Source organism: Pyrus communis, chromosome 3 (genome assembly GCF_963583255.1).
Source record: "Pyrus communis chromosome 3, drPyrComm1.1, whole genome shotgun sequence".
Lineage (NCBI taxonomy): Eukaryota > Viridiplantae > Streptophyta > Magnoliopsida > Rosales > Rosaceae > Pyrus > Pyrus communis.
In genome coordinates, this window is record NC_084805.1 from 8,076,761 (window position 1) to 8,145,253 (window position 68,493).

A 68,493-nucleotide genomic window follows, 5' to 3' on the forward strand; every position below is an offset into this window, starting at 1 on the left:
TCTACGCTCCTTGTGATTGGCTAGAACCAACATTAGTTGCTGAGGCATTTCAGGAAAGGGTTTGATCCTTTTGGGTCCGCTTGTTCATCTCGTTACTCCATATGTCTATTATATTGCTCAATATTGTTTTTGGAAGAAAAAAAAAAAATTTAATGCTTGCAGTAGGACTAAATAATATGCACGTTAATGGTTAAATTATTATTTAAATATTGATTAACATGATTATTTTTTATAGATGACATGTCAAATGCGGTGTCATTTTTTATATTTTATATTTTATTATTCCAACACAGCCACAGGCAAATGAAAAAGACTTGCTGAAATAATTACATTGCAAAGCGAAGAGAAAAACAGAGAGAAAATATGACAGTTAATCAAGGGCTAAACCACTCTACAAGCATGGAAACTGAATCCTCAGAACAGTGTGATAAGAGCGAGTTGACACGCGCAACTCGGCCGAAAACAGGAGCTAACATGGCCGAGTTCATCCCTCCTTTTGCCAGTACATCCTGCTCAAACCCAACAGCAACAGTAGCAGACTGAGTTGAGGCCGAGCCATTAGAGGAAAGGGTCTGATCCCTTTTCTTCATCTCATTACTCCACATGTACACCTGCACAGACATGATCACTCGATACCTTCCTCACCATCCAAAATGGCTAGGGTGTTGAAGAAAATTCCTCAACTTGAAATGCTTCTTGTGAAATTCGAATGGGGAATATTTTGAAGGTTGGATATTTTGGAAGTTCGGAAATTCAGGTGGTCTTTGTATATTATATATTAAAAAAAGTGCAAATATTTATGTCTGTGGGCTTTAAATTTTGATTGGAAACAAGCACCCACAACGGTCGGTTTCAGTCTGCATGTTAATTCCAAAACCACTGCAAGCTAGTGGTATTAATATTAACATTGTTTTGAGAGAATTTTAACCAAAAGCCCACAGTACTATTCATTTTAACGAAAAACCATATTTTTATACTAAAAAGTCAAACCTAATACTATTCACTTTACCCTTTATTTTGTCTTTATCGTTAAAACTCAAAGTTTTCAAGCCATTTTCATTAGTTTTTCTTTGTTTTAAGTTGACTTTATGGGAATCAAAACATCGGGCAAACTTTTTGGAAAGTGATCCTCTTCGGATCCTCAGGGTAGAGGATCCGGATGATCAATAAATCACATCCGTTCATTATACATTATGAGGTCAGAAATCATTTAAAATTTAAAATTTAAAATTGAATATAAATAGTATTTAATAAAAACTGACCCACGATATTCGACGAACGAATGTGATTGATTGATTACTTTTCAAAACACTCTAGAATCAATATTTCATATATATGTCATGTTACTTGATTTTGATGATTTCAAAAGGTGAGATAATCCTCATTTTAGCCAAATTTCCAAATGTCTTTGTATATATCTTATCATGTGCCGAAAAACTCAAGTAAATAGGAAGAAAATACTGCTGCGTCATTTAGTTTCAAATCTCCTTACCAGCAAATAGAACCAGCAAATAGAACGATACACACAAATTTGAAAGGTAATACGCAAAAGAAAAGTCAGTTTCACAGCGGGCCAAAAGTCCAAATAAAAAATAAATTCTGGTCGACAACGAAGCCCATCTAACTGTTACTGAATTAAACGTTTCGTGTCTACCCAATGAGATAGGATCCTGCACCTCCTGAAACACAACCTGTGGAAAAGTAAACTGATTGCCTACCCAATGAGATAGACAACCTAAATCAGTAAGTGAGAAAGAACTGGTCGACCTGTCTGAGCATAAATTACAGCAAAAGCAAAGATTTATGTTACTCACATTGGTAAGAAAATTGGTGATGACAGCAAGCTGCCAAGAACTCAATATCCTCTTGATACTACTTTGAATTGAACTATCCTTGCACTGTCAATGGTGAACTGTGGATGTGGAATGACCTTTCTCAAACCTCCCGCAGTATTCTAGTTGCATAATACTGCAGTAGAGGAGGTTGTCCGTCCCAGACCCCAATCTTTATGATGGAATTAAAGCAGTAGAGGCGGTTAAGCATGCCATTGTACTTTTTGGAAACCGAGTTCAGCTTCACAACAGAAGAGTGGTTCGCACGCAGCAGTAATTTTAACAAGGCTCCACATGTCCTCCGCCTAATAAGCTGCTGACTGTCATAGGGTGTGCAGAGGCCTGAGCAGGTTTCAATATTGCCAATTAATGAGGCCATTAGACACTTGTGGCCAATTGCTCACAAAAACAATCCTCATGGTGAATTTAATGATCAAGAACCTCAAAATTTGAAGCCAAAAGACAGTCAGATTGCTGAAGCTTGCACAGGAGGTAAAATGTTCCATCCTGAAGTGTCTGATTATTTTTGGCAAAAGTGAATGAGTTCACCAAACATTCCTGACCCTGTCATTTGCTCTGTAAACATAAGACTTGATGTAGTTTAAACAGACCATCTTCACAAGTTCAAATCCATGGTGTCCAACCTTCATACATGTTACAAAGACTGTCAACGCTCGTGGCTTGCTTAAGCAGACAGTCAAATTGCTCCCCGAAACTAATCTCTCTGAGAATACACAAAAGATTCAATGTCAATACCAATTATGACCAAGAACCCATACAGATCCCCAGAAGCAGCAGTTACCTATTGTCAGCAATGTCTCGACCAACTAGTTTCATCTCGACCGACAAAAAACCTTAACGGCTCTGCCCAATCCCATTTTTCTTCTCCTTTCGGCTCGACTTGTTCAGAGACATTTTTAGTGTTTAATAAGCTTATTAGTTTCAGCAATTGTGTTTACAGAATAATTTCCTATATAATACATATACATATATATATATATATGTATATATATATATATATATATATTATATCCAATTACTTCTTTGTTCATACAGAAGAAATAAAAGAAATAACAAGTAGATAAACAAAAGGCAAGAAATGAAACAATAGATATCCATGCACAGGAGAGTGAAAAAAAAAAGACAGGTAGAAAAGTTTATAGGATAGGCACGATACTTACCCCTGCCGACTCGGGTAGAACGACTTTCATCTTTAATTTTGGCCTTGTTTAGTGAGGATATTTCATCTTTACTCCCAAACATCTCCTGTGTGTTCTCATTCACAGGACGCGAAATATCAGGACAGACAGCTGCAGATTCATCACCTGGTGTTGACTTTGGGACACTAGGTATCGACTTAAAAAAGCCAATATGAGTGTTATCAACCTCTGCGTACTTTGATTCCAACTGTACAGAACCTGATATTTCTGGGCTATCATTTATAGAGTCGGGAGCAGTGTTTTGATAATCTGTACCCTCTCTGCTACTAGGACCATGCAAAAGCTGGTGTACTGTATCTTCTGGATCATTGAAGCTACCTGGTAAACTCTCTTCAGCTAAGGTAATGCCAGACTCGGTACTACTACTGCAGATACTATCTGGCGGAGATAACCATCCTTTAGATTCTAAAGGAAGTCCAGTAATGCTGAGAAAATCATTGTTGCTTTTGTTGGTATTCTAAAGTTTACTAACTCAATACCAAAATATGTGGGTGATAAGTTTACAAACTCTATCACACCTCTCACTTTCACTCTCAATAAAATTGGACAAAGAAATAGAGAAAGGAGGGAAGCAACAAGCTTTGAAAAAAAAAACACTTGGACTTTGATATATGAAAAGAGAGTTTACAAACTCAATAGCTTACAAGCTGAAATTAAATGAATGGGAAATGGGATTCGGATGGGATGCTCTAAGGCTTAGCAAGATGGCCTATTTATACAAAACTGAAAAAATAAACAATCCAACAATACATATAATGAATGATGGTGTTCCACATCTTTACACCCTTTCAAACACATGCAGCAACTTTGATAGTTGGCATACACATGCATTGCATCATGGCAGGTTGTAATAACCACCTTTCGGCTTGCACACAGCAGCTCACATCTCTGCTGTCTTTCAATCTCCTTTCGGCTAGCACATGGAGGAAGCAATGATCTTTGTAGTTGCTGAAAAAGACCCTGGAAAGAAACTGACAGCTTGTTTTAACCATTAACAACTTGTTTTTATTTGATTTTCCAACACACCTCCTCAAATTAAAACGCCTTTATCCCTAGCATTTCACGTAGCAACTTGAATGGCTCAACTGGCAGTGGCTTAGTGAAGATGTCTGCCACTTGTTCCTTCGTGTGACAATAGACAAGCTCAATTGTCTTTTGCTTCACATGATCCCTCAAAAAATGGAACCTGGTATCGATGTGCTTACTCCTTCCATGTTGGACTGGATTCCTAGCAAGCTTGATAGCTGAGATGTTATCCACATGAATCATAGTCGATTCCACTTGTGGATGACACACTGATTTCAACAGATTTCTTAACCAAATTGCCTCACACACGGTTGAGGCTAGAGCAACGTACTCGGCTTCACACGATGACAAAGCAACAATTGATTGCTTCTTTGAAGTCCATGAGAAAGCTGTTGATCCTAGAAAAAACACATAGCCAGTTGTGCTTTTCCTTTCATCTTGGTCACCTCCCCAATCACTACCTGAATAACCAAATAATTTTGCATCTTCACCAAAATTATAAAATAGACCATAGTTTAGAGTACCTCTTATGTACCTCAAAATTCTCTTGGCGGCCAGCCAATGAGACTCCCTTGGTGTTTCCATGTATCGACTCACGAGTCCAACACCATAAACTATATCAGGTCTTGTGATTGTAAGGTACCTTAGGCTTCCAACCAAGCTTTTGTACACGGTTGAGTTTACAAACTCACCTTCTCCTTCCTTGGACAGCTTCAATCCAGTTGCAACTGGAGTGTTGACAATATTGCACTTGTCCATATTGAATTTCTCCAATATATCTCTCATGTACTTTTGTTGAGAGATGTAGATACGTCACTTTCTTGCTTCACCTCTATGCCAAGAAAGTATGACATTAATCCATTGTCAGTCATCTCGAATTCATTGAACATGGATTGCTTGAACTCATAGAACATTGCTTCATTGTTTCCTGTAAACAACAAGTCATCTACATAGAGACAAATAATTAAGAACTCCCTTTTTTCACCGTTCTTCATGTAAACTGAATGCTCGTATGGACATTTCTGAAATCCATTTTGGTGAAGGTAGTTGTCAATCCTTGAGTTCCAAGCTCGTGGTGCTTGCTTGAGGCCATACAAAGCTTTCTTCAAACGATACACCTTATCTTCTTTTCCTTGTACTTGGAAGCCTTCTGGTTGTTCCACGTACACTTCTTCCTAAAGAACTCCATTAAGGAAGGCTGACTTGACATCTAATTGATAAATTTTCCATTTATGCTGAGCGGCAAGAGAGATTAGTAATCTTACCGTGTCAAGTCTTGCAACTGGAGCATAGACTTCATCATAGTCCGCTCCATACTTCTGTTTGTAGCCCTTTGCTACAAGCCTTGATTTGTATCGATCCACACTTCCATCTGCAATGCGTTTGATCTTGTAAACCCACTTGACACCAATAGCCTTCTGATTTGGTGGAAGCTTTGTTAACTCCCAAGTGTCATTCTTCTCGATGGCATGGATCTCTTCTTCCATGGCTTTCTTCCAACAATCTTCTTCCACAGCTTCATTGAATGAGAGAGGCTCATGGTCTGCATAGAAGCAGAAAAAATTGGTTTCTTCTTCTTCTTGTCCATAAATCTCTGTGAGACTCCTTAACCTCATTGGAGTTGAGGAGCTGCTTTCCTCACTAGATGTAGGACCACTCCTTGCAATTCTGTGCACTGGAGTTGTTGTGATTGTTTGAGCAGGCTGTTGCTCAATAGGTGGTACAACTTCTGGTTCTTCAAAATCAGTGGAGACGATCTTCTCTTTACTGGCTTCTTTGTTGTTCCACTTCCATGTCTCTTCCTCACTGAAGATGACATCTCTACTAACCACTAGTTTGCCAGTTAGTGGGTTGTAGAGCTTGTATGCCTTGGACTCTTCACTATAGCCCACAAACACACACTTTTCACCTCGATCATCGAGCTTTCTCCTCTTGGCTTCTGGAACCTGAGCATATGCAACACACCCAAAAATTCTTAGGTGTGTAACATTCGGCTTGTATCCACTCCAAGCCTCTTGTGGTGTCATCCTCTTGACACTCTTTGTTGGACATCGATTCAACAAATAAATCGAACAAGCTACAGCTTCTGCCCATAACTCTTTTGGCAAATTCTTCTCCTTAAGCATGGACCTTGTCATGTCAAGGATGGTTCGATTCTTTCTTTCGACTATCCCATTTTGCTGTGGGGTATAGGCAGCAGTAAGTTGATGCCTAATTCCTTGCTCCTTGCAGTATGCTTGGAAAGCATTGGAGGTGTACTCTCCACCTCTATCTGATCTCACAGCCACAAGCTTGTGGTTACTTTCAGCCTCTGTGAGTGCCTTGAACTCCTTGAAATTTTTTAGGGCAGCTGACTTCTCCTTGAGAAAATAGACCCAAGTCTTTCTACTGAAATCATCAATGAAGGTAATAAAATACCTATTACCTCCATAAGACATGGGATCCAATGGACCACATATATCTGTGTGCACCAACTGCAGTGGTGCCTTTGCTCTCCATGTATCACCAACAGGGAACGATAGTCGTGCTTGCTTGCCAAGCACACAACCTTCACATACTTGGCGTGTGGCTTCAATTTGGGGTAGACCACGAACCATTCCTCCACTTGACAGCAACTTTAGGCCATTGAAATGAAGATGGCCAAATCGAAGATGCCATTTCCATGACTCATCTTCCATTACACCGATGTTGCAGCTTCCAATCTTTGTGTTCAAATTCAACGGAAACATCTGGTTCTTTGACATTCGAACATGTGCAATAAGCTTTCTCCTTGCATTCCTGAGAGTGAGAAACATGTTTTCCATATGTATAATGTACCCTTTCTGGAGCAGTTGACCAATGCTCAGAATGTTGCTCTTCATACCTGGTATGTAGTAGGTATCGGAGATGTATTCTTCTCTACCATCCTTCTGGATGATCTTGATCTTCCCTTTGCCTTCAACTGGCAACTTTGAGGAGTCACCAAGACTTACAGATCCATAGGCCCCATCTTTGAGTTCGACAAAGAACTCCTTCTTTCCACACATGTGATTGCTTGCACCAGAGTCCAAATACCAAACATCTTGTTGGCTACTGGAATCATGGTGTGCTAGCAAGACTGTAAGTTCTTCATCAGTATTTCCACTTGATTCTGCCATGTTGACATGCTCACCATTTTTATGTGAACATTCATTGGCATAATGTCCATATTGCTTACAGTTGTGACACTGGATATGCGCCTTTCCTCGAGTAGATCTCCACTCCTGAGACTGACCTTGATTTTGTGCATAGCCTCGACCTCTTCCTTGGGCTCGTCCTCGGCTACGGTTGGATGAACTCCCACGACGTGAGTTCCACTGCCCACGACTTTTATTTGGTTTGTCAATATTCAACTTTGACTCCAAAGCTTGCTCTAGCGTTGTGGGGCTTGCATTCTTCTGAATGCGTTGCTCGTGAACTATGAGGGATCCTAGTAGCTCCTCTGCGCTCATCGCCTCCAAATCCTTGGATTCCTCAATGGCAGTCACCACATGCTCAAACTTAGATGTGAGTGACCGGAGTATCTTCTCCATAACTCGTACTTCATCGAGTCTCTCGCCATTTCTCCTCATCTGATTTACTATCACAATGAGCCTTGAGTGATAGTCGGAGATGCTCTCTCCTTCATTCATGTGAGCAGTTTCAAAATCTGCTCGAAGTGACTGTAATCTCACTTTCTTGACCCGATCTACTCCTTTGTAGATTGTACTGAGTGTGTCCCATACTTGCTTGCTCGTTGTTGCTTCTGCAACCTTCTCGAACGTTGAATCTTCTAATCCTTGATAAAGAAGATACAACGCCTTCTGGTCCTTCTTTCGTAAATCCTTGAGAGTGTTCCTTTGATCTGCAGTATATGTGGCTTCTTGCTCGGTAGTGGGTACAACATACCCATTACTGACAACTTCCCATAGTTCTTGTGATCCAAACAATGCTTTGAATTGGATGCACCATCTTTCATAATTTTCTTTCTTCAATGTGGGAACTTGGAGCTGCACTAAGTTGGATGCCATAACTGCTGCACCTGCCAGAATGGTATTCTGGCTCTGATACCAATTGTTGGTATTCTAAAGTTTACTAACTCAATACCAAAATATGTGGGTGATAAGTTTACAAACTCTATCACACCTCTCACTTTCACTCTCAATAAAATTGGACAAAGAAATAGAGAAAGGAGGGAAGCAACAAGCTTTGAAAAAAAAAACACTTGGACTTTGATATATGAAAAGAGAGTTTACAAACTCAATAGCTTACAAGCTGAAATTAAATGAATGGGAAATGGGATTCGGATGGGATGCTAAGGCTTAGCAAGATGGCCTATTTATACAAAACTGAAAAAATAAACAATCCAACAGTACATATAATGAATGATGGTGTTCCACATCTTTACACCCTTTCAAACACATGCAGCAACTTTGATAGTTGGCATACACATGCATTGCATCATGGCAGGTTGTAATAACCATCTTTCGGCTTGCACACAGCAGCTCACATCTCTGCTGTCTTTCAATCTCCTTTCGGCTAGCACATGGAGGAAGCAATGATCTTTGTAGTTGCTGAAAAACACCCTGGAAAGAAACTGACAGCTTGTTTTAACCATTAACAACCTGTTTTTATTTGATTTTCCAACAGCTTTCACTGTTTGACATAGAGAGGTTCTCTCTCTCTTCCTTTTCATCAAATCCAGTAGCATCAGAAGTAAGATCAGGCCTCGATACGTCAATTAGTGGTGATTCCACTTCCTGGCTTTCTCCTAGTCCTTCAAGAGCCTATCAAAGATGAGAGAAAAAGGGTTTACATTTAGTCAACATACTGTTGTAAAAAAAAAAAAAAAAAATAAAATAAAGATGATTTATGTCAATACTGTTGACATACTTTATGAAGATTTCCAGCATGAAGACTTGCAGTTCGTGCAAGCCTGGTCAACATAGAATAGAGCCCCTTGACGGATGATGTGAGGGAGGGCACCAAGGGCTCTAAGGCTGGACGAGCCTCCCTAATTCTTAAAGAATACGACTGGTCTATGGCTTGTCCATGAATGGGAGATATTTCCATCTTGGTCTCTCTTTCCCTAGCCATAGCATCAGTCATAGCAGCAACATCCTTGGACAAAACTGTTTCCAGTGGAAGAGGAATTGCATTTGCCTGTCCAAGATGTCGCAAACAGCATGTATGGTTATGTACATACTCAGTAAATAATCAGATCTAGTTGTATTTGCATAAATAAATAAATAAATAAAACTCGCAGAATAAGTAAAACTGCAATTAATAAATGTAAAAAGGATATAAAACTTTAATTGTGAGATGAGGAAAACCTTTGAAAGTTCCTTCACAAAAGAACAATGTACTGCAGCAGCCTCCCTTCCCAGACTGTGAACATCATGTAGGTCTTCAGTTATTGCAAGCAGCTATCCAAAGGAGAAGCATTAACCATATAACGAAGCCATCCCCAATCAAACAAAAAGTTGAAAATGACGAGTAATTGAGTCCCAGTTGATAGAATCCTTTTGAAATTGCAAAAGTAAAGGAAAGGAAAGGCAAATTCAGTTGATAGAAGGCCTGATAACAGGAAGATGCAATGGTATTTCAATAATCTATCATAAAGATCATAGGCAATCTACCCATCAACTTTATTTCATATGCATAATTAGATTGCTGAAAGAAACAGCATTCATACAGAACCAATGTCATAATACATCGGTATGTTACTATCTACACATTACTAACTGTTTTTGGTTAAATAGTTTGTGTCAGAAAAGTAAGTGCAAATGGAGCAAAAATAAGCAAAATGGATAACCATTGTTTCCCTGCACATAATCCCACTTTCTAGAATAGGTAAGATAAATCAGAGCAATAACATTTACAAAAAGTAAAGAGGAAATGATCATTATAAGTCCTGCTCACTATAAAATCATAAACTGTGTGGATGACTAACAATTAGAACAATGCCAGAATGTAAGGCATTGCCAACTTATTAGAATAGCCAAACTAAATGAGGGAAGCAGGTCCTCTAAACAATTTGGGTACCTCAAATAAAAATAAGAAATCAAATGATTTGGGTACCACAAAGGGAAGCAGGTCCTATGAATAATAGAATGGTTTTGAGGAATCTGTAGGTGGCAGCAGAGGGAGTTATGGAGAAGGTTCGTTTGTGGTCTTCATTATGAGCTTTGGTGTCGTCAGATTTTAAATATTTGTGATTTTCATGTAGTTGCCTTCATTGGAAAACTGCCATTAGTTAGCTTCTTGCGTTTTCTTGTTTACATTTTAGGGGTTCATTTTTGCTTTGCTAGTTTTCTGTGGACTTCCTGTCCCCTCGTGTATTTTTATTGTCTTAATGAAACTAATTATTACAATTGAAACTAACTATTACAATTGAGTTTTTTGAATAATTGTAAGGACTATTAGTGTATATTGTTATTGAACATTGGTGACCCACATTTTTGGTAATTTCTATTTAACACATCCAAAATCCAATGTGTGGTACAGTTGTCAGTTGTTACACATGAAGGGAGTATTAGTGGATATTGTCCGGTGCTGGCCTGCTAATAGAAATAGCAGTAAAGTAGCAAAACTAAACACTGACGACCCACCAATGTTGCGTATATAGAGTCTCTGCTTAGTAGGAATACACTGATTTATATTGATCCAATACACTAATGTACCCAATCAAACCGCCACGCACATTACCATATCTCAATCATGAAATATAAATTCCGGCATAACGTGCATCACAGTATATAAACAACAGACCAACCACCGTAAAATTAGTAATACTGCTCCAATGGCAATATCAATTAGCATCAAAATTTTAACTCATACCTCTTCAAGCATGGAACCACATTCAGAAGTCAAAGTAGAATGACGATTTCAAACACGGGCATATGCCCCAAGTGCAACACTGTGTATGTATAGCACAGATGTGTGTGTGTGTTCTAGGCTCCTAGCATATAAGAGTGAAGGATGTATCCATTGGTATATGTGGAAAATAAGGTTTGACCTGAAGCTGACTTTGCTTTGAGAGTGGCAATACTAAGTTCATTGGTTGCAGAAGACAATCCACTGGAAGCAGTTTCCACGGTGCTTTGTGCAAGCTTCCATTCTTGTTCAGTGCCTAATACAGGAAACACCAAAGCACACATTAAGGACTCGTATGGATGAGAAGTTGGTATCAGAAACAAGTTGATTATCAAACAACATTACAAACTCACGAGCAAAAGAATTGTAAGTAATATCCAATCTTTTTAGTGCATTCAAGTAAGCTTGCTGCCATGTTTTGCCATCAGTGCCAGTCCTGAATGGGTACATCTCTTCGGGAGATCGGAAAATACCCTTCTTGATGCTTCAAACTCCAATACAGACATGCAAATTCTAATAATATCTGATGCCTTTTCCCTAACTTGCCATATTAGTTGCCTTCGCCTGATTAGATGGTCATGAAATTCGGGAGGAATTCCAGAATTCTTGCTTGAACTATTTCCAGCTGCACTGGAGTTTGGGCCACCACAAGCCCACCCCATTGCTCTCTCAAGCTGCCCTTCAGCTGCCAGAGAAGTTCGTTCACAAGCTTGCAGTGACTCCATAGACCTGGCTATCTTTGACACAGCAGATTGCAAACTTTCCCGCATGTTAGGTCTACTGAGTGTTAAGACAATAGGGGATATAAACTATCATCCCCAGAAAGAAATTTCTGAAACACGACCCTGCTACTGTGTGAAGGGGTCAAAGTAACATCATGCATCCATTCAATCTGAACAATCTCCAGGCAAGTCTTCCAAAGAGCCTCTCTCAGCTCATTCACCTGCCTTTTCATTAGAAATGCAGCGGAACTTGCTGCTCTGGCTGTTTCATGTGCATTGCAGAATTCCTCAAGCATAAGGTGAACCCTTTTTAAAGCCCCGACATCTCTTTTTACTTCATCAAGAGCAGATTCCTTCGTAAACTCTGTCAATTGCTTCCGAAGCTCAATTTCTTTATCAATCCTAGCCAATAAACTAGGGACAACTCGATCTTTCAGGTATCGACCAAGATGTTCTTGAAGTTGTATTTCAACCCTAAAGTTTGATCAACAGATGAAGCTACATCATTTAGGCATGTGTCCAGAAAAGAATCAATAACACCAATTTTCCAAGCAAAGAAAGAATGTTGACTCAATAAGCTGCCAACCTTCCAAACATATTCAGACATTAGGTACCCGGCACTCATCAAATCTGCTAAATTAGGAATCTCAGTTGAGTAAGAAGTATAAGAACCTCCAAATGAAGACAGCACTTTATCAATCAATTCCAAATCAGAAAAGGGCTTAACAAGCATGTCCAGTAGCACCTTGCTTTTCGAGACATGCAGCTCTCTTTCCTCTTTGACACTAACTAGAGACTGAACATGGTGGGCAGAAGCAGCGTGGGCATTCGTTATATTAGATTCTCTCTTTATAAGAGAGGAAGTTCGCAGGTCCCTTTGGTTCCAAGTTTGATGGAGTTGGTCCAGCTGTTTTTAAGCAAGCTCCTCTGCCTCTTCCCATGAGAGATGATCCCTACCTTTCATAGCAGCTTCTTCAAGAGCCAACTGCTGCTCTGTAATGAGACCAACTTTAATGAAGTAGTTCTGTTCTAGTTCAACTAAAGATGCCCCCTCCATCTCTACTTCTATGAGTTGCTCAAGTGCCGTATCAATAGAACCACGAATTTGTGAGATTAGTCCAAATGCATCCATGACTTTTGATTTCAGAGAAACTACAGATCTTATTACATCCGGAAGAACAGCTTCAGTCATTTACCCAATCAAGCTCTTAAAGGAATGTAAAATGGTTTTAAAAATGGAAGCCCAATTTCCATCAGAATAATATCCTGGACGGCCTTTATCCGTGTCATCACTAGGTAAATCTCTACCAATCAGTTGCTGCAGTTCATTAACAAACCCTGCTAGAAGTATACACGTCTCTACTTGCTCCTCAATCCCACAGAAAATAGTTTCAAATTCCATCTGTAACTGGTTATTTGCATTTCTACGTTTATTTGAATCATTAATTATGTCGAGCACCTTATGTTTGACCTCATTGTACATATAACTGGATGCTGTGTTCAGAACAAATAAAACTTTCTCCCTTTTTTCATTCAGATCCCCACACAATCTAGAATCCTTTGCCCCATTTCCATCATTCTTAGATTGCCCAAATTGAATGGAAACAATGGCATCTTCTCTCTTTGCTAGACCAGCTGATTGTATGAATTTCATGAAAGCAGAGCCGATCCTTAGCGTTTGATTCGGTCTCTGAGCCAACAGAGTTCGCTAGCTCCGCATACTCCTCTTCAAGCTTCTCCATCTCTAGGGCATACTTCTTTACTTTACGACACAGATCATCATGACTGAGTCCATCTCTAGGGTATCAGAGGAAAGAGCACTGGCAGATAGTTGCAGAACCTGTGCCCAGCAATGAATTGCACTCGTTGTAATGTAATTTAATGGTAAAATTCTTTGCAAAGCCAAAGAATATACTTGAAGTGCATTTATCGCAGAAGAGAGACCATCATCCAGTTCAGATACTAGTTGAGAGACTTCCCTATCTATATCATAGCATTGTGCTTGTGTAGGCTCAGGAACAATAGTCAGCGGAACCCCAGCCACCAGAACGGCAGATGTAAGAGACAATGTTTCTTGCATACCACTCAGCTCAACAAAAGCATTTATTTCTTGAAGTAAATTGCCTCGTAAAGCATCAAGGATGCTCCCATGTTGTTTCCATCCAGGTTGCTGCCTCTTGAGATTTCTCAGCAACCAGGGCCTTTGCCTGAGCAAATTCTCGAGCCTGAATTTCAAACAATACACGAATTTTCTCTGAATTACTAGTAGCTTCAGCAACCATTGATCTCGCAGACGTTTCATGCAGAATTAGGCTAGACCTCTCTTGATCAGCTCGATAAAAGAGTGCAGATGAATGTTCATATTGGTTTAGAACATCAGCAAACCTGTGGTCAACATTTCCCAAATGTCATTAACAAATGTCGGCAGAACAAAAATAAGAAACAAAATAAAGTGAAAAGCATGTACCCATCTCAAGAGCAGATTCAACAGCTGGTAGAGTAGCCAATAAAAGATCGTGATGTTCCTGCTCTCAGTTAAATGGTATCAAAGTGTCATTCAAATAATCAAACTTCCACTGCATATAAATACTTAAAACATATATGTATGGACAGTTGGACACACATAACCAAAGATAAAGGTACAAACAAATTAGAGAAAGCCTGAAAACATTACTTTAATTGTCAGATACAAAGGTATAGGGACAACAAATGCAACTTCAGGATATTTGCAGACACATGATAAAAATTGTGAGAATCACACAGAATGTGCCAGGTATAAATTCTAGGTACATCGAGATGCTTTCTAGCCATCCAGACATAAATTAACTAATTTAAGGGAGTGCCAAAGAATCACTGCAGTGCAAATGCACAGAAGCTTAGGTTTCAGAATGATTACCTGTAAGGGAACACGAATTTCCTGTACACGAGATGCAAATAAATTGAGACTGACAGCCAACTCCATGCCCTTCCTTTCTTCACCACCAATTGCAGCAGCATCATGAAAATCTCCCCGTGTCCATTCCACAAGCGGGTCCCAAACAAACATTTCCAGTAACATCAAGAGTATGTCTTTGTTCTTCCTCAAAACACCAATAACTGCTTCACAGTTTGACCTAAAGGTACCTTCTATCCCCGTCATCCCTAATGCTGCTTCAATGGTCTGTGTAAGGCAGAAGGGAACAATTTCTGGAATTTTCAGTCTTTGCCCTTTATCAAAACAGACATTGTAATCAATATGGACTACATCACCACTACAAAAATCCATTAGAATATTATCCAAGTGTCTATCCCCAAGGCCAAGAATGTGGCCCACCATGCTCATGGCAGCAACACTTCCAGAAAACCTACAAAATGAAGTACACATTAAAAGCTAAATCTACAATATACATTATATTTTATTTATGAAACAAGAGTGTCTGATCGCCCAAAAAATCTAATAGTCGAATACCACCATATATTAGAATGAATAAAAGCTATACTATACTGGAAAAAAGGAAGATAAACTGATCATTAAGCCCAGCATCACTAATTTGTACTCCAATGTTTATATATAGATGTATAGATATATAGATATATAGATATATATATATATATATGTGTGTGTGTGTGTGTGTGTGTGTGTGTGTATTACCCTGTTCTCGTAACTCCATGAGCCGTATACCTGCTGACGGTATATGCAATTTGAGAGAGTGGATACCACATGAGACATCGCCTTTGAATAATAATATATATGCTAAAATAAGAATGCTCTAATGTATGATGACTAGTTTGAAGAACAGGAAGCTCCACCAACAATACAATTAATAGAACCGAAGCAGGTTGTTAAGCTTAGTAAATTATATAAATTAATGCAACGAAGATTATTAGTACAGGAACGAAGAGCTTTTCCAGGGTCTTAGTTACCTCTTCTGTTTCGAACTGAAGGCTTTGAATCCTTCACGAGCACACCAAAGTTCTTGATGAAGAAGCTGTCTAGGAATCTCCTTCATAAGTTCCAAAAGAACTTTACGCTTCACCTCATGAGGCCAGTCTCTTCGTGAAATTACTCTCCTTATACCTTTCTCTTTGAGTGCTGGTATGATTTTACCATAGAACATATCACTGGGTCGGGGAACAGCTGGAGGAACCGGACTTTTCGAACTGCCACCACCCACTGCTGAGAGCTGAGCTAGTTGGATGCGGCTTTGCCAAGACTTAAAGACGCTGTATATACTAATTATATTGTCTACCCACTGGATGGGACCAGCACGGCCACTAATTGGAGTCACAAAATAATAGCGAATACCAAGAAAGTGGCTGTGAGTTGCAAGAGATGTATGCAGGAAACCATTTATGGCTTGCAAGAGCTGTATACGAAAATTACAAATCGTAAATTTTCAAATTTTTCCCAGGCGAGAAATTCAAACAATCGCCACAATTTGGGGGTCAATTTTGAATTTTTGTGAAATGTATGAAACACATCTCATTTTTTAATTACGTTGTTCTTTGATTTTGTGTGTATAAAGAAAACACAAAATACCCCATTCTCTCATCCCTTTAACGAAGAAATCCATACCGCAGTCAAGCAAAGAAACCTTCATCTTCCTGTTCCCACCCTTGCTCCCCTCGCACCTCCCTCCAAAAATCTTCTTCTTCCCGTTCCCACCTAGGATGCATGGACACGGACACGGATACGGAGATACGATACGATACGACACGGGGACACGTCAAATTTCTAAAAACAAAAGACACGATACGTCAAGGATACAGCAATTAAAAATATATATAAATAAATAAATGTATCTAAAATATTATAAAATAAGCATTCAAATTTATTACCCAAACTTAAATTTATTTCAATAAACTCTATACAGAAAGATAAGCGAAAATAAAATAAGCATACAAAATATAATAATAATATTATATCCAAAAAGCAAAATGGGCTTTAAGTTTTTCCAATTTACATAACACAACAGATGAGCTAAAAGTCATTGAATCAGTCAAAGCAAAAGAATCTTTTAGCTTCGAAGTTGAAAACAGAAAAGCAGGCTTGCTTTCAGTTTCAGATATGGGTTCTGGGAATCAGATTGAGCTTCAAAATTAACAACGTGAAAACGAAGTCGAAAGCTCTCACCAGCAGTTGTAGATGGAGACGATGGAGATGATGGAGCAGTTGCAGACGGAGACGATAGAGACGACGGACGGACGGAGCAGTTGCAGACGACAAGTCTGATTTCTGAGGTTCGAAATCATTTTGGTTTTTAGTCAAACAATTGTTTCAGTTTAGCTAATTTGAATCAATCATGATTCTGTGCGGATTTATTGGATTCTTTTTTCTCTGATTATCCTCTGATTTAGTTTGAAACGTATCCGAAAAGTATGATACGCGTATCTCATCAATAAACAACGTATCCATTCGTTCGGATACGTATCAAGCCCGTATCCATGCGTATCCTATGCGTATCCGTATCCCTGCGTGTCAGATACGGGATACGCTGGCTTTTCCCCGTGTCCATGCATCGTAGGTTCCCACTGATGCTCACCTCCCACCTCCTTCCGGACGGAAGACACAGGTTCGTTTGAGCCATATGAGCTCGAAACAATTGTAGGAGGATTACTAAGCATGAGGAAGATCATGCGAAGAACATCGGATCCTTAAAGAGAAAATTGAAAAGGGCTCGTCGACTCATGGAGATGTTAATGGCAAAAGAGATCAAGAAGTTCATGTCATCCGAAGTGCACAATCACTCGTTGGGCGAGCAATACAAACAAGGCTTTCTGTCAGGACTCAGTGAGGGGTTTGAGATATTTCACCGCTATGCATGAAAGTGGATGTGAACGGGAAGTGGGAGACCGTTGACTACTACAAGGTACTGGCCGTTGGGGCTACTTGCCATGGATAATTTGAGCTCTTTTGTGGGTCCTTCAAATTTGTTATATTTTGACATTCCGCGTGTGGTTTGTCATAAGAAGGACCTTAATGTTTAATTAGTTCAATATTATCTACATACATTAATGGAACTCCGCTATTGTTTCCAAAGTTGCTTTTTTAGGACATTTCATGGTCAAGTCATGTGCATGTTATGCACATGCCATCAACAAGACATGCACACAAATTGCTGCACTAGGAAGCCTTATAAGTACCAATATAGCACAAGGCCCTTGATTGCTAAGTAATAAAGTAAAGATTAGATACTCAATACTGAAACCATGTAATTACAAAGTGTACTAAAAATTACACTAACACGCTAAGTATAACCAATGGCAACAAAAGGCCCTTAATAGCTAAGTAATAAAATTAAGAATACATAATGAATATTGAAACAATGCAATGGGAAAGTGTACTAAAATTACAATTACATACTAAGTACTCAAATTACAATTTGAATGGTAACCCAATTGTTTGGTTATCACAAGAAAACTACTGAAATAAACGGTGTCCACATAATCCTTCACACAAATGCACAACCTCTGATAAACTTGATGGCAAACTTGAGTCTAAAAAAAGCCATGTTCTAAGGTGGTCAATGTCCAAGCCCAATGATAGGTAGTTGACAAATTTGAGTAAGAAAACTCCACAATCTGCCCTACTAGAAAAGAACAACTCCATGTTACAACACACTAGGTATTTAAGACATTTACAGTTACGTTAGAGATAAGTACGAAAGGAACATACCCGTTGTTTTGTTGGCTGCAATTAGTTCTCGTCTGAATGTCATACGCTTTATCCATCGCTTTCGAGATTAGCTTCAAATCACTTCGCACAGCCTGGAATCCCATCACCTTTAGAAGTTGGGGTATTACGAAACACATATGAGCAAGTTGTTTCTTCATTTTTTCCCACCCCGACCTTGACAAATGTGAATCATAGATCGTGATCGTGTGATATACAAGGTGGACATCAACCAACATCCAATGGTCATCATTCATGTGTACTCCTCTGTCACTTCTAAGAACTTTGATTAGAATGAAGGAAAAAAAAATTTCCTAACTAAGAACATATAGGAACATTGAACACATAAGCATATACATAACACTTTAAAGTAGACATGGATTCAAAACAATTCTAAAAACCATGACTTTCAAAGCTTAGTAAATGGTGAACCATAAGACACTTTAACAAATTAAAGAAAAGAGAGAGTTTGAGTTTCATTACCCTTGAAGCTCATCCTTGTTTACACAAGGGATTTACTCAAGTGGAGGGCCTTCAAGTCGCCTCCTTGCTTCTTGGATATTTGCTAGTGAATGGACATTCCCAATTAAACTATTTATTGTTTATCCATCTTATTTACATTTCTTCATTTTCATCCTTACTCGGCGCATGATCCATTTGATTCCAATTAACAAGGTTATGGGCGACTGTTACTCTTAACTATCAATTGTGAATTGAAACCGCACACCAATTCTCTCTTTTATAAAGATCAGTGTTTGCTAATCTTCAGAGTTTCCACGAACCATGAGTGATAACTAGCAGCATCTCATGGCTACTGATGAGTCCATATTATACTATTTATTTTACTCTAATCTTAGTATTAATTTATTAATTATTTTGGTAGAATTTTGATACTTTGTTATATATTTTCAATGCAGGACATTTGACTTCCTCTGGAGCAAAAAGTGATCAAAATGATGAATTTTGGAGTAATTCTAATGGGAGGATGTTCGTGTGCCTTTCAACATGATTGTGTCAAAATTTCAGATTTTTCTACCAAGCCGTTTGACCCTGGCGATGAAATAAAGGCCCAGCGCGCAGCTTTCCCAGATTGACGTTTTTGGACGTTTTGGGTATTTTGGAGGTCAAGATGACGTATTTTGAGGAAGATTCCTTCTGAGGATTTGTAGGAGACGTCTTTAGATTTCAAAAGAGACCTTTTGGGACCAAATCGGAGTTGATTTGGTTGGTCAAAAGTGTGATTTTCTGAGAACTCCGAATTCTACTTCAAATACGAAACCTTTTATTTTCTGTTTTATCATTTAATTATGTTTCCTAGTTTTATTCTAAGACCTTTTACTAGGAGGATTTTAATTAGAGTAGTATAAATAAGGCTTGTTAGCCATTAGGGTTCTCTACGCAACATAGGGGAGAACGTACGTGGAGAATTTAGCTAGGCTTTGACACTTTGTATTTTCAAGGTGTTTTCTATCCATATTTTTAATAATATTTTGTTTTATGGTTGTTCGTAGCTAATTTTCATTTGCTAGGGCGATGCCTTGAGCCTTAGCATGAATATGTAGTTTTTATTTAATTGCTTATGATTATACATGCATACTTTGAATTATTAATCACTGTGCTTTAAATTGTCTCTATATCTCAATGCTTAGCTACCATTAGGATGTTTAGATAAGTAATCGGATGCAATTCAGTTGGAATGCCACCGAGGAATTGAGTATTGCTTCTTGTGATTGATAGTTGTAAGTTCACCTAGGGCGAATGTCACGTCATAAGGGTTGCATGGTTTTTCAAAGGGTTTTCACAAAGCATAATGAGTCATGCATGTTTATATTTGATCTGAATGCCACAAACAGATTGCAAGTTTGATATACGTTCTAGCTTGAATGCCACAAGTAGAATATGCATAAGGAAAACCTAACCTTCAGAGTTGCATGTGTAATTCGTAAGTAATTGGTATATCTACATAGGACTGTTAAGGGGACGGCGAAACCCTAGGCTTTTACAATTTGATTTTCAAAACGTTTTCTTTTGTTTTCTTTACTTTGCTAATGTCTTTAACCTTTTTAATTAAATTCGTTTTCATTATTTTTAAATCCAAAACCAACCTCTTCCAATCTTTGTTTTCAAATAATTAATTAAGATTTGATATTTACATAAATTAGTCATTCAATCCCTGCAGAAAACGACTTTGCTTGAGCTGCTATACTACGACAACCTTGTTCTCTTGCAAGTATTTTTAAGTGTTTTTATCTCTACTTTTGCAGGTGGTAAAAATTCCTCTCAGTTACCCAAGCTAAGTAGAAGTGGTTGGAGAACCAATCTAGTTACAACTACAATGCAATACGGTCCATTCTCTAATACCATAGTCTTGATCACATTGTTTATGTAATAGTTTGTTTCATGTCTACTATCCAATGCGATACTTCTATCTGTGATTCAATTGAATATGATTTGGAACATTCTTCATAAGTCATATTCATATGCTTTTGCAAAAGACTCTTGAATCATATCTAAGAGTATTCTCCTTCCACCATGGAAGGTTAAAGATTCCTTGTTGTGCATTCACATGCCTACATGACTGGATACCCAAAAATGCCTTGGACACTCTCAATGGAATGTCTTGACATATTCAAAGGACCTAACCATTACACAACTATGATGCCTCAGGTCAAAGTTTACTTTGCTTATTGCAACTTATGAGTTTTTACATGGCATATATGTTTGAACTCTCTTTTGATCATAGTTTAGTGTACTCGATTACCCTTTTGAGCACCTATGTATTTGTCTGCATTCCTTGGATTCCCTTATTAGTTAGACACATGATACAATAAACAGTGATTAAAAGTAAGTTTTGCCTTTCATTAAACAAATAAGAGTTTAACATAATGAGTATTCCAAAAGCTATTACATCAATGAGTGGCTTTATAGGCATACTTCCAACAATGTTCTACTTGCACTCAAAGCCACAGTCCTTATATCTAATACCAATCTTTTTCATATGGCAGTCAAGTTAGACTTGAGACATTGGCTTCATTAGTGGATCTGCTACGTTATAGGTAGAGGCAACCTTGAGAAATAGTTCCAAACCACATAACACCCTCTTGATTAGATTGAGGCATTCACTCTACGAATTGAAACAATCTAGGCAAATGTGGTATAACCGTTTGAGTGGGTATCGGATTGGTCAAGGAGATGTGAATTACAAAATATATCTTTGTGTGTTTATAAATGATAGGAGCATATTTAGGCAACTTAGTTGGCTTGTTCTTGTGCATTTACGTTGTTATTTCTTAGTTCTTTAAGTCTTTTAAGTTATTTTCGTATGTTTTCAGGTTCTAAGGGCTAAAGGAGCAAAGAAGTGCATTTTGGAGCCTTTTGGAGCACTTTTGGGCTAAGGATGGATAGCTTATGCTTGGAGCCAAAGTGTTGGACAAAATTGAAGGCCTTGTATGCACTTTAGGACATAAAACAAAGGGCCTAGCCCATTCATACACAGCCTTGCCGTGCACATTCCCTTGCATTTCCAGCTTTCCCACTTCATCATTCAACCACATGCTCTCCCATTCATTCACTCTTTAATCATTCCATTCATGCACCCTTTAATCATTCACTCCCTAGCTGTTTTTCCATTCATTAACTCTCATTATTTCAGCCACCATGACATTATTCATTCATCACCCACATGCACTCTTAATCATTCAGCCATTCACCCCTTTCTCCACACCTTGCCGTGCATTCCCCTTGCATTTCCAGCTTTCCCACTTCATCATTGCAGCCACCAATCACCCTAGCTGTCACTCACATGCTTTCCCATTCTATAATTAACCCACATGCTTTCCCATTTCATATTGCAGCCACATTCATCACCAATTCCAGCACCATCCCATCATTGTCGTGCACTCTCATCCCATTTCCAGCTTTCCCCCTTCATAAAACAATCAGCCACATTTCCACATGCATTCCCTCTTTAATCATTCCCTCATAGCTGTCATTCACATGCTCTCCCATCCATTCTCTCCCTATAAAAACCATACACACTTCACACCAAAGGGGGCCTTGCCATACATTCACCCACCATTCCAGAAATTCAATCTTCTCCCATCCTTGCCGTGCCTTCATTCCACATTCCAGCATATATACAAACCTTCCTTCACCATTACACTACCCTACCATCACACATCCATTCCTCCATACACCTAAGGCCCTAAACCTTTCCTTAGACCTTGTGCCACAACAAAGAGGAGGAGAAGAGGCCTAAACGTTCATACAATTCAAGTTTGAGTTGTTGGAATTTTTAGGTGTTTCCTCTCCTTGATTTCAATGGTTAAATTTACTTATCTTTGTCTTGTACGTATGAGGAACTAAACCCCCCCTTGGCTAGGGGGGATTCGAAATACATGTTTATGCTTGCGATATGATTTGATTACTTCTAATTGCGTTTCATAAGTTGTGAATTCAATTTACTTATCTATGTGAATTACATTGATTTGTGTATGTTGGTTGAGAGTGCACGCTTAATTATCATGCATAAATTGGATGCTAGGATATAAGGAAATTTCACCTAATCGTTATGGAATTATATTCACAAGTAGTAAAGGTTGATGATCTCAATCGCGTTAAGTAAATTCTTGGCATAAGTTTCATGCAATCATAGTAACAAGTGCTTCGTCAATGCTTATGGTTTTTAAAGAACTTAATGATTCTTGCTTGTATCTCTATTATGCAATCATGTAGGGGACTTGTGGGGAATGTTTTGGGTTGTCGTATGCAATCATCCAATTCAATAACGTTAGGAAAATCTGAGGGTTAACTAGTGCAATTCACGGTTAATCTGGGGCGTTGAGAATCATGGTTTATTGAAAAGCAATTGGAAATCGTTTTATATGCAAGTATAACATGTGTGGAGATGAACCCCTTAGCTAGCTTCCCATCCATTCAATTCTATCACAATTTGTCTTACAATTTATTTTAAAGTTTTAAGTCACTTGTTTTCTTTTAGATTCGTCCAAAATCAAAACCCCCCTTCTTATTTGTTCCAAATCTGTCCAAAAGAGTCCTTTTGAGTCTTTAGAGTCAAAACTAAGTGTATTTCCGTCCAAATTAAGTCCTAGAGTCTAAATTGAGTCTTTTTGGTTGTTTTTGGTTGTTTTGAGTCTTTAAAGTTTGTTTTGAGTCATATAAGTTAGTAAGAGTCTCGTGAGTCTATTTAAAGTGTTTTAAAACATATTTTTACATCTTTGAGTCAATTTTTATTAGATTAGCACCCCTAGTTAATCCCCGGTTAGAACGATCCCTACTTACATCATTACTACAATTGTCACAAATAGGGTTTAATTTGTGTGTCACATTCGTTTCGCATCAATAAAAAAGTCACATTTCAGACCTGTGATAGTAGCAGTTTATGTTAATGACATGAATCTTATTGGGATTATCGAAGAGCTTGAGAAAAACATTTATGGGTTTAGTGATTTCTTTGACAACCTTGCTAGGATCTCTAGATCGAATAATTGGTCCTCGTATTCCATCTTTTTACTTTTCTTATAAAAAGTTTTGACCTACACCCTGTGCAAAGATGTATGCTTTATACAAGTAGTGGAGTCATGTGTACTCATGGGATGACCTTTTTTTTTAGTAATGAAAAATTTTCATTGCATCCAAATCAATCAAGATCTAAGTAGTTGTTCAGTAAACTATTATGCTTCTTGCCCCAACGCATCTATCCGATTGAAGCCGACCATTGAACCTCCAAAAACAAGACAAGGTGCTTCTGCCTTCTCTTCTCAATGGGAGGAATCACCCTGATAAGAGCATTTTTAGCGGCATCACGGGATACGCTCTAAAAAAGGTCAAGGATAAACTTGTATGGTACAAGCAGTCCTATCACCTAAAGTCAAAATTTGAGATGAAAGATCTTGGAAATAATCGAGTGTCTTGGCCTTGAGATCAAGCATCATTCTAATGGTAATTTGGTACAGTATTAGAACTACACCTAAAAGGTGTTGGGTTGTTTTAATCAGGATATGCAAAGCCTTCAAGCACTCATATTGTCGTTTGAATGCTGGATGCAAAACGAGACATTTTCCATCATAAATAAGATAAGGAAGAGGGTTTGGAGTTTGAAGCTCCATATATGACTTGTCACATCCCTGCCCCGGGGGGGACCACTTCCCGGGCCCGTCTCCACCGCCGTAACACGAAATTGTCCTCTTTGGGCCCCGACCACGCCCTCACAGTTTTGTTTCTGGGAACTCACATGAGAACTTCCCAGTGGGTCACCCATCCTGGGAATGCTCTCGCACCTTACTCGCTTAACTTCAGAGTTCCCATGGAACCCGAAGCCAGTGAGCTCCCAAAAGGCCTTGTGCAAGGTAGGGATGGGAATATACATATACGGATCACTCCCCTGGGTGATGTGGGATGTCACAATCCACCCCCCTTAGGGGCCCGACGTCCTTGTCGGCACACCACGGCCAAGGTTAGGCTCTAATACCAAATGTCACATCCCGGCCTGGGATGTGGTTGGGGCCCCGGGCCGGGATGTGACATGATTGATGCTTTATTGTACAAAACTTAATGCAATTCACTGTTAATTATTTGGTAAGATACAACAACGCGCCAATAAGCCAACACTGGAATGGGATTAAGAAATCCTTTGTTACCCTAAAGATAATATTAGATTTAGGCTTATTCTATCTTTATGAATTGCAGACTAAATCATACCACTTTGGTCTTTAAAATGATATTTTGCCTTGTTGGTTATGCTAAAACAGGTTATTTATCTGACCCACACAAGCCACATAGTCAAATGGGTTATTTCTTTACCGTTACAGACACCGCAATATCGTGGAGTTCAAACAAACAGAACTTAGTTAAGACTTTTTCGAACAATCCTAAAATTATTGCCTTTCAGGAAGTTACAAGTGAATGCTTTTGGATCAAAGTAGTTATTGAGCATATTCAAAGCATTTGCAAACTTTCTTCCGTCGTTGATATCCTAACAACGATTTATAAAGATAACACTACTTGTAATGACCAAATCAATAAAGGATACAGCAAAGGAGATGACAAAAAACATATTGCGCCGAAATTATTTATCTTACATCAGTAGCAAGTGCATCAGATGATTTAAGTGAAGCAGATCCAATCCCAATGCAACCTTGTTGACCTCTTCACGCAATCACTGCCAAAGTCTACTTTTCAAAAGTTTGTTCAAGGAGTTGGTATGCATAAATTGTCTGATTTGCAATGTTTGAAGTTCTCATTTGGGATTTGTCAAACTCAGGAGAATATCCTAAAGTATACTCATTTTACCTTAATGTTCTCTTTTACCAACAATCAAGGTTTCAGTTTTTGTTGCCTGTCAAGGTTTTCATAAGGCATGATGTGGTATATTCTAATACACAAATTAAACCCTCTTATTGACAATTGTAGTAAAGTTGTAAGTAAGGATCGTTCTAGGCCAGGGATTAGGAGGGATTGCTAATCTACTCTAAACTGACTTAAAAATACAAAACTAAACTTAAAAACAGAAAACTAGGCTTGAAAACACTTAACTAGACTCAAAGAATTCAAAACAGCACAAAACAATTAAATACACTCAAAACAGCAACTAAAGAGTGATTTGGACAAAAATTACTTTTAACTTGACTTAAAACACTTAAAAACACAAGTTTGGATAGATTCTAACTAATTTGACGCAACAAAGTAAAGGGGATTGGGTTTTTTTTGAATTTAAAGTAAAAACAAGTAGATTAAAGACTCTTAAACAACTTTGGACGAAATTGGGTGAAATACGGGTGAATGGCTTGCTAGAAGGTTCATCTCCACACATGACACATATGCATACAAATTGATTTCCAGTTATTATTCGTATAAACCATGAATGACAGTGCCCCAAATTAACTGTGAACTGCACAAATGAACTCTCAGATTTTCCTAATTTCATTGAATTGGATGGACAACGCATCGGTAACCAAATTATTCTTCAATAGTTCCCTACATGAATAACATAATAGAGATACAATGAAAGATCATTAAGCTTTGTGAAAATCATAAGCATTGACATGACATTCGTAACTATGAATTGCATGATACTTCTGCCATGGATTTACTTAACATGATTATGACTAGCAACATCCATTACTTATAAATATAAGTTCATAACGATTAGGTGAAATTTCCTTATATTCTAGCATCAAATTCATGCATGCAAACTAAGTATGCATCCTTAATCAACATACTAGAATAAGTTATCACTCAAACAGATAAGTAAATCGCATTCATGTTTTACGAAACAATAACTGGAGGAAATCAACTCATATCACATATATGGTCATAGCCTTGAATCCACCTCTAGCTAAAAAGAAATTAGTTCCTCATGTTCGTAATTAAACAAAGACAATTAAATTTAAACATTGAAAACTAAGATAAAATACACCTAGAAATACTCCAACAATCCAACGTCTTGAATGGCAAGCACAGCTCCAAGTGGCTTCTTCTTCTCCTTCCTTGCACAGTTGTGGCACAATGGGGATTTTCTGAGTTTATGGCTCTTGTGTGTGGTGCAAATTATGGTGTGAATGTATAGGATGTGGTGCTGGAATTATGATGAGAGATGGGGTATTTATAGGCTAGGGTTCACACAATTTCTGAAAGGAAAAGGATTGCACAATCCTTGGGGGAAAAGGTTAGGGTTACATGACAGAGATCAAGGGGGAAAAGGATTCAAAACCTGCAGTAGGGAATAGGCCTTCTAGAAAGGGTATTATGGCAGATTTCTAGAAGGAAAGGGATGAAAAGTGCGGCACCAATGTAGGAGAAGGATAGGGCCTCTAAAAACCTGATATTTAGGTGTTCTAATGTCAGTTGGATGTCCTCCTTGCAGTAGGAATTAAGGTAGCAAAAGATTAGGATAGGATAAGACAAGATAAGGTTGGATAAGGTTTGGATAAGATAAGGTAATTTGGATAATGTTCCATGTTTCTTGCTCTTTCCTTATCTTCTTTGTCTTGAATTTGTTTCTCATTTGTAGCATGTTCTTAGCCTCTTTTGACTTCAAATTCGTCCATCCACCTTGCCCTATATGCAAGATATCCATTTCAGCCCAAAATTGCACTAAAATGCACCAAAATGCACTTTCTTGCCTCTTTTGCCATTTAAACCTACAAACACACGAAAATAGCTTAAATCACTATAATAAATAGAAACTAACTATATAAATGCAAGAAAACAAGCTAACTAAGTCGCATAAATATGCTCCTATCAAGGCACTTACCCTGGGTTTGTCATATCCTTGTGTGCGTTTTCTTACGTCCCAACGATGTTAGTTTTGACTTGTTTCATTGACTCACTTTTCTCTTTAGACTATGGATTTTTTGTTGCACCTTGGATTTTACCATAGTAAGGTTTTGTGAGGTTAACTTTTATATGCATTTTCCATGTTTGAGGTTCGCATTCGCTTTGTGCCGACTAGACGAGATAACATCAACTGCTTCTACATCATCCCTGAAGATTTGATATGTCATTTACTTTAGTATTTTACACGCTCAAGGGGGAGTGTTGTAGTTAAAATTATAGCACACAAGTGATTGTGTAAATCCTAATAGATTGTGTTTAGGTTTCCTATGCAATAATGTAATCTGGAAGATCCTAGGTTTTCTTACTTGTAGGGTAAGTAAGCCCATTATGTCTACAATAAATGAAAACACAGAGCAAGAGGAAATAACACACACATAATTTTCCATCTCTCTTTTCTCTCTTTTCGACCACACCACTCTCTCTCCTTTTCAATTAAATTTAGGCCTCCAACACTTTTAGCTTTTGGTTCACAATTTTTTTGTTGTTCTTTCATGAAAACATAAAACAGTTACCAAGCAAGTTGTTAGTTTTTCAAATTCTAAAAGAAAAAAAAAATGGTTATCAAATGGCCCCAAAATCAAGCCAAATTTTGAAAACTCATAACGTAGCTTTCAATTTTTTGTTTTTTGTTTTCATATTTTTCAAAACAGTTACCAAATAAGTTTTTAGTTAAAAAAAAAAGTAAAAACAAGAATTAAAATTTGAAAACGAAATGATTATATCAAACAACCCATAAGCCTCGTAAGCTTGTTGAGACCAAATGACATCCATCTACCTAGCTTTTAACAAGATACTGGTTGCAATACACAATAGTGAACATGCAGTTAAGCAATTAGCGATTGCCACTAACATTCTAGCTACAGTTGATTTCAAACACATAAATGTACTCAAAGCAGTAATGCACCATTTAGTACTGCGGTGTAGTGGTATTCCTCTTCACTTGTAAGTGAGAGGTCTTAGATTCGATTATTAGCAAAAGCGAATTTGAACCACATTATTGCTAACCCATTGTGAGGCTAAACTTACCCCTTCACCCTTAGAGCAGTTCCATTGTGGGTTAATCCCTTCATGCTCCCTCCTCTCCCCCCCCCCCCCAGCAACCGCCCAAAAAAGGGCCTCAGTGTATCAAGTTCACTAGGCTTCGGGGGATCCCAATTTCTCTCCTAGGCAAAAATCGACAGGCCTAGCGCCTACCTTATGTTATACAATGATGACGTCACAATGACATTAGCAAAAATTAAAAATACAATAAAAATATTAATACATTACCATGTTCTTATATTTTTTTTGTAATACGAATTGTCTAGGCTATTCAGGGGTGTAAATACACTTGAGCAGTTACCGTTCACTATAGGCAATTACTGTTCACTAAGGGGATTGTGTTGCCTATAGCCCAAGGGGCCTTACTACATTGAAAATGCTCTTAGAGTAGATAATATCGTTTGTTAAATAAAAAAAAATTAAAAAAAAAAGGACAAACAAACAAAACAAAACAAAAACAAGCGGCAATGCTGTTGAAGACAACACAAATCAGTAAAGTAAAAATCTGATGTCCATCGGGTTGCACCACTGAAAAAGAGTAACCATGAAAAACAACCAAACATAAACAACAACAGCAATGCACAAAGGGAGAACAATCATGAATCAATAGGGCTTCCCAACCAAAGCAACCCACCAAACCAGCAAAAGCAGGAGCCTGGACAACAAGAAAGACACTGGGAAGCCACCAGGAATAGCACACACCAGAATACCATGTGATCACAAATCGAGGGAGATTCCACTTCCAAAAAATGTTCAAAGATTAGCAAGATGAAACAGCTTGAAGCTGTAAATGATGAAATATAATTAGTTGGGAAATATAACTTTATACTGCCTACTGTGAATCATATACAAGAACCACTTAAATCAAACTATAGAAGTTTGCAAATGAAACATATATATATATATATATGTATGTATATGTATATGTATATGTATATTTATATATATATATATGTGTATATTTATATAAATGAAACGTACATATATATATGTATATATATAAATGAAACATATATATATATATGATGTGACAGCCCGTCCCGAAATATTTTTAATGATGGCGTGGAATGACGATTTTACCCTTGGACGTTGTGTAGTGTCGTGTGGTTTTACTTTCGTTGTGGACCAAATAAGTTTAGTCCAACTTGTTTGGACCCAATTAGAACTAAAAGACTTAAGCTTTTGTTTTGGTTGGTTGTTTTGTTGCCAACTAGGACCACACACACACACCCAAACAATCTCGTTGACCCTTTTTTCTCTCTCTCCCTCTCGATCGTTTTCATCCGTCCGTACAACCTGTATGGACAACTCTTAATCTAGCTTTCCATTTACAGATCAAGCTTGTGGACACCATCATCACCTTCCTTGTAACTATATGATCTCATCTATACCAATTTTAGGACGTGAGGACTTCATTTTCCCGAGAAACCAAGAACCCCATTTTGGTGCACTGTTCATGCAATCTTGATCGCGAACTTTTTAGAAGCTTTTAAGCTTCTAGGGAGCTTTAGAACGTCTTCACGAAGCTCGGGGAGTAATTTTGAAGTGATTTGGACGTCGGGAAGCCCAGGTTTAGTGAGTTACAGGTTTGGTCGGAATATCAAAGGTTTTTCCGGCGAGTTTTGTTTGGATTTAAGTCCCAAAAGTGGTAAGGTTTTGTTCTACTCGTCGTAAGCTTCATTTTGGTACAAATTTCATGGATTTTGGTTTAGAAACGAAGAAGATATAACGATTAGAAGTTTTTCCAGTTTTCAGCGACGCAGACGGTGGCCGGCGGCAGCTTCGGCGAGGATCACCGGAGAAAACGAAGAATATTCAGTCAACTTTGACGGAATATACTAACGGCGTTAGGTATATATAACGGTATATTCCATTTTTGGACAAAATATTCCCTAACACCGTTAGGGTTTCCGTATGTGTGCCAGGCACGTGCCAAAGCGTGGCTGGCGTGTCTGGCCGTGCCTTGGCCGACGTGTGAGTGGTTAGAAAATTTTTCTAAAAATATGGGGATGTTCGTGTAGTTGACTAGATCACGTTGGTATATTCAAACACCCCATTTGAGTATTGTATGCGAAGTTATTACCTAGTTTTGGTTGTGCATTAAATTAACGTTTGTATAGTTGTTTCGCATATAGGTGAGACCTATCCTGAGGACGAGCACAGTCACTTGAGGCTCGGGGGCTACGACCCTCCCACATATGAGTGAGTGGGCTTTTGGTTTTCTGTATATACCTATATACTTGAGATTTTTCCCAAAAAATGAAATTGAATGATTATATGTTTTGAAATGCCATGCAAAGTATCTACCTATTTTATTTATGCATTAGTCGTTGCACATATTTATGATTGGTGCTGCAGACACACAAGTAAGTGCCAGGTAAGTTTATAGATTATGGTTGTGAATTGTTGATTATGTGAGATGGGTTGAGAGCTCATAAACCTGCACCCCGATGTTAGTGCTCCCGCCCAGAGTTAGGGCACAGTCCTTCACGTGATGTTCACCTCCCACACCATACGCTCACCTTGGATCCAAGTTAGGTGCACAGTCATATCGTACAGACCACGTTAGGTGGTTCTGACTCATAGGTGACCCGCAATTATTCGCACATTCTTCACGTGATCGTAGTACTTGAGCATATTTATTTACACCCAGTCCTATCGTACAGACCACTTTAGGTGGTTCCGACTCATGTGCAAGTATAGTTGTTGAGATGTGGATTTAAGCTTTAGATTCAGCTGTACAGGTCACGTTAGGTGACTCCGGCTGACATATCATTTGCATTGACTTATATCACCTGGCTTACTTATATTTTATGCTGAGATATTCGATATGGCATATTTGTGAATGTTGTTATTCTGAGCATGGTTGTGGTTTAGATATATATATATATATATATATATATATGTATATATATATATATATATATTCTATTTTCTAGGAAATTATACAGGTTTTATGGCGAGGGGTTAGAACTTTTGAGAAATGAAATGATTTTGAAAAGTTTTGTTTTTGCCCACTCACACTTTCTGTTTTGCGCCCCTCCAGGTTTTAGGTAGAAGTGCTTTGGTGGCTCATGAGGATCTTGACGGTGGTTCTGACAGAACAACACAAATGTAGGATCACCTTTGGGTGTTGTATAATTAGTTTTCATCCTGCTGGACTGACTTAGGCCACTTATGCTCTGATTGTGTTTATCACACTTAATCTTACACTTGTTCTTAGCTAGTACTGCTAGTAGTTTGGTTTTTTTTATTTATTCACATTTCTATAATTATTATTGCTTCCACACTGTGCACATGGCTACGTCACCCTCACATGACGGCCAACACGCCTTGATTTCGGTCGGAGTGTGTCATATGAAACATACATATATAGTACATAAATACATATATATATGTATATATATGAAACATATACATACATACATACATACATACATACATATATATATAACTTTATATTTTCCTAAAGCACACGGGATGACTAATAAAGTTAAAGTATACCTGATGTCGACTTGCAATCAAAAAGTCACAAGAGAATTTTCAAAAATGCCTTCCAAGTCTTCCTCCTCATCTCCACAGCTGAAGCAGTCATCTTCCAACTCTTCATTGCCTACATTATCATCATCATCATCTGATTCTTTCATCACTACCACCGGAGAACCAATCTCTTCACCAATCATTTCTCTTTTAGCAGTATCTTCGTGGACCAATACCTCCATAGATGTTGAGATATTCTTTGGCATTACAAGGTGTGCACCGAAGCTTTTTAACACTTGAAAGGAAGTTGAAAACTAACTCGACACTGTGAAGGTGGCTGTGGACATGTAGACTCGTCAAGCTCCTTCATCATTTCACAGAATGGAATGTGGTACAACCAAACATGATCTGACTCAAATATTGTTAAACCAAAATCAGACTTAATTGTGTGAATGCGTTTCTCATTGACGTAGAATTCAGCTATAAAGTAAGGAGAACTTTTAAAGTTGCTGTAGTAAGGATAAGGTTCATCTTGTGGTTTTTCAACAGCAGCAAAGAGAGCCAATCCTTTGTTCTCCCATTTGAAATTTTCAGGAATTTCAAAATAAAATTCACAATATCATCCAAGCTCCTCCAAATCCTTATGACAGCTGAACCACTTTGGAATTTCATTTCCTGGAAATACGACCTGGAATTTAGATTGTTGAGAAGACATCAGAAGGAAATCAGAGAAGGCGGAAGCCTGATCATTCACTGAACTATTTTTCATCTTTTCCCCATTACGAGCCAAATTGTCAAACAGTCCCCGGCAATTGGACAAGTCAATCCAAGAAATCATCTGTAACTCTTTAGATTCCATTATGTTTGACAATTTCGAAAACCTTTCCAATGATACGCAACCACTCGCATCTAGCCACCCTACTTTTGGTGGAAGTTCTGGAATTTCCTCAAGCCTTTTGCAGCCATGCAAGTCAAGTATCCTGAAGCTAATATATGTGGTAATGCTTACCGAAAAAGTAACAAAATTACTTCCTGATAGATCAAGTCTGAATAAGGTAGACACACTGTCAAGAGTACCAAGGAAATTAATTTCTGATAAATTGCCTCCTTTGATATCAAACTCCTCCAGTTTTGGAAGCAATAAAGAGCCACAGTTGTCAAGTGAACTGTTTGAGTTCGTTGGAAGCAGCAAAGGACCAGGTTCTGCACTCGATGATAATTCAAATGTCGCCTTACTTGGAAATGTGACTAGATTTGGGCATCCATGAAAATAAACAACCTTTAGATGCTGCAACTCATAAATACTGAATGGCAGAGTAGTAAGGTTTTCACATCCGAGTAAAAGTAAAGTTTGAAGACCAGTGAGATATCCTATTGACGAAGGCAATTCTTTGATGGCAGTGCGAGATACATCCATCCATGTTAAAGATCCCATCTTTCCAGCAATTTCAGGGAAATGCTCAAGCTTGCCACAATCACCAAGGTATATAGACTCGATAAAGGGACACCTCATCATTAGATATTTTTATGTTTTAACAGCTGTAATTTGGTTGTAACTAATTCCTGTTATTAGATGTTAATCTAGTGGTCATTAGTCACTAAGTTTATTTAGCAAAGTGTATATATACTCAGTTGTAATTTCTTTCTCATTAAGAAAACAAATATACAGAAAGTATTCTTTCTATCTTGGTATCATTCGCCTCTCTGCTTCACCGCCTTTCGATCCTCCTTTCTTTGCGGTTCGTTCTTCTTGATCTCAAGCTTCTTCTTCTCAACAATGGCGTCGGCCTCATCGTCGCCTTCCCCTCCTGAAATTGTTCCTCCAAATCCTGCATCGACTGAATTCGTCGCCCCCAATTTCTCTGCGATGAACCCTAATTTTTCTAATTCGTCGATTGCATCAATCACAATCCAGAATATTAGTTGTATGGTGCCTATGAAGCTGAAGCGTGACAATTACTTAGTTTGGAAGGCTCTATTTGCTCCAATTTTCAGGCGTTATAAGCTCACCGGTATTGTTGACGGTTCCGAGCTCTCTCCACCACCTTATCTTCTTGATCAGAATGGTCGTCCTACTGGAAACCCTAATCCTGCCTATGAAGCTTGGTATGAGAAGGATCAAAACATTCTTATTTGGCTTAACTCTACTCTCTCTGAAGAAATCATTTCGTTTACTGTCGGTGTAACTTCGTCTCATGATCTTTGGCTTAATCTTGAAAATCGATTTGGGGGCGTCTCTGCTGCTCATATTCACCAACTCCGCTCTCGTCTCCATGCTATACACAAAGGTGATTCTTCGATTTCTGAGTATCTGCAGCGCATCAAAGGTATTTCTGATGCTCTAATGGCGGCTGGTTCTCCAGTCTCTGATCAGGATCTTATTGCTGTCACTCTCAATGGTTTATCTGATGACTATGAATCGTTTATTGACTCTATTATGTTGCGCATCTCTTCTACTACTTTAGATGAACTGCATGGTTTATTAATAAACAAGGAATTATTCATGAATCGCAAAAAGAAAGGCGCTGTCTCTTCCGCTCAAGAACCTTTTCAGGCCTTTGTAGCTCAGTCTCAGGGTCCTCTTCTTCCTACACCACCATACTCTTCTTTTCCTCAAGCCTATGCTGCACATGTCAATGCTCTTCCCAGGTTTCAGAACAATCGTGGCAATGGCAAAGGGGTCTCTCAGCGCCACAATTGTGGTAACTACTCCAAGAACTTTACTCAGTTTCGTGGTAACTTTCATAACTCTGGAAATGGTTCTGGTTCTTTTCGACATAATTCTGGTGGAAATCTCTATAACTCTGGTGGTTTCAATCGCAATAATAACAACAACTCTGGTTCTTATTTTGGGGGTAAAACTTCTTGTCAAATCTGTCACTCTCTTGAGCATGAAGCTATTGATTGCTATGAACGCATGAATCATGTGTATGCTGGCAAAATACCCCCTGCCAAATTGGCTGCTATGTGTGTTCACACAAATTCTAAAACTTCTTCTACGTGGCTCATTGATTCTGGAGCTACATCTCATATCACTAATGATATTGCTGCTCTTCATTCTCCTGTTCCCTACTCCGGCGAAAAGAAGGTTTACATTGGTGATGGACAAGGTATGTCCATTCATCATTCTGGTCCTTCTATGATTAAAACACCATCTGCTACATTTCGATTGAACAATGTTCTTCATGTTCCCAAGATGAAATTCAATCTTCTCTCTGCCTATCAGTTTTTAAAAGATAATTTTTGTGCATTGACCCTTGATTCTGATGGTTCTACAATCAAGGATCGCTCTATGGGGAGGAGTTTTTTCACGGACCGGTCAATGAAGGTTTCTATCCTCTTCAAGGCATTCCCTCCACTTCTGCACCATCAGCTTTTCTTAGCACTAAAGCTTCTCTTCCGACATGGCATAGGCGGCTTGGCCATCCTTCTATAGCAATGTTTAGGAAGATTTTAAATAAAGCTCAACTTGCTCATAGTGGTAGCAATTCTGTTAGCTTCTTTTGTACTGATTGTGCCATTGGTAAAAATCACAAATTACCTTTTTCTTCCAGTACTAGTAGTGCTTCTGCAAGTCTTGAACTGATTCATTGTGCTGTTTGGGGTCCAGCTCCCGTTGTCTCTGTCAGTGGTTACAAGTATTATGTTCTCTTTGTTGATGAGTTCACTAAATACACATGGCTGTTTCCATTGAAGGCAAAATCTGAACTGTTTTCTGTATTTGTCAGTTTCAAGGCTTATGTTAAAAACTTGGTTGGAAATCGAATAAAAATTTTCAGATCTGACTCTGGAGGAGAATTTACTAGTTCTGCTTTTAATTCTTTTCTTGCTACTCATGGTATTTGTCATCAATATAGCTGTCCACACACTCCCGAGCGAAATGGGTGTGTTGAGCATAAACATCGACATCTCACAGAAACTGCTCAAACTCTTCTAGTTGCTTCGAGTGTACCTCACAAATACTGGGTAGAAGCTTTCAGCACAGCCTTGTATCTTATTAATCGGTTACCCTTATCAAATCTGGTCACCTCTCCTTGGGAACTACTCTTCAAAAAGGCTCCAGATTATTCCAAGCTAAAAATTTTTGGTTATAGCTGTTATCCCTGGCTTAAACCATATGTTTCTTCCAAACTTGATGGCAAGAGTACCCAATGTGCCTTTCTCGGCTATAGTTTGCAACACAAGGGTTACAGGTGCTTGGACATTCAAACTCATCGGGTGTACATATCAAGACATGTTCTTTTTTATGAGGATCATTTTCCTTTCAAAAGCTCATCACAGTCACAGGACCCTGTCTCATTGGGATCTGCCTCCAACTCTTCTTCCTCATTTACTCTTCCCTTTCCTTATTGGGATAAGCCTCACCCATCAATCTTGGATAGCACTGCTCCCTTATCTAATGTAGCTCCGTCTTCACTACAATCACCTCCTCATACTTCTACTTCATCACCAGTACCCGTTGCATCTCCAGTACCTACTGCATCTCCAGTTCCAGTTTCCCCTTCAGTTCCTGTTGCATCTTCAGTCCCTGTTCCATCCTCAATCACTGTTGCTTCTTCTCCCCCTATTGTTCCTACAAACACACATCCTATGCTAACAAGGTCCAAGGCTGGGATCTTTAAACCCAAGATTTTAACTGCTACCAAGCATCCTATTGACACCAGCACCTTTGTCCCTACTACTTATGCTTAAGCTTCCAAATATGAGCATTGGAGACAAGCAATGTTTGAAGAGTTTCAAGCCTTGCAAAGTACTGGTACGTGGACTTTAGTTCCTTCATCTCCAAATCAGAATATTGTCGGGTGTAAATGGGTGTTCCGAATTAAGAGAAAACCTGATGGTACCATTGATAGGTACAAAGCTCGTCTTGTAGCTAAGGGGTTTCATCAGCAAGAATGGGTTGATTTTCAGGAGACATTTAGTCCGGTTGCCAAGCCAGTTACAATTCGAATTTTGCTCACACTTGTTGTTCAACAAAACTGGTTTCTAAATCAATTAGATATCGGTAATGCCTTTCTTCATGGCAATCTCAAGGAAGCAGTCTTTATGTAGCAACCACCTGGATTTATTGATCCAACACAGTCATCCTTTGTTTGCAAACTTACCAAGTCTCTTTATGGTTTAAAACAGGCTCCCAGAGCCTGGTATGATAAACTTTTTCATGCTCTTAGCTCTCTTGGTTTTGCAAATTCCCAATCTGATTCCTCTCTCTTTGTTCAAACACAGCCCTCTCTGGTTATAGTCCTTGTGTATGTCGATGACATTCTCGTGACTGGTCCAAATGCTTCTCACTGTCAAGCCTTCATTCACAAATTGAGCAGTTTATTTCCTGTCAAGGATTTAGGTCCTCTTCATTTTTTCCTCGGGTTAGAAGTTCACAGAACCACAGCTAGCTTATTCTTGTCTCAAGGCAAGTATGCTCTTGATTTACTTGTTAAAACAAATATGGATGGTTGCAAACCATGTTCTACTCCTCTTGGATCAGTTAAATTGGATCACACTGGTCCTTTACTAACCAATCCCAAGGAGTACATATCCATTGTAGGTGCACTTCAGTATCTTACTTAGACACGACCAGATATCTCTTTTGCTGTAAACCAAGTGTGCCAATTTCTCCATTGTCCGAGAGAACCTCATCTTCAAGCAATAAAAAAATCTTGAGATTTCTTAAGGGTTCTATTACTCAAGGTCTGTGGTTCAAGCAAGGTCCCTTACATCTTACAGCCTATTCGGATGCTGATTGGGCTGGATGCCCCTTTGACAGACGATCCACCAGTGGTTATTGTGTGTATCTTGGTCCCAATCTGATTAGTTGGAGCGCAAAGAAGCAACACACAGTTGCTAGATCGTCCACAGAGGCTGAATATAGATCCCTTGCTCACACAACTATAGAGTTGACCTGGATCTGTAAAATTTTACAGGATGTCCTTTTTCTTCTTCGGCAGGTTCCTAAACTCTGGTGTGATAATGTTTCTACCATTTCTCTGGCTTCTAATCCCGTCTTCCATGCTCGCACAAAGCATGTGGAAATTGACTATCATTACATTAGAGAACTTGTTTTAGCAAATCTGATTCAGGTCTTTCGTATCAGTACCCATCATCAGATTGCTGACATTCATACCAAGGCACTGTCCAAGGCCAGATTCAAGCTACTGCAGTCCAAGCTTTCTCTCAGAGATCCTCCGCTTAGCTTGAGGGAGGGTAAAGGGACACCTCATCATTAGATATTTTTATGTTTTAACAGCTGTAATTTGGTTGTAACTAATTCCTGTTATTAGATGCTAATCTAGTGGTCATTAGTCACTAAGTTTATTTAGCAAAGTGTATACATACTCAGTTGTAATTTCTTTCTCATTAAGAAAACAAATATACAGAAAGTATTCTTTCTATCTCTCGAGACATTTCAAGTTAATACTTCTTGGAAATAATGTAAGGTTACAACATCCTTTAAGATTCAAGCGAATGAGCTTTTGAAGGAATCCAACCGAATGATCAACCTCAACCAAACTTGTACAGCCTTCGAGGTTCAAGATTTCTAAGTTCGGAATCCCAGAGAAGTTTGGGGTTTTTATTAGGAATATGCAGCTCTCCAGATTTATGGATTTTAGATTTTGTAACCTCTATCAGCCAAAAAAAGAGAGGAAAAAATACGATCAAATGATAATCTATTTAAGAAACTTAAACCATAATTAAAATAAAAAATAAAATAAAAAAAAGTAAGAAGATACCGTCAGATGAAAATAATTAAGTACCTTCAACCCCTCTCCCAGTTGCAACAAGCGGCTACGAGGCATATTGAAAATAACATTCAAGTTGGAGATTTTTCATCTTTGAGAAGCTTTTAGCACTCAAGCATATCTCATCATCTGGTTCAACCAAATTTACCATGATCCCTTTGATTTTGTTTGTTCCCTAGTATGTAAGCGCAATAGTCTTATTAACAAACAAGTTATGTACGATGTAGAAATAGTAACATAAAGTGATGCTCGTGAAATTAAATAAAATAATAATAGGTAAATATCTATAGCATACTTTACTTACCGTTTTTTCTGTTAAAACGCGGTAAACATCCTCGTGAAACCATAATCTGCTACGTTCACCAGGCTCATTTGGTGACTCTTGACGAACGATTTCTTTACCCATCTCTTCTAACAAGTCATGCATCCAAATATTATTTCCTTCAATATTTATCATAGCCTTGTCTATGAGTACTTCAATGCTGTACTTCGGGTTAAGGTCACAACTCTCTAGTGTTGGTATCACATTATTCTGATTTTTCCCTTTAAAGAAACATGCAATGAGAAGGAAAGCCTCTTTCACCGAATCTTCTAGTGCATTGTAACTTATTTTGAGAATTTCTTGAATGTCTTGGTTAGGAATTCTTTTGTAACCATCTAATGCAGCTTTCATTTGACCTGTACTTCTACCACAAAGATGTGAGCCTAAAACAATCAAAACTAATGGAAGGCCTTTAGCATAGTATACTACCGATTTTGCTAATTTTACATAATCATCATTTAAATGTCTAGTCCGTGTGAAGTCATTCCAACTGATGAAGAGGTCAAAAGCTTCATGACGATCTAACTCTTTGACCTTGTATATTAGCTTAATTTGATGAGCATTTAGCAAATGTTTATCTTTTGTTGTTATGATAATTCTACTTCTAGAATCAAACCAATTATACCCTCCAACTAACTTGTTTAGTTGGTCCAATTGATTGACATCGTCAAGAATTAGGAGAATCCTCTTATGACTCAACCTTTTCTTGATTAAATTGATTCCCTTATCGACATTGGTCAACTTTAATTCCTTCACCCCTAGAATTTCATAAAGAAGGTAATTTTGGAGTTTGACTAGGCCTCCATATTGCATTGATTATACCAAAAAGGTGAGGACGGGTTACTATTACTGTGCCTCGGCCCACAGGAGGCTGCCCAAGCAATGGCCGAAGTACATGAAGGAATTTGTGGAGCTCACCAATCAGGACGCAAAATACGCTGGTTGCTCCGACAACACGGTTACTTCTAGCCAAGTATATTAAAGGATTGCATCAAATACGCACAGGGATGCATACCGTGCCAGATTCATGGACCAGTGCAAAGAACCCCGGCCGAATTACTCCACTCAGTTTCTAAGCCATGGCCGTTCAGGGGATGGGCAATGGACGTAATCGGTAAAATCACACCATCGTCGGGGGCAGCAAAACACGCGTGGATAATAGTAGCAACCGATTACTTCACTAAGTGGGTTGAGGCAAAATCATACACCGAATTAACAGCCAAAGAAGTTTGCAATTTTGTAGAGGAAAATATTGTGACCAGATTCGGCGTACCAGAAACGATCATAACCGACAATGGCACAATCTTCACGGCCGACAGGTTTAGGGAATACACGGCAAGTCTGAATATCCGACTCGAGCAGTCTACGCCGTATTACCCACAAGCGAACGGGCAGGCCGAAGCAAGCAATAAGGTATTAATTGGCATTCTTGAAAAAATGGTAAGAGAGAGGCCTCGGATGTGGCATTTAAAGTTAAATGAAGCGTTATGGGCCTACCGAACTTCACCCTGGTCCGCCACCAGAACAACTCCCTACGCGTTAACTTACGGGGACGACGCTGTGTTACCAGTCGAGCTAAGTATAAACTCATTACGAGTGATCGAGCAGACTAGTTTCCTTAGTGCCGAATATAGTCAAGCTATGTGACAAGAGTTAGAAGACTTAGAAGAAATTCGGATCGACGCGTGTAATTTATTAATAGCACAAAAGAAAATTGTCGAGCGAGCTTATAATCAACGCATTAAACAAAAACCGTTCAGCGAGGGACACTTGGTTTGGCAGACTGTGTTGCCTGTAGGGATCAAAGACCCCAGGTTCAACAAATGGTCGCCGAATTGGGAAGGATCATTCATCGTCCACAAAGTTCTAGCCAAAGGGCCATATCATCTTAGAGATCGGATCGGTTTAATTCAAAAATTGCCGATTAATGGGAAATTTTTAAAGAAAAACTACCTAGTCACGTGGGAAATGCAAGAATGAATATCATTGTATTAAGCTCATAAAAAAACGAACTGATACATTCAAAAGGCTCCTAAAGATTCTAAGGGGTCGAAAGGAGGAAGGTCTCGAGAGCAGCCTTCAATTCCAGCCACCTTACTGATTGATGTTTTCCTTCTTCATGCTAGAATATGTTTAGTATAATGGCACAAGTAAGGGTGTCGAATCCACAGGGACTAATTGGACCTATATAATCACTTGTTTTGCAAGAACTCTTTACTAGAGAAATAAAACTAATCAATGTAGGCAGATTTGTTGTTGTACCTTGAAAGCATTAGGAAATGAAGTAAACACAAAATGAATGAATCAACAGCTAATAAAATGAGATAGTACCAATGGAGATGAAGCTAGGGATTCGATTTTACCATTGCTAACCCAAGGCCATGCTTGTTGAATCAGATTATACTCATCCATCTACCTATTTCTTGAGTTTGTTTCACTTAGATATGATCAACCATATGATGTGTGGATTTGATCAAATGTCTCTAATCATGAGCCTAATTGTGATGTGCAACTTTGGTTCCTAATCAAGAATATGTAGTGCACAAGAAACTTTCACAAAACCAAAGGGAACACTCGGCAGGATGTTTGCAAAACATTCCCTTCATTCATTCACATATCCACCAAGATTATGCATGATGTGTGCTTTAATCTTGGCTAAACAACCTGTGGTTAATTCAAATGATGATCAAGCATTAAAATCAACACACTAAGTCACAATTAAATCGGAGAATGAAACAAGAAATAGATAGATTAAATGAGAATTCTGAATTAACTACATGGCAATCTTGCAAGGCTACATCGAATCCCTAGAGAGAGATTAGTTACACTTCATGTTTACAAAAGGTTTGACATAAAAATATATAACATGAGTGAACATAGGATTAAGAAGAAAGAACCCTTGAAGCAAAACTGATGTCGAAATCCCTTAAGAGTTGCCTTCGGTGTTGGTGCTCCAAGTGTGTTGTAAATGAAGGTGGAGCGGCTAAGGTTGAATGGTTTCTGCGAATGGGAGAGTGTATGGAATGGAATGAAGCCGAGAAGAGATTGTGTAGAAATGGAAGGGGATTTGCGGCAAAGGGGAAGATTGGATGTGTTTGTGGTGTCTTGTGTATGAAAATGAGATGTTATTTTTGTGTATGAATGCATGGGTTTTTATAGGGGGAATGGGAGAATATGTGGGTGATTGTTTAAGAGTGAATGTGGTTGTTATGATTGAGAGTGCATGTGGATGAAATAATGATGGAAAAAGAGCTAGGTTGTTGGTGGAAAGGCAAGGGAAGTGCACGGCATTGAGTTGTTGTTGGTGTGTGAATGCATGTGTTGAATGATTAAAGTGCATGTGGGTGAATATGTGGCTGAAATGATGAAGTAGGAAGGTGGAAATGCATGTGTTGAATTGGTGGTGCAATGATGAAAGAGTAAGTGCATGTGTGTGTGAATGGTGGTGCAATGATGAAAGAGTAAGTGCATGTGTGTGTGAATGGTGGTAGCTAGGGTGAATTATGATGAATGCATGTGGAATAAAGATGGAGAAGGTGGTGTAATGATGAAGTGGAATGGCTGAAAATGAAAGGGGGAGTGCAAGGCACGGCAATGGGTGTTTCTTGATGGTTTTGGGGTTGTGATGCATGTGAATGCATGTGGCTAAGGGTTGTTGATTGGGCTAGAGGTTTTGCATGGCTCAAAGGATTGTTTGATTGGGCTAGGCCCTTTGTTTTATGTCCAAAGTGCATACAAGGCTTTCAAATTCGTCCAACACTTTGGCTCCAAGCATATGCTATCCATTCCAAGCCCAATTTTGCTCCAAAATGCTCCAAAATGCATCTTTTTGCTTCCTTAGCCATATGAACCTAAAAACACACGAAAATGGCTTAAACTACTAAAACAACTATGAATTAACAACATAGATGCACGAAAACAAGCTAAGTAAGTCGCCTAAATATGCTCCTATCAAATTCCCCCACACTTAGCTTTTGCTAGTCCTCGAGCAAAACAAAATAATAACAAATAAACAAAACGACACTAAACAAGTAAAACACAACCTAAACCTTCCAACAACCGTCTTAGGGATTTCCAATGCACATGACAAGTTAAAAATCATTATTCTCACAGATTTTAGCCATCTTTACACTTAAGTACATTCTTAATCATAGTCACCACATACTAGTTCACAATTAAGCAATTAAAACACATTTCAAATGTAGTAACATGCTTTAGAAAATTTACTCAATTCCTTACTAGAATGCACTCTATTTTCACACAGATTTTCTGACTACACACCCTACACTAGTTATATGTGAGAGATTGATGTAAACATGAAAGACTAGTATCTCACATATGTTATAACAAAGAAAGCATTTTCTGGATTTACGATAATGACATGAATATGATCTCATGAATGGAATGCTACTACTTAGAATGAGAACCAGTGATTCCATAAGCTCATATCAAATCCAAACTCCACATTATTGAACACATAACGATCAAGATAGAAGTCAAAGGGGTGTAACGGGGCTAGGGTATTGGTTAACAATGAAAGGTGAAGGATAAACAAACATTCTTAAAGCAATAGTGAGCAAAGTATTGAATTAGGCACTTAGAATTCCCTTTAGAGCGCGGAAAACAACTTTTAGACTAATAGGGGAAATTCAAACAACTCTTATTTTTCTTTTCTTTTTCATTTTTTTTTCTTTTTTCAAATTTTTTTTTTCTTCTTTTTTTTTTTTTTTTTTTTTTAGCCGTGCCTATGGCACAACAACTCTCATCAATAATCCTTCCCCCACACTTATTTTCTGCAACATATTAATCAAAAAGAAACATTCATTTTCCGTCATGCTTACTATGCTTTAAGAACAAAGGCATGGATGGTCCTATTCTAGGCTAGGTAAGGATAACATGGGTTAACAAAGAACATAGGCTAAACAAGGCTCAAAGGGGTTAAAACTTACAACAAATACGAAATATGGGAAGTAAGGCTATTTGGCTATGGTGGCAACTACACAACTTTATCTTGATATATGTTATGCAATTCAATGTCATGCTTTGAATGAAATGGATATAAGTTCTAGCATTTAGTTCTATCATGATACAATTGCATTCTAAGTAGCAACCAAGCAAGGAATAATGAGATCATGCAACAACTTTAGAAAACAAAGAATCACAGAAAATAACTCTCCAGCGAAGGTAATGGCTCGAGTCTCACAGGGTTGTAGCGTTTGTTTGAGTTCCTTCCTTCAAGCATGTTACAAAAACGAATTTTTCTTTTATGATTGCATGTGAAGTCATACATTATAACCATAACCAAGCATATACCAAGAGTAAATCAAACTTTCATCCATGTTTATAACTCTTTTTAACCGTCATGCAATTACAAACCAAATCCTTATCATTGTGTTGGAAGGTACCCTAAGACACAAACACACAAAAAGCACTTAAAACACTCTTTTTAGGCTTTTCAAAACATTTTTTTCAAATTTTTATGTGATTTTCGGAGTTATAAAACAAAACACACTAAAATACTCTAAAACAATTTAAAAACACCTTAAAACAGCAAGGAACAACATTTGAAGTTATGGGTGATAAAATCCCACGAATTTGCATTAACAACATTAGTTACCCCCCCCCCCCCCCCCCCCACACTTAAATCAAACATTGTCCTCAATGTTCTAAGCATAGATTTACACAAAACATAAGTAAACACACAAAAAGCACTTAAACATACTAAACATGGCAAAATGTAATTAACAAAGAGAAGAGTTTAGGGACGCAAATCTGGTTATGGAGTGTAAATTCCCTCTTCTCCTTGGTGATTGCATTGAGGCTTTTATCTTTGTGATTCCACAGGCTTACTCTTGAACTGGTTTACGCCCATCGTTGATTTTCCTTTGTGCTACATAATCTTGAACTGGGCAGCAGGATTCTTTTGGTCTTCCCCGAAGGTCTGAGCTTACCCCTTTTATCTGTTTCTTTGTTCAATCTTTGCAGGAGTGGTCCCTTCTCTGGAAGTGTATCAACCGTTGAAGATGACTACTCGAGAGCAATGCTAGGTAAGCAATCAGGAATAGATTCCAGGCAGTTGGCTCCAGAACAGAAGACTGACTCCAAGTGCTGGCTGATTGCTTCTTTCACTTTGCCATGCGAGTAAGAACAAGGACAAAGAAAAAGACAGGGAAAGAGCATGATATGAGATACTTTTGCTTTTGACCTTGATGATATGAGATACCTTTACTTTTGAAGAAGCGGTGAATGAATCAGCACACTTCAATCCGTCGTTTCCTCCTGGGTCATCTGTACTCCAAGCATCTGGTATCATCTTTGGGGAAGAAGAAAGAATTGAGTATTTCGAAAGGCTTTGCTGGGAGTGCGCCCTCAGAGGTGAGGGAGAGTTGGGCATTTTCTTCAGGTTTTCCTTGCCATAAAAGATGAAGGTCGACATATATAGAGATAATAACAAGTGGTGGTACCATTCTTTTACCTTTGTCGACAGGCGTTTTGATCCCGCAAATCCGGCTTTTTGAAATATTGGCGCCTCTTCGATCTTTGAAGACGCCTCTTCGATTTCTGAGCAGGCGCCCCTTCGATTTCTGAGCAGGCGCCCCTTCGATTTCTGAATGACGCCCCTTCGCTTTCTGAATGACACGTGGTAGTGCAGATGCGGCTCCTTTTGACAAAGCTGCACGCGTCTTCTGAAAAGCAGAGAAAGTGTCGCCGAACTTTGCGCTTGTCGGCTAAAGATGTGTAGTTGCGATGATGGCCTCCACGTGTTTTCAGCTTTGTCAGAAATCTTTTGACAAAGTTGAACGCGTTTTCTGAAAAGCTGAGGGAGCGTCGCCTAACTTACGCCGGAAAATCCGGCTCTTTGAATCGGTGGACGCGTCGCTTTGGCTTTTTATAGAGCTATCGATCACCGCCAACATACACACTCTGAAGATTTCCCATTCTTGAAAATCGTCTCCGGCCCTTCGAAATTTAACTCCATCCACCCCTTCTCATTGAACACTTTTGAAAAATGACTAACTCATCGAACCTTAGCTTAGATTTGAGTCTCAGCAGCGATCCGGTTGCGCCCCATCAAGGTAATGTATGGCGCCCTTCTTTTTTATCTTCTAATGGTCCTCTTTCAGGTGAAGACTCCATGATGACCGATGCAACAACAGCTACAATAGTAGCTAGGAACCTCCTTACTCCTAAGGACAGTAGGCTGCTTTCAGGACGGTCCGATGAGTTGGCCGTTCAAGAGTCTCTCGCTCTCAGCGTTCAATGTGCAGGCTCTGTGTCCAACATGGGCCAACGCCTGCTTGCTCGGTCCCGCCAAGTGGAATCGTTGATGGCAGAGGTGGAAAGTCTTAAGCAGGAGATCAAACAGCTTAAGTACGAGAATAGAAGTTTGCATGTGCTTGCAAATAACTATTCGTCGGGCATGAAGAGGAAGCTTGATGAACTGCAAGAATCTGAGGGTCGAATTCACAGTGACCGTCAAAGGCTTGCGGCTTATCTCCAGAGGCACCTTTTTCCTGGGTCATCCAGCGTTTGGCCAAGTATTGAGGCCTGGAATGCTCCCGCTCCGATGCCTCCCGCTCCGACGCCTTCTGCTCCGACGCCTCGTAGTGGGGCTTCACGTAAACATCCTTTGTGAAGGCTCATCTTTCTGCTATGTTTATTTTTATTCTTTTTTTTTTTTTTTTTTTTATTTATTTTTATCAAATCAAACGGCATGGAATTGATCTTTGAATGGAGGGTGATACTTGAAATGATCCGGTAATGGTTTAAATTCTAGAGTGGATGCCTGAATCATTAACAACATATTAGTATAAAAGAAAATTGAAATTCGGGAAGGCGGCTTACCTTTGAGCTCCGACATGAACTTAAAAATAAACACCCCTTCGAAAGTTATGACATGTCCCGTGTCATAAAACCCTTTTTCATAGCAACCCAATAGTTTGTCTACAAACATAGCCCTCATATACATTCGTATTAGTAAGCAAAAACACACTTAGTAAGCAAAAACACACTTAACCAAAACTAACACAACTAACACAAAAAAAAACACAAACCTTAAAAAAAAACACAAACCTTCCATCCCACACCCAAACCTAACCAAAGCATTGTCCTCGATGCTTAAAATTGTATGTAATGCAAGTAGGCAAAGAATATGGAATGGTGACAACATAAACACAAAATGAGGAAAGAACACAAACTACACTAGGTTGCCTCCTAGTAAGCGCTTTATTTAATGTCTAGGCAAGACATGGTAGCTTGTTCACGGTGTTGTAAACTCAAGAAAATCTACAACTTGATAAACTTGCTCTTCCTCCACTTTCTCCAAATATGGTTTCAATCGCTGCCCATTGACTTTAAAAGAGGTGCCATTCTTCATGTTCTCTATCTCCACAGCTCCGTGGGGAAATGTTTGCAGCACCTTAAATGGTCCCACCCACCTAGACTTCAATTTACCTGAAAAAAGTCTCAAACGTGAGTCATACAACAGTACTTTCATACCTTGGTGAAACTCCTTCCGTAGGATGGCCTTGTCATGATAGAGCTTAGTCCGTTCCTTGTAGATTTTGGCATTCTCATATGCTTCATTTCTGAGTTCTTCCAACTCATTAAGTTGGAGCTTCCTTGCTATTCCAGCATCCTTGTAATCAAAGTTGAACTTCTTGATGGCCCAATATGCACGGTGTTCAAGCTCCATTGGCAAATGACAAGCTTTCCCAAACACAAGGCGATAAGGGCTCATGCCAATGGGGGTCTTATATGCTGTTCTATATGCCCATAGTGCATCATTCAACCTCAGTGACCAATCCTTCCTTGTAGGGCTTACGGTCTTCATCAAAATGTTCTTGATCTCCCTATTGCTAATCTCCACTTGTCCTGAGGTTTGAGGATGGTACGGGGTTGCCACTTTGTGGTTGATGTTGTACTTCTTCATCAAGGATTCAAAGGGTTTGTTGCAGAAATGGCTGCCACCATCACTAATAATAGCTCTTAGGGTTCCAAACCTACAAAAAATCACATCTTTAAGAAAATTCAAAACAACCTTATGATCATTAGTTATTGTAGCAATGGCTTCAACCCATTTGGATACATAATCTACTGCCACTAATATGTATAAGTAACCAAAAGAGGATGGAAATGGTCCCATGAAATCGATTCCCCAAACATCAAAGAGCTCCACCACCAAAATGTTGTTTAATGGCATCTCATTTCTTCGGCTAATGTTCCCCATTTTCTGGCACCTATCACACTTAGAACAAAAATCAAAAGCATCTTTGAATAAAGTAGGCCAAAAGAAACCAGATTGTAAAACCTTTAGAGATGTCTTTTTGGCACCAAAATGTCCTCCACATGCCAATGTATGGCTGAACGTTAGAATGCTTTGTTGCTCACTCTCTGGGACACACCTCCTAATGATTTGGTCAGGGCAATATTTAAACAAATATGGTTCGTCCCAAACGTAGTGCTTTACCATGGCAAGGAACTTCTTTCTTTCCTGAAAAGAAAGGTCATTTCTAATTATACCACAAACAAGATAATTAACAAAATCAGCATACCATGGTTCTTTTTCTTGAATAACAAGGAGTTGTTCATCAGGAAATGATTCATTTAGAGGCAAAGGTTGTCCAACTCCATGGTTTTCATTGAGCCGTGACAAATGGTCAGCCACAACATTATCACTTCCCTTCTTATCTCGAATTTCCAAGTCAAACTCTTGTAGTAAGAGTATCCATCTAATTAAGCGTGGCTTAGCATCCTTTTTTGTCATCAAGTACCTAAGGGCTGCATGATCAGAAAACACAATAACTTTAGATCCAACAAGATATGACCGAAACTTCTCTAAGGCAAAAACAATAGCAAGCAACTCCTTTTCAGTTGTGGAATAGTTAAGTTGAGCATCATTTAGAGTCCGGCTTGCATAGTAGATCACGTGTGGGAGCTTGTTCACCCTTTGCCCTAAAACTGCACCAATAGCATAGTCAGAGGCATCACACATTAATTCAAAAGGTAAAGACCAATGTGGTGCCATAATAATAGGGGTTGAGGTTAATTCATGTTTCAAAGTATTGAATGCATCCATACAAGCTTTATCAAAATGAAATACAACATCTTTAGCTAACAGATTGCATAATGGACGAGTGATCATTGAAAAGTTCTTAATGAAACGACGATAAAAACCCGCATGTCCCAAAAAACTTCTTACTCCCTTCACGGTTGTGGGAGCTGCCATATTGGTGATGATGTCAATTTTGGCTTTGTCCACCTCCATTCTTTGGCTAGAGATTACATGCCCCAACACAATTCCTTGTTTCACCATAAATTGGCACTTTTCCCAATTGAGAACCAAATTTGTTTCCTGACATCTTTGAAGTACTAAAGAGAGATGGTTAAGACATTCATCAAAAGAGGAACCAAACACTGAAAAGTCATCCATAAATACCTCAATGAATCTTTCTACCATGTCAGAAAAGATTGCCAACATGCATCTTTGGAATGTTGCTGGAGCATTGCAAAGTCCAAAAGGCATTCTCCTATATGCAAATGTGCCAAACGGGCAAGTAAAGGTAGTTTTCTCTTGATCCTCCGGAGCAATTGCAATTTGATTGTAACCTGAGTAACCATCAAGAAAACAATAGTGTGAGTAACCTGCCAATCTCTCAAGCATTTGATCTATGAAAGGCATAGGAAAGTAATCTTTTCTAGTGCTAGAATTCAACTTCCTGTAATCGGTGCAAACACGCCAACTAGCCATGGGCTTTGTGGGCACAAGCTCTTTGTTTTCATTCTTCATCACCGTGATTCCCACCTTCTTAGGTACCACCTGAATAGCACTCACCCATTTGCTATCAGAAATGGGATATATGATCCCCACATCTAACAACTTCAACACTTCATTCCTCACAACTTCCTTCATGTGTGGATTGAGCCTCCTTTGTGGTTCATGGGTTGACTTTGCTCCCTCTTCCAAAAGAATCCTATGCATGCACATGGTAGGGCTTATTCCCTTGATATCTGCAATAGACCAACCAATAACTGATTTAAACTCTTTTAACACCCTAATTAGTTTATCTTCTTCATTTGGGGTGAGGTCAGCAGTTATGATAACTGGAAGAGTTTCAAATTCAGCTAGATATGCATACTTTAGATGTGGTGGAAGTGGTTTAAGTTCAAGTTTTGGTGCCTTAACAGTGGAAGGGGTTAAATGTGACCTCGATGGTTTTAAAGGCTCTAAAAGAGGTAAAATATTCAAAGGATACGGTGCCAATGCTTCCAAGGCAGCTACCTCTTTCATGAGTGTATCTTCTTCATCAAACTCATCTTGAGATTGACTCAAAACAGTTTGTAATGGTTCATTAGATTGTGCCTGCAAGAACTTAGAGAAAACAAGCGAATCAAGCACATCAATGGCATAACAATCAAGAGATGAAGAAGGATGTGAAAGAGACTCAAACACTTTGAATTGAACGGTCTCTCCTAGCACTGTCATAGTGAGGAGTCCATTTTGCACATCAATGATGGTCTTGGCCGTGGCCATAAACGGTCTCCCAAGCAAAATAGGCAACTCTCGGTCATGTATAGGAGCTTCTTCCATGTCCAACACTACAAAATCCGCAGGCAAGATTAGTTTATCAATTTGAACTAGAATATCCTCTACTATACCTCTTGGATATTTCACGGATCTGTCCGCAAGTTGTAATGAGATGGTGATGGCTTTCAATTCCCCCAAACCTAGTTGAAGGTACATGGAATAAGGCATTAAGTTGATGCTAGCACCTAAGTTAAGCATCGCCTTCTCTACCTTCTTGTCCCCTATGGTGATGTTGATAGAAAAACTTCCTGGATCCTTGAGCTTTGGTGGAAGTTTTCTTTGCAACACGGCACTTACATTCTTGGACACCACTACCTTCTCATGTGGTCCATACTTCCTTTTGTAGTTGTTTAACTCTTTGAAGAACTTCCCATAAGCTGGCATGTTCCTAATGACATCAAGCAAAGGTAAGTTAACATTTACCTTACTTAGAATATCAAAAATCTCCTTAAATGACTTATCCTGCTTGCTCTTGGCAAATCTTCCAGGGAATGGTATTGGTGGAGTGTAAGGTTTCTCGGCCTTGTGAAGATTTGGTGCTTCAAACGAGGGAGTAGCATGGCTTGGTTCCTCATTTGGTTTCTCATTTTCTCCTTGAGTAACCCCTGCATTCACATGATCAGATTCATTAGTAACTTCATTGCCAACTCTATTATTGATAACCTTACCACTTTTAAGTGTAGTGATTGCTTTGGCTTGCTCTTGGTTCCTTTGGAGCATCACGGGTTGGCTTGGAAACTTTCCAACCTCTCTTTGGCTCAAGGCATCTGCAATCTGCCCCAATTGTGTCTCCATTTTGGTTAGAGCCGCCGAATGTTGTTGGAGAGTGCTATTGGTGGTTTGTTGGAATTGCAAGGTATTTTGGGCTAACAATTTAACCGTATCCTCAAGAGTAGGTTTTGGTTGGAAGTTTTGGAATTGATTGTTGTTCTTCCACGAAAGATTGGGATGATCTCTCCAACTTGGGTTATATGTATTGGAATACACATCATTCCTTGGCCTTTGATTGTAAGAATTCATGAGGTTCACTTGCTCTTGGACATACTCGGGGTAAGCCTCCCTAGATGGACATTGATGAGTAAGGTGGCTTGGTATGTTGCAAATGGCACACACTTCACTTGCTTTTGGCACCATGTTGAGCACGGATTCAAGCTTCTTTTCTAGGTTAGCTACCTGCAAAGAAAGATCATGATTAGAGCTTGTTTCATATACTCCAACTCTCTTACCCCTTACATCTTTGTGTTGAGCATCAGATCCCAACATCTCATAAATGTTATATGACTCTTGAGCATTCTTTTTCTTCAAAGCTCCACCTGCTGCATTATCAACAGTTGATTGACATGTTTGGGTTAGTCCATCATAGAAAATTTGCATTTGTAAGTGAAGAGGTAACCCATGGTGTGGACATTGCAACAAAAGGCCTTTAAAGCGCTCCCAACACTCATTGAAAGGTTCTCCATCATCTTGTTTGAAGTTGAAGATTTGTCCCCTTAATGTGGCTGTCTTTTGAGTGGAAAAGAACTTTTCCAAAAACTTCTTAGCCACGGCATCCCATGTGGTGAGTGAACCAGGTACTAGAGTCATTAACCAACCCTTGGCCCTATCTTTCAAGGTGTAAGGGAACACTCTCATCCTCAGATTTGCTTCACTTACTCCCTGTAAAGGTAACCCACTCACAACATTGTAAAATTCTTTAATATGAGCTAAAGGATCTTCATTAGGTAAGCCATAAAAAGAAGGAAACATATGGAAATGTGAAGATTTAAGATCATAGTTTCTAGCTTCTGTGGGCAGCAAGATGCATGAAGGTGAATTTGGTATGATTGGTTGAGCAAAATCCTCCAAAGCTCGAAGATCATCTTGGTTGCCCTCCATCTCTTCTTCTCTTTCCCAATTAACGTGCTCAGATCCTTCACTTATTGGACTAGACGGTTTCCCTTCCTCTTCTTCACAGACAATGGAGGAACTTGTTGGCACAAAGCTTTCCAAAGTGTTGCCCTTTAACCGTTCAATTCTTTGGCCTAATTCAGCAAGTCTATTTGACATATACTACCTGAAACAAGATAAAACAAGTTTGAATAAAAATCAGAAATCTACTTAAAATGAAAAGAACAAGGTTTAATATCAAAACAAGCAATTATAAGGGACTGAAATCAGTCCCCGGCAACGGCGCCATTTTGATTGATGTTTTCCTTCTTCATGCTAGAATATGTTTAGTATAATGACACAAGTAAGGGTGTCGAATCCACAGGGACTAATTGGACCTATATAATCACTTGTTTTGCAAGAACTCTTTACTAGAGAAATAAAACTAATCAATGTAGGCAGATTTGTTTTTGTACCTTGAAAGCATTAGGAAATGAAGTAAACACAAAATGAATGAATCAACAGCTAATAAAATGAGATAGTACCAATGGAGATGAAGCTAGGGATTCGATTTTACCATTGCTAACCCAAGGCCATGCTTGTTGAATCAGATTATACTCATCCATCTACCTATTTCTTGAGTTTGTTTCACTTAGATATGATCAACCATATGATGTGTGGATTTGATCAAATGTCTCTAATCATGAGCCTAATTGTGATGTACAACTTTGGTTCCTAATCAAGAATATGTAGTGCACAAGAAACTTTCACAAAACCAAAGGGAACACTCGGCAGGATGTTTGCAAAACATTCCCTTCATTCATTCACATATCCACCAAGATTATGCATGATGTGTGCTTTAATCTTGGCTAAACAACCTGTGGTTAATTCAAATGATGATCAAGCATTAAAATCAACACACTAAGTCACAATTAAATCGGAGAATGAAACAAGAAATAGATAGATTAAATGAGAATTCTGAATTAACTACATGGCAATCTTGCAAGGCTACATCGAATCCCTAGAGAGAGATTAGTTACACTTCATGTTTACAAAAGGTTTGACATAAAAATATATAACATGAGTGAACATAGGATTAAGAAGAAAGAACCCTTGAAGCAAAACTGATGTCGAAATCCCTTAAGAGTTGCCTTCGGTGTTGGTGCTCCAAGTGTGTTGTAAATGAAGGTGGAGCGGCTAAGGTTGAATGGTTTCTGCGAATGGGAGAGTGTATGGAATGGAATGAAGCCGAGAAGAGATTGTGTAGAAATGGAAGGGGATTTGCGGCAAAGGGGAAGATTGGATGTGTTTGTGGTGTCTTGTGTATGAAAATGAGATGTTATTTTTGTGTATGAATGCATGGGTTTTTATAGGGGGAATGGGAGAATATGTGGGTGATTGTTTAAGAGTGAATGTGGTTGTTATGATTGAGAGTGCATGTGGATGAAATAATGATGGAAAAAGAGCTAGGTTGTTGGTGGAAAGGCAAGGGAAGTGCACGGCATTGAGTTGTTGTTGGTGTGTGAATGCATGTGTTGAATGATTAAAGTGCATGTGGGTGAATATGTGGCTGAAATGATGAAGTAGGAAGGTGGAAATGCATGTGTTGAATTGGTGGTGCAATGATGAAAGAGTAAGTGCATGTGTGTGTGAATGGTGGTGCAATGATGAAAGAGTAAGTGCATGTGTGTGTGAATGGTGGTAGCTAGGGTGAATTATGATGAATGCATGTGGAATAAAGATGGAGAAGGTGGTGTAATGATGAAGTGGAATGGCTGAAAATGAAAGGGGGAGTGCAAGGCACGGCAATGGGTGTTTCTTGATGGTTTTGGGGTTGTGATGCATGTGAATGCATGTGGCTAAGGGTTGTTGATTGGGCTAGAGGTTTTGCATGGCTCAAAGGATTGTTTGATTGGGCTAGGCCCTTTGTTTTATGTCCAAAGTGCATACAAGGCTTTCAAATTCGTCCAACACTTTGGCTCCAAGCATATGTTATCCATTCCAAGCCCAATTTTGCTCCAAAATGCTCCAAAATGCATCTTTTTGCTTCCTTAGCCATATGAACCTAAAAACACACGAAAATGGCTTAAACTACTAAAACAACTATGAATTAACAACATAGATGCACGAAAACAAGCTAAGTAAGTCGCCTAAATATGCTCCTATCACTTACTTCGGTCAAAATTATCTCAGCCTGCCTCATCTTCTTATTAAGTTGCAGTTGCTGGATGTGCTTTACGCCGGCAGCAAAGGTCGTAAGCTGAGCCTTATTCACCTAAAAGTCCCTTTCAAGCTCTCAAGCATCAACTGACCTTTGTTGTTGAAGCTCAGCAATTTGACGCTGAAGCTTTGAAATCCGGCGATCAAATTCGGTCAGCTGCGCCTTCTTTGCTTTTATCACCTCCACCTCTGCCCGGCTAGCCTCATACGCAATCTTGGCCGCCTTCAGGTCGTCTTCGGCACGTAAAGCTTGTTCAAAAATGGTGAAGTGTTGTCGAGTTCGTTCCAGAAGGTTAGTCAGATAAGCGATATTCTCTGTGCTCAGAAAACCGCCATTTGCAAGGTCATTCAAGCACTCCCCAACGGAGTCAAGACCCTTGCATTGGAGAACCTGAGAGGCAGAGAGGGACAAAAACTCCTATAGCCTAACAAAAGCTTGGGCCTCGGCCACGGCCTCCACTGGTTCGGCAGGGGTAGCAGAAGAACCGACCGCGCTAGTAGTGTTCTGAAGAAGAGCATCGAGCTCGACCTCCCACGAAGGTTGTACGAAGAGGAAAAGTTGTAAGCGAAAGAAAAGTTAGATGGAATGCATAACAGAGGGAATGTGTTTCTAGACCTGCTAGGAGGAGACTTCGACCATGTCATCTGGTTCATTGCTCGAACTTAGAGAACTTAATGGTCGAGCCCAGTGCCTAAGACCGATTCTCAATTCACGCGGCCGATAGAGGTTATCTACATTTGATGGCCACTAAGGTGCAGGAAATATAGACAACACCCTTCGGCGCATAAAATTATCGGTGAAATGAATGTTCGGGCACCTGACATTTAATATTTTCCTGAGTTCAGATGCGTCATAATAAAAATAATAAAGAAGGGAGAGTGAACCTTACAAAGGCCGAGGTAACTTCTTGCGGAGAAATGTTGAGGTCTTTATTTTGTGGATGAAGCGGTGTTTCGGCCATCGCCTCAGGCTCAACCAGGGGCCTCTTCCCACGGTCAGCCATGGGATGATCCAGTTGGACGGCCACCTCAACCACAGGAGGAAGGTTGACGGAATAAAGGTTGGTTAGTCGAGCACGACGCTCCAGCGGAATTTCTTCGCTCTCGTCGCTCTCATCATCCTGAAATAAATAAATAAATGTTACGACTTGAAAAGTAGATAAACGAAGATCATTAGCAATGGAATCATACCTCTTCCAGAATAATCATCGGTCGCTGGATAGGGAATGCCTCGATGGGCGCAGTCGTCTCCTCCAAGACAGGCATAATAACCGGCTTCGAAGCCACAACTGGAGCAAAAACCGGTTCGGCCATAATCCCAGTCGTCGGTGCAGTCGGGGGCAGTTGGTCCGCCGAGGCCTGGACAACCGGGACGGGAGAAGAGACGACAGGAGCGGTCCCTCCCGTGGTCTGGCTAGAGATAACGTGAATCTCCTGGTCCCTCTTTTTGGCCAATTTCTTGACGCGTTTCAGAGGGCGGGGAGCGTCTTCTCCCGTCTTGGCACCCTGATGGGGTCGCTTGGTCTGCAGGGTTCGCCCGGTAGTTTTGATCTTCTTCAAGGAAGGGACCGATTTTTTCTTGGCCACCGCCGCGACGACCACGTCTGCTTTCTTCGACGACCGACCATCTAAGAAAACAAGATCACATTAGAAAATGGGTAGTAACAATTGAAGAAAGAAATAGAAGAAAGGGTAGTCGTCTACCTCGGGTCAACTCTTTGGATTAAGAGGCAGAAATTCTCCTCGGCCGATCACCAAAAAGTTTGTCAGTGATGTTTTCGACCGCAGCCCCAAAGAAGGCTCCAGTGTATTCTTCCCACCAATCACCGAAGGTGTCTGTGCCGAGAGATTCGGGAAGAGCTGGTCAGAGGCAAAAGGTAATGCACCGATCCTAAAACTCCTTCTCGGAATCTCTGCACTCCCTCTCCGATGAGCCGGAAATGCGCTCTCAGTTGAGGAGGGAACGGGAAGTGAGTAGAGGGACCGAACAACCTTGAAGGTATCCAAGTTGACGGGCCGTGAAGTGGGGGTGGTAGACTTCCTAGCTCGCTCGGCGAGGATCACAGCCAAGGGGAAGGTCGTGTGCCAACATGATCGACCCCCAATTCTGGCAGAGAGTAATATCTGCACTATCATCCCAGGCTGATGATGGAAGCCTGATGGAGCGAGGGTGCTCTCAATGACGACATACTAGAAATTCATCGTCGGATAGGACTTCTAGGTCGAAGAGGTATTTGAAGACTTCTTCGGCCTGGTAAGGAAACGGCGGCCGAGATGCCAGCTGAAGGTCGAGCGAAGTAGTGTGTTGAAAAGCAGAGACATCCGGCCGAATGGTGGTAAAATAGACTTGTAGCCAGAGTTGGAAGACCCAGAGGGGACCATTCTGGTTTGGGTCGATTTTTCCAATGGTCGCTTCGGCCAGGCAGCGGAAAAGATTGGCGAGAACGGCCGAGCTAAGTGCCAGGATGTGACCACTAGCCAGGGCCTCGACCACCGGCATGTTCTCGACCAAACATTTGTTCGACCGGGTACAACAAATGAATTTGTTGAACCAGTAGAATAGGAAGGCTTCATGTTCTCCCTTCCTAAGACTCTCCTCGCCTTGGCCAGCGAAGTGGAGGATGAGGGTGTTATAGTTGAAGAAGTTCTTGTGTAACTTCTGAACTTCTTCTTTCGAGGGCTCTCGGCCATCTCGATTCAGTGTTTCGACAGCTCGATCTTCGAAGAGCGCCTTAAGGTCGAGATTCGACGGGTTCCTAAAAAGATCCGCATCTATCGGGATCCCAGATTGAGGGGTCCCGAGAATAGCCGAGATGTCAAGGATAGTGGGGCCGAGAGGGCCAAAAGGAAAGACCATGGTGTTGATGGCCGAGCACCAGAAACTCAATGCTACCATGAGGAACTCTTTATCCATGGTTAGCTCCATGGTCGAAAGCTTGATGACGTCATAGATACCAAGGGCCTTCCACTCTTGGCCGAAGAAGTTTTCCATTCGGACGACCCAAGCCACCCAGTTGGCGTTGGTTGTGGGCCAAGCTCCTTGGGGCCTCGATAGGTCCCATTTTGACCAGTCGAACCCTTGCAGCAAGGGTGTCAGGCAGTGAGCCTTGAAGAAAGTAGTGATTGACGAATGAACAGCATCCTTAAAGAGCGGCCCCAGGATTTGGTGGGTGGTGCTCAGGTCACCCTCGAAACGTAGAGTTTTGATGGCGTTCCGATCAATGAAGCTCTTGCATTTGCTGCATTCATCGCTGAGCTTGGAAATAAAGGTGCTGGAACTCATTTTAGAATTTGGAAGAATGCTTGGGAGGATTCCTGGGGTAGGAGTTTGTTCTTTGTTTTGAGCAAGCAAGAATGGCGAAAGGAAGTTTCAAAATTTCTGAAGGCGTGGGATGCGAATGAAAGAAATTTGGGTATTTATAGGCACTTCAGAAGGAAGATGAAACATTTGGTATTCGGAAGCTCTAGATTTTTGAATTTGGGGGAAAATTAACTGGGAAATGGCCAATCATTTCGAATATCTTAGGAATCTTCAAGGTTAGGATCAAGGTTTTCGGGGATTTGGGACGCACGATTAAGTGCGGCGGCGGTTTTAATGCATTAATGAGGAAGAGACGTTTCGACGGGCGCACGTTTTCGAGGGCCATGATTGAAAGTTGTTAGGAGAATTGACACGTGGCAGTACGTTAGGAGTAACAAAGATCGTGCAATCATATTCCATAAATGCGCATGGTAGTGGTTATCGAGAACAGTTAAGTCTAAAGGCAAAAGATGCTTTCGCTTCTTCAAGGTCGAGATCCGACCAAAGGTTGGCAGTCGACGACCTCAGAAGCGAGGAGGCAATGTTTGGGCCCAAAATAATATTGTTGGGCCAAGTGTAGGTTTGTGCTCAGCCCAAAGCCGTGTCAGAAGCACTATGGGCTGTCTGGTGATTCCGGGCCATTCAGCAGGGATGGTCAAGTCCTATCACAAGAAGGAGTAGTTCAGATAAGAAAATGGGTCGAGGAAGTCCTAGTGCAATTAGGATTCTCGACCAACAACGAATAAAGCCCTAATAAGGGGTGAGTTCAAAGTCCTAGTGAGAGTAGGATTGTTCGAAGCAAAGTTGGAACAAAACAAGGAATCCCAGTCTGGATATGAATTTAATTTAATCTAAAGGAGTTGGTGCTATAAATACAAGACATCATACAACGAAAGCGAGGACCCCCAATTCAACACACAACTGCCCTATGCAAAACCTCTCAAACATCTTGAGATTTTTTTTTTTCTTTTTCTCGCCGACACATCTTCAGTTTGGATAAACAGCGTTGTGAAGGCAACTGGCGAACACCTTCAGTTTGGATAAACAGCACTATTGTCGTAGAATCAACCGACCGAGAGGCACCTTCAGTTTGGATAAACAGCACTGCGTCGAGGCCGACTGGTTACCTATCCAAGTCTCGGTCGAGAAGGGTTTTCGAACCCTTATTGGTGGCAAAGGTCATCTTATTAGCCTTCTCGGCGAAGTAAGGTGTTACGAGTTACGACATTCGGCGCATTGAACGCCGAGTGGTTTTATGATTAGATACTCACAAGTGAGTTTTAGATTTCGGCATTCTGACGGCCGAACCACATTCACCATCAAGACATACATCACCTTTGAATACTTGTGTTCGTACAGTCCGATGTCGATTCGACGTGCTTATACTCTTACAAATATAATCACTATGACCGAATCCGGCGCTGATGATTTGTGAACTTCATAGAACAAGTAGCCTTGTCTTCAGGCTCGAGAATCCAAAGGCCTGGATTTGTTCCTTCCTCGGCCGCAGTCGCAAGATAAAGAAGTCAGCAACGCGCTCAACGCAACATCAACAAATTTTACTCATCGGCCGAGCTCGGCCAACGAGTTGGCACGCCGTGCATTCAACCGAAGGACATAATTAGCTTATTAGTTACTCGGCCTGCGCGCCACGAAAGCTTTGTAATTTTTGAGGTCAACAGCTCTCTAGATCCCATAAGTTTCCTCCCATTCAACTGTAATCCTTTTTTAGTCCACATATATTTTATCATCATCAATAAAATTAATTAGTTTGTAAAAGGAATTTATATTCATCAATCTACAAAGGGCACCATTTCAAATTTCGCCCTAGGCATTTGAACGGCCCTGCTCAACATGATTTCATGATTTCAACAATACATTTTTGAAGATCCATTTTAAAAGATCTTGAAGAAGGAAAAAAATCGTGAAAGCCATTTGGTTTTTATATATCATAACAACTTCACTATGTAGACCAATTTTTTTTAATTTATTATTATTATTAAGGGGAGGTGGAAGGATTCGAAACTATTACAATAACTAGGGATGCATGAGTGGAAACCCAACACCCCTATTCACTAGAATATTCAACTACATGTTAATGAACAATTATAATTAGGTGGCTAATTCACTTTTTATTTTGGGTGGTTTTACATAAAGACAAACTTTGGCGTAGGCCTAATACGTAGTATTACGATCTAGCTAATGGTATTTTTTTCACTTATAAGTAAAAAGTTTCAAGTTCGATTTCCGTAGATAGTGAGTTTCATATCACATTGTTACATTCAGTTGTGTGGCTTAGTGCAATTTGATTTTTATCATAACCTATTTGGTGTCTTTAATGAACGATTATAATTTTTTTAATACAAGCGATATTATTACTTTTAATTTACACTAGGGCTAGAGAGGAGAAATGACACACCCTGATCGAGATCAGGGCATGTTAGCCGTCACGTGGAAGTGATGTAACCATGTGCACAGTGCGGAAGCTAAGAAATAATAATAAAAGTATGAATAAATAAAAACCAAGCTATACACTGCGTAAATAACATACATGTGCAAGCGTAAGTGTGAAAAACAATGTTCAGAGCACGGAAGACCTAGTGCAGTCCGGGAGAAACAACACTAAATAAACACACCCAAAGGTGGTCCTACACTGGTGATAATCTGTCAGATAAACCGAGAAATCCTCTGGAAAGCCACCAAAAGCGCTATCCAAACTAGAACCTGGAGGGGCGCAAAACAGCAAGCGTGAGTGGGCAAAAACAAAGCTTTTCAAAATCATTTCAATAACAAAGTTCTAACCCCTCGCCGTAAAACCTGTATACTTCCCAGAAAAATAGAATATACACATAATATAGAAAACATGCTCACAAAATATACCATGTCGTATGCCTCTAAATAGAATGCAAATGCTCAGGTAATGTCAATCAAAGCCATGTAATCTGTCAGCCGGAGTCACCTAACGTGACCTGTACGGCTGAATCTAGAGCTCAAATCTCCAACTCACTAACTACACCTGCACAAGAGTCGGAACCACCTAAAGTGGTCTGTACGACAGGACTGGGTGTAAATAAGTACGCTCAAGTGCTACGATCACGTGAAGACTGGGCGAATAACCGCAGGTCACCTACGAGTCGGAACCACCTAAAGTGGTCTGTACGACATGACTGTGCACCTAACTTGGATCCAAGATGAGCGTGTGGTGCGGGAGGTGAACATCACGTGAAGGACTGTGCTCAACTCTGGGTAGGAGCATTAACACCGGGGGTGCAGGTTATGAGCTCTCTATGCATCTCATATCACCACTAAGCATAAACATAAACCATAACTTACCTGGCACTTACATGTGCGTCCGCAGCACTATATATATGTATATATGCAACTAATAATGCATAATTAAACGGGCAAACATAATGCATGGCATACAAACGTATAAACGTTTCATTTCACTTTCTGGGAAAAACACAAGTATATAGGTATATACGGCAAACCAAAAGCCCACTCACTGGTATGTAGAAGGGTTGTAACCCCCTTGCCTCGAGTGACTGCACTCGTCCTCGGGATAGGTCTCACCTATATGCGAAACAACTATAAAAACGTTAATTTTAAAGCACATAACCAACATTACGAAATAACTTCTCATACAATGCTTAAATGGGGTGTGTGAATATACAACGTGATCTACTCAACCTCACGAACATCCCCATATTTTTAAAATAATTTTCTGACACCGCACGCGCCCCCACGCGCCGGCCAAGGCACGGCCACACGAGCCGCCCATGTGCAAGCATGTGCCTGGCACACTGATAGCGTCAATTAACGCCGTCAGGAATATTCCGTTAAGTCTAACAAATTCCGTTAACGCCGTTAGGAATATTCCATCGAAACTAACGGAATATTCCGTCATCTTCTCCGGCCAAACTCCGGCGCCATCGTCGTCGCTGGAAAATCGGGAAAACTTCCAAACTTCGTATCTCACTCGTTTTTCACCCAAATTTCACGAAATTGGTACCAAAATGAAGCTTACAACTAGAGGAACAAATTCTTACCACTTTCAAGCACTATAACCAACGGAATCTCGTCGGGAAAACTCCACCAAATCCGGCCAAACCTGCAACTCACAATCCCGACGTCCAAAACCTTCAAACGAACCACCCCGAGCCTCCTAAGGACCTCACCAAGCTTCCTACAAGCTTGAAATTCCCAAAAATACAAGAATCAACGTGTGCATGAACAGTACCCCGATTTACACCTCTCGGGTTCGACGTGAAAATGAAGGTTCCCTTACCTGAAATGGGTATGGTTGAACTCCTAAGGACCCCTTGAGCACAAATATGTAGTTTGTTTCCTCGATCCATAACATTTCCAATGGTTTTGGTGTTGTCCGTACGAAGAAGATAGGAAAGGGAGAGAGAGAGGGACATATACGGGACAGGGCAGAGAGAGAGGAATGAGTGTGGGTGTGTGTGGGGTCCAAAATCAAGCAACCAAATTCCAAAAACGACCACACAACAAAACAAACATACTAGGGGCAAAATCATCATTTCACCCCTACGGTACGAAAAGTCCGGGACAGACTATCACAAAAAGAGTTGAAGAGGAAAATCCTAACCACCAGTACAATTATAATTAGGTGATACTTTATTTTCAATATAGACCTTTTTTATAATAGAAAATTAGATATGAACCCACAAAGCATTGACATGTTTTAGGAAAAACCCTCAAATCAAATTTAAAACTTTGACCATTCTCCATCCCTATCCCTATCCCTATCCCTATTGAGGAACAAATTCCCCACCCTGCCCCATTACCAAAAATTAAAATTAAAACATTTTCTATAACATAAACTTAGACTATAAGAATAATCATAATAGCAAATTTGATCACCAAAAAGAGCTTAATCAAGTCCACAAAACATTTTTTAATGTGAAAAAGTTGCAAGCAAGCCACATTTTTATTTTTTTTATAACATATATAATTTTGAATATCATTTATATACAAGATTAATATGTATTCCAAACAGGGGCGGTTTTGGGTCAAACACCATACCCGAAAGTTTCCCCAAACCAGTCTCTATTTCCGGTTTTTATCCTTGATGCCTAGAGCAAAGCCCCACAGACACCCAAAACTTTTGGGGGAAAATTACCATCCCGAACATATACGTATTGTCTATGCGTGTGCTTTTGAAAGAAACAAGTAGCCACAATGGCTGGTTTCAATCGATTATATCCCTCGTCATATCCATCACATAAGGTTTGTGGTATCTCTTTTCTTCTTGTCAGTATGGTTTATTTCAGAGGATGCTATTGAAGAGGATGTCTTTTTTATGCGGATGACATTTTATCGCAGTGGCAGAAAATAGTTATGTATATGCACTCTAATGCAGATTCAATCTTCAACGATGACTCTCCATTTTACAATTAACAATTTAACTTACTAACACTATTGTTTGTAATAAAAAAATTATGTTTTTTATTTTTCGTTTTTCTTCAAATAAGACCTGATAAACTTTGACTCTGGTTTCACTTTAGTATGCAAAATTTTATTTGTACCAATTTAGTACCTCGATTTATTTTTGTGTCTCACTAATGGTTAATGCAATCTTAATTAAATATTGATGCTTAACAGAACAGTTCCGTCAGTTAATTTTTTTTTCTTATACTTTAAAATTTAAGGAAACAAAATAAATCCTAAAAGGGCTATCATTGTCATTAAAAAATGTTAAAAAGTCTTGAGTACATTAATTAAATATTTTAGTTTATGAAGAACTTCCCTCAATTTCAATTGTAAGAACAAGAACCATTAATCGGTGCAAACCAAAATAAAGACATTAAATCGGTACATGCTACAGTTTACAAAAACAAAATTAATTCGAAGAAATAGGACTCATTCTTCATGGCCAGATGAGAGGTGTTAAAATGGAACTAAACAAATTAAAGGTACATTATTCATATGCAAGAGTACGACCAAAAACATCTATGTGTGTATGTATATATATATGCGTATCATTAGGTGTCACCAAGGCACAAAGCGATCCATAAGCAAACGCACAGTGTCTTCTGAAAGCGAAGAAGAGTCCAAGTCCCTCTGGATCTGAACCATCCTGCTGCTCTCCTTTCTTGCTTCCTTAAACTCTTGTTGTTCTTGTTGTTGCTGTTCAACTTCATCCCCGTCTCCTTGTTTGGCTTTCGATGACAACACCAATCGCTTCTTAGCCCCTACCTTTTCTTTCAGCTTACCCAGCTCGCTCATCCAGACCTCTACCATTGCAGCCATAATTTTGAAACTACTTGAATACTTGAAATATGGTGTGTAGTTTTCTCTATTGGTTTTTTGGTTTATCAAAACTTATGAGGAGAGCTGGCTACCATGCCTCTAGGGTTTATATAGAAGAAGAAAAAGTCGTGGCCTTCCTGTGGTTCGGAAGAAAAATCAGTGTGTGCCGCCACGGCCGTTGGATATGCGGTCGCACACAGGATATAAATTTAGGGATATTCGAGGGGAGAGAGAGAGATAGAGAGAGGAGACGTGGGGTATAGCGGTTCCAGTGAATGTAAAGCGTCCCCGTGGCGCACGCAACTTGCTTGTTTAGATTGTGGGCGACTTGGCAATTGGTATATTACTATTCCCTGTTGTTCTAAAAATTTCTATCTGGCGCCGCCTAGACGGTTGATCATCGCTCCGATTAATACCTAGGTGTTTGAAAATCAAGAAAAGGTACCTAGATCTATTGAGGCGCCCGCCTAGACCACTTAGACACCTACCTAGCCTATCTAGACCCGCCTAGACACCCACCTAGATCACAACTCACTTAGATAGAAAATAGATAACTTTCATATTGCATTTGATTCTTTTTCAATAAATTGTAAGAGACTTGTTGCATACTTAAATGAACACACATTATATCCTTGTTCCCTATGTTTTCATTATGTTCCAATACTTCATAATATATATGTCATTCTATTTTATTATTTATGATGAAATTATATATTTTTTAAAGTATAAGCAGACACTTATTTACACGAAATATGATAGATTTACTTAATTCTGCTTAGTCCGCTTAGGCGCCCGCCTAGGCCCCGCTTAGGCACTAGGCCCAGCCCGCCGCCCGACTAGCGCCTAGCATCTTTTAGAACCTTGCTATTCACCAATAAGATTCCTTTACATATTCATATTTGGTTTTATGTGAATTTTATAATGGTACTGTTATTGTCACTCCAAACGTTACTCTACACTTCTCTTTATATAAATATTTGTTCGTTTTTATAAATTTAGAGTAAATGATGACTATTTCACGGTGGCAATAAAGTCTTTCTAAATAGTTTATTAAACCTGAAATAGGAGGGTAATCACACGGCAGAAAGTAAACATTCTAGGCTAATAAGAAGTTAAGCTTCTATCTTTGTTGTCAACTGATTCTCTAGTGAAACTTCCGAGTTATTCCATATGTGAAACCCACGGACAATATGTGCACTATGTGAAATGATATGTGTACCACAAGTGTAGTAAACAAAATTTTTGGATTGCCTACTAATCTGTGTCCTTACTATTTTTATTCATATACACGGACAAAACATGCATTTTTTTTTGTATTTTTGCTGAAACAAACAAAATATTCTTTCCCCCTTACACACAGTGTATTATGTGGTCCATAACTAACAAAATAATACTTCCCTTAATAAAATTAGTGTATCTGAAATGACTATTATGACCTTTTCTGTTTAGGGTATTTTGTGGTCCGTAACTACAAAAATAATGATTCTCTTATAAAAAATTAAAAAATTAAAAAAAACTAGTATATGGGCACACACAAAGTGTGCGAGAAAATTTTTTATTTTTGTTTTTGAAATAGAAGGAGAGAGGAAGAGAGTGATAGAGAATCTAAGAGAGGGAATTTTTTTTTTTTTTTAATTAGAGATATGTTAGGATTATATGTAAGTGAGGCTTTGAAAAAAAAAACAACAAAATTTGGTTGTGTGAAATTACATTTATGTCCCATATTTCTTATTCATGTTCTGTTATATATATATATTTTTTGGATAAACTTAATATTATACTTATTTAAGTTTACACAAAACTCTTAGTTTTTATTCACTAATAGTTAAAATAAGAGGTCTCTTTTTCTTTTTAATCCCAACCACACTCATCCTAAAAATAAATTTACAGTCTTATTTTATAAACAAATCAATAACTCTTAAAATTAAAATCTAAAGTCTAATTTCAATTTATCAAAAAAATATATATTCTTTTACATTGCCAACTAAGGAATAATAAACTTTGAGTTTTTCCTACTCCGCTTCTTGAAATTTTATATATTTTCTCTTTGTTCTCTTTAACTTTTTACTAAATTTTTAAACTTTCATATATTTTGTTCACCAAATTCCCAATCCATTCTTCTCATTTTTGTTCGAAAATTCCCAATCTATCTTGTATTGACTTGAAGTGATGCTAGAGATAGCATCTACTTGAGCTATATTTTGAGACCACATGATTATATAACAGTTAGTGGTTGGATTACTTCTTTAAATCAGTAAAAAAAGGAATCTAATCATCAATGGGGTCACATTATATGGTCTCCAAAATATGGTCTACAAACATAGTATCCCTAGCATTTTTTATTGACTTGATATTGAAAGGTTAATTTCTCTTAATCCTATTTAATTTTGTATTAATTACTTTGTATATTGACTTGAGAATGGAAGGTTAACTTCAACATAGAAAAAACATTTATAGCCTCAAAAAATTGAATTATCTCACAACTCCAAGCATATATTATACTCTCTTGTAAATACTAAATATACAGGAAATTGTTATGGGCACTCCATCTTATTTTAACTCCTGCAAGCGTATTTTTCTTTCTAAATATAGAAAGTTTGGAGTTCAAAACGAGAATTTTGAAGTGCCAATTACAATTCTCTTTATTTAATCTTTTAACATTGATGTGAGACCCCTCCTCACCTAAATCCTGGCTCTGCCACTGACCATAACTCCATTAGGTTTTCCATCTAAAATAAGTCACGTCCCTTGCACACGACTTATTTTCAAGGTTATTTTGAACACTTCAACTCCCTACTCCGCTCCCCTTTAAGATTATTCTATACATTTCAAGGTTATTTCGGACATCTCAATGCCCTCTTTTTTTTAATGAACATGATTAGTCATGATGAATTTTCAAAGTTTGCAATTAGTTAAACTCTATGTAACATCCCACATTGCCCAAGGGAGTGGATCCTATAAGCCTTATATGTATATTCTCATCTCTACCTAGCACGAGGCCTTTTGGGAGCTCACTGGTTTCGGGTTCCGTAGGAACTCCGAAGTTAAGTAAGTAAGGGGCGAGAGCATTCCCAAGATGGGTGACCCACTGGGAAGTTCTCGTGTGAGTTCCCACTTACAAAACTGTGAGGGCACGATCAGGGTCCAAAGCAGACAATATAGTGCTACGGTGGAGTCGAGCCTGGGATGTAATGGGGGCCCAATCTATCCCTAAATTTACGTTTTTATTTATTTTAATCAAGGGAATGGAAGAAAATGCCCTAGAGGCATAGACTTTGACTTCCGTGGAACATCGTTTAGAGAAACGTATGACTTATTCCTTTAGCACATTTATGTAGTACTCGTTGGTACGAACACATTCTATGTTAGTGAGCCTAATGTACTTTTTTACTAGTTTGCTATTGGAACCAAATTCACGCACCATCGTGTGTAGAAGAGATGCACTAACTCGAATACCAGTAAAAGAACAAACGATCGTAAGATCACTTTGTCACTAGTGGGGTACAGGGCAAGGTTTTTCTAACGGTCAAGTTAGTAAGCAGTTTATAAGACTCAAGCAGCTAGCAAGAGAATAGAGTATGTGATAGTTGTGCTACTAGAGATGAACCCTAGAAGGGTGTATTTATAATAGTTGAGAGAAACTCCCCTTAGGATATAGAATCCGTGTAAAGTAGAAAATCCCATAAGATATCTAGGAATAGATATTGCATACTTTTAGGAGCGATTATTTATGGCACACGTCAATTCCTAGATTGAAGGAATTTCCATGAAGATAAAAAAAATATTTTATCCATGGTCAAATTAGGTTTCCATATCTTGCAGAACAAGAATGATCAATCTCAGTGAAATCAGCGGACTTCGCCTATCATTCCGGAACACAAGATGTGGTGGCATTGTTGCTGTATCAATACAGCTTAGTCTGATAGGAGTTATTGAGTCCATAATCGGAATTTTGAGGTATTCATATTTCGACCTGTCTTA

General features: G+C 39.2%; 2 protein-coding genes and 1 non-coding gene across 3 annotated transcripts; 1 reads left to right on the plus strand and 2 right to left on the minus strand.

Annotated features, from left to right (window-relative positions):
- Positions 1-32,822: 32,822 nt before the first annotated feature.
- LOC137728146 (TMV resistance protein N-like) lies at positions 32,823-33,716 on the minus strand. Its single transcript, XM_068467022.1, has one exon. The coding sequence runs from the start codon at positions 33,714-33,716 to the stop codon at positions 32,823-32,825; it is 894 nt and encodes a 297-aa protein (XP_068323123.1).
- Positions 33,717-38,986: 5,270 nt separating this feature from the next.
- LOC137728147 (TMV resistance protein N-like) lies at positions 38,987-40,075 on the minus strand. The gene is made up of 2 exons (XM_068467024.1): positions 39,245-40,075; positions 38,987-39,115 (listed from the first exon to the last, which is right to left on the minus strand). Exons 1-2 carry the CDS (start codon positions 40,073-40,075, stop codon positions 38,987-38,989), a joined length of 960 nt encoding a protein of 319 aa, XP_068323125.1.
- A 12,164-nt stretch (positions 40,076-52,239) lies between these two features.
- LOC137730375 (small nucleolar RNA R71) lies at positions 52,240-52,350 on the plus strand. The gene has a single exon (XR_011068136.1). It is a non-coding gene; the product is annotated as a small nucleolar RNA R71 (small nucleolar RNA).
- Positions 52,351-68,493: the final 16,143 nt, after the last annotated feature.

What these genes read in the sequence shown, in the direction of transcription:
- LOC137728146 (XM_068467022.1), bottom strand. Translation starts at nt 33,716, where the DNA reads ATGAGGTGTCCCTTTATCGAGTCTATATACCTTGGTGATTGTGGCAAG.
- LOC137728147 (XM_068467024.1), bottom strand. Translation starts at nt 40,075, where the DNA reads ATGCAATATGGAGGCCTAGTCAAACTCCAAAATTACCTTCTTTATGAA. An exon ending in GCGTTTTAACAGAAAAAACG is followed by an intron (nt 39,116 to 39,244) that starts GTAAGTAAAGTA and finishes CTTACATACTAG; the next exon opens with GGAACAAACAAAATCAAAGG.